Source organism: Schistocerca gregaria, unplaced genomic scaffold (genome assembly GCF_023897955.1).
Source record: "Schistocerca gregaria isolate iqSchGreg1 unplaced genomic scaffold, iqSchGreg1.2 ptg000256l, whole genome shotgun sequence".
Taxonomy (NCBI): Eukaryota; Metazoa; Arthropoda; class Insecta; order Orthoptera; family Acrididae; genus Schistocerca; species Schistocerca gregaria.
In genome coordinates this window covers 6,419,647-6,491,735 of record NW_026061762.1, presented here as the reverse complement: position 1 = coordinate 6,491,735, position 72,089 = coordinate 6,419,647, and positions in this window count along the sequence as shown.

Below are 72,089 nucleotides of genomic sequence, written 5' to 3'. Positions count from 1 at the left end.
GTCGCGTGCTGCGGTATGCGGAAACACTAAAAGCACCATAGTAGAACACAGAAGAAGCTTCTAAGTTGAAGCAATAGCCAGTAAGAAGATGTACAATTCAAGTTTTGGTTATCGATTATTGATATGTAGCCGGCTTTGGTGCCTTGGACATGAGGTGGAACCTTAAGATTTTGCATGAAAGGAGGACTAGCAGCCGCGTTGCACGGGAGAATGTGAAAAGTGGTTATATGTAGTAAAAACCTGAGAAATCCGTCCGTTTTCGTCATTTGTTATCGAATCGACTTAAAGCCAGATCGTAACATTGGACGCTCTTCTCTCTGAATCGGTTACATTTATCGTCTGCAAAGCTATGTCGCGTGCTGCGGTATGCTGAGACACTAAAAGCACCATAGTATAACACAGAAGAAGCTTCTAAGTTGAAGCAATAGCCAGTAAGATGTAGTAGAATTCAAGTTTTAGTTGTCGATTATTCACTCTTTAGCCGGCTTTGGTGGCTTGGACACGACCTAGGACCTTAAGATTTTGCATGAAAGGAGGACTAGCAGCCGCGTTGCACGGGAGTATGTGAAAAGGGTTCATATGTAGTAAAAACCAGAGAAATCCGACCGTTATCGTCATTTGTTATCGAATCGACTTAAAGCCAGATAGTCACATTGGCCGCTTTTCTCTATGACACGGTTACATTTATCGTCTGCAAAGCTATGTCGCCTGCTGCGGTATGCAGAGACTCTAAAAGCACCATAGTGGAATACTGAAGAAGCTTCTAAGTTGAAGTAATAGCCAGTAAGAAGTAGTACAATTCAAGTTTTAGTTGTCGATTGTTCACTTTTTAGCCGGCTTTGGTTGCTTGGACATGACCTAGGACCTTAAGATTTTGCATGAAAGGAGGACTAGCAGCCGCGTTGCCCGGGAGAATGTGTAAAGGGTTCATATGTAGTAAAAACCTGAGAAATCCGTCCGTTACCGTAATTTGTTATCGAATCAACTTAAAGCCAGATCGTCACTTTGGCCGCTTTTCTCTATGAGACGGTTACATTTATCGTCTGCAAAGCTATGTCGCCGGCTGCGGTATGCAGAGACACTAAAAGCACCATAGTAGAACACAGAAGAAGCTTCTAAGTTGATGTAATAGCCAGTAAGAAGTAGTACAATTCAATTTTTAGTTGTCGATTATTCACTTTTTAGCCGGCTTTGGTGGCTTGGACATGACCTAGGACCTTAAGATTTTGCATGAAAGGATGACTAGCAGCCGCGTTGCACGGGAGAATGTGAAATGTGTTCATATGTAGTAAAAACCTGAGAAATCCGTCCGTTTTCGTCATTTGTTATCGAATCGACTTAAAGCCAGATCGTCACATTGGCCGCTTTTCTCTCTGAGACGGTTACATTTATCGTCTGCAAAGCTATGTCGCGTGCTGCGGTATGCGGAGACTCTAAAAGCACCATAGTAGAACACAGAAGAAGCTTCTAAGTTGAAGCAATAGCCAGTAATAAGCAGTACAATTCAAGTTTTGGTTATCGATTATTGACTTTTACCCGGCTTTGGTGGCTTGCACATGACATAGGACCTTAAGATTTTGCATGAAAGGAGGACTAGCAGCCGCGTTGCACGGGAGAATGTAAAAAGGGTTCATATGTAGTAAAAACCTGAGAAATCCGTCCGTTTTCGACATTTGTTATCGAATCGACTTACAGCCAGATCGTCACATTGCCCGCTCTTCTCTCTGAATCGGTTACATTTATCGTCTGCAAAGCTATGTCGCGTGCTGCGGTATGCGGAGACACTAAAAGCACAATAGTAGAACACAGAAGAAGCTTCTAAGTTCAAGCAATAGCCAGTAAGAAGTAGTACAATTCAAGTTTTAGTGTTCGATTATTCACTCTTTAGCCGGCTTTGGTGGCTTGGACATGACCTAGGACCTTAAGATTTTGCATGAAAGGAGGACTAGCAGCCGCGTTGCACGGGAGTATGTGAAAAGGGTTTATATGTAGTAAAAACCTGAGAAATCCGTCCGTTTTCGTCATTTGTTATCGAATCGACTTAAAGCCAGATCGTCACATTGGCCGCTTTTCTCTATGAGACGGTTACATTTATCGTCTGCAAAGCTATGTCGAATGCTGCGGTATGCAGAGACACTGAAAGCACCATAGTGGAACACAGAAGAAGCTTCTAAGTTGAAGTAATAGCCAGTAAGAAGTAGTACAATTCAAGTTTTAGTTGTCGAGTGTTCACTTTTTAGCCGGCTTTGGAGGCTTGGACATGACCTAGTACCTTGAGATTTTGCCTGAAAAGAGGACAAGCAGCCCCGTTGCACGGGAGAATGTGAAAAGTGTTCATATGTAGTAAAAACCTGAGAACTCAGTCCGTTTTCGTCATTTGTTATCGAATCGACATACAGCCAGATCGTCACATTGGTCGCTTTTCTCTCTGAGACGGTAACATTTATCGTCTGCAAAGCTATGTCGCGTGCTGCGGTATGCGGAGATTCTAAAAGCATCATAGTAGAACACAGAAGAAGCTTCTAAGTTGAAGCAATTGCCAGTAAGAAGCAGTACAATTCAAGTTTTGGTTATCGATTATTGATTTTTAGACGGCTTTGGTGCCTTGGACATGAGGTGGAACCTTAAGATTTTGCATGAAAGGAGGACTAGCAGCCGCGTTGCACGGGATAATGTGAAAAAAGTTCATATGTAGTAAAAACCTGAGAAATCCGTCCGTTTTCGTCATTTGTTATCGAATCGACTTAAAGCCAGATCGTCACATTGGCCGCTTCTCTCTCTGAGACGGTTACATTTATCGTCTGCATAGCTATGTCGCGTGCTGCGGAGACACTAAAAGCACCATAGTAGAACACAGAAGAAGCTTCTAAGTTGAAGCAATAGCCAGTAAGAAGCAGTCCAATTCACGTTTTTGTTGTAGATTGTTCACTTTTTAGCCGGCTTTGGTGGCTTGGACATGACCTAGGACCTTAAGATTTTGCATGAAAGGAGGACTAGCAGCCGCGTTGCACGGGAGAATATGAAAAGGGTTCATATGTAGTAAAAACCTGAGAAATCCGTCCGTTTTCGGCATTTGTTATCGAATCGACGTAAAGCCATATCGTCAAATTGGCCGCTCTTCTCTCTAAAACGGTTACATTTATCGTGTGCAAAGCTATGTCGCGTGCTGCGGCATGCGGAGACACTAAAAGCACCATAGTAGAACACAGAAGAAGCTTCTAAGTTGAAGTAATAGCCAGTAAGAAGTCGTACAATTGAAGTTTTAGTTGTCGATTATTCACTTTTTAGCCGGCTTTGGTGGCTTGGACATGACCTAGGACCTTAGGATTTTGCATGAAAGGAGGACTAGCAGCCCCGTTGCACGGCAGAATGTGAAAAGTGTTCATATATAGTAAACACCTGAGAAATCCGTCCGTTTTCGTCATTTGTTATCGAATCGACTTAAAGCCAGATCGTCACATTGGCCGCTTTTCTCTCTGAGACGGTTACATTTATCGTCTGCACAGCTATGTCGCGTGCTGCGGTATGCGAAGACACTAAAAGCACCATAGTAGAACACAGAAGATGCTTCTAAGTTGAAGCAATAGCCAGTAAGAAGTAGTAGAATTCAAGTTTTAGTTGTCGATTATTCACTCGTTAGCCGGCTTCGGTGGCTTGGACATGACCTAGGACCTTAAGATTTTGCATGAAAGGAGGACTAGCAGCCGCGTTGCACGGGAGTATGTGAAAAGGGTTCATATGTAGTAAAAACCTGAGAAATCCGTCCGTTTTCGTCATTTGTTATCGAATCGACTTAAAGCCAGATCGTCACATTGGCCGCTTTTCTCTCTGAGACGGTTACATATATCGTCTGCAAAGCTATGTCGCGTGATGCGGTATGCGGAGACTCTAAAAGCACCATAGTAGAACACAGAAGAAGCTTCTAAGTTGAAGTAATAGCCAGTAAGAGGTAGTACAATTCAAGTTTTAGTTGTAGATTGTTCACTTTTTAGCCGGCTTTGGTGGCTAGGACATGACCTAGGACCTTAAGATTTAGCATGAAAGGAGGACTAGCAGCCGCGTTGCACGGGAGAATGTGAAAAGTTTTCATATTTAGCAAAAACCTGAGAAATCCGTCCGTTTTCGTCATTTGTTATCGAATCGACTTAAAGCCAGATCGTCACATTGGCCGCTTTTATCTCTGAGACGGTTACATTTATCGTCTGCAAAGCTATGTCGCGTGCTGGGGTATGCGGAGACACTAAAAGCACCATAGTAGAACACAGAAGAACTTCTAAGTTGAAGCAATAGCCAGTAAGAAGCAGTCCAATTAAAGTTTTGGTTATCGATTATTGACTTTTAGCCGGCTTTGGTGGCTTGGACATGACCTAGGACCTTAAGATTTTGCATGAAAGGAGGACTAGCAGCCGCGTTGCACGGGAGAATATGAAAAGGGTTCATATGTAGTAAAAACCTGAGAAATCCGTCCGTTTTCGGCATTTGTTATCGAATCGACGTAAAGCCAGATCGTCACATTGGCCGCTCTTCTCTCTGAAACGGTTACATTTATCGTGTGCAAAGCTATGTCGCGTGCTGCGCCATACGGAGACACTAAAAGCACCATAGTAGAACACAGAAGAAGCTTCTAAGTTGAAGTAATAGCCAGTAAGAAGTAGTACAATTGAAGTTTTAGTTGTCGATTATTCACTTTTTAGCCGGCTTTGGTGGCTTGGACATGACCTAGGACTTTAGGATTTTGCATGAAAGGAGGACTAGCAGCCCCGTTGCACGGGAGAATGTGAAAAGTGTTCATATATAGTTAACACCTGAGAAATCCGTCCGTTTTCGTCATTTGTTATCGATTCGACTTAAAGCCAGATCGTCACATTGGCCGCTTTTCTCTCTGAGACGGTTACATTTATAGTCTGCAAAGCTATGTCGCGTTCTGCGGTATGCGGAAACACTAAAAGCACCATAGTAGAAGACATAAGAAGCTTCTAAGTTGAAGCAATAGTCAGTAAGAAGCATTACAATTCAAGTTTTGGTTATCGATTAATTACTTTTACCCGGCTTTGGTGGTTTGTACACGACACAGGACCTTAAGGTTTTGCATGAAAGGAGGACTAGCAGCCGCGTTGCACGGGAGAATGTGAAAAGGGTTCATATGTAGTAAAAACCTGAGAAATCCGTCCGTTTTCGTCATTTGTTATCGAATCGACTTAAAGCCAGATCGTCACATTGGCCGCTTTTCTCTCTGAGACGGTTACATTTATCGTCTGCAAAGCTATGTCGCGTGCTGCGGTATGCGGAAACTCTAAAAGCACCATAGTAGAACATATAAGAAGCTTCTAAGTTGAAGCAATAGTCAGTAAGAAGCAGTACAATTCAAGTTTTGGTTATCGATTATTGATTTTTAGCCGGCTTTGATGGCTTGGACATGACCTAGGACCTTAAGATTTTGCCTGAAAGGAGGACTAGAAGCCGCGTTGCACGGGAGAATATGAAAAGGGTTCATATGTAGTAAAAACCTGAGAAATCCGTCCGTTTTCGTCATTTGTTATCGAATCGACATAAAGCCAGATCGTCACATTGGCCGCTCTTCTCTCTGAGTCGGTTACATTTATCGTCTGCAAAGCTATGTCGCGTGCTGCGGTATGCGGAGACACTAAAAGCACCATAGTAGAACACAGAAGAAGCTTCTAAGTTGAAGCAATAGCCAGTAAGAAGCAGTCCAATTCAAGTTTTGGTTATCGATTATTGATTTTTGGCCGGCATTGGTGCCTTGGACATAAGGTGGAATCTTAAGATTTTGCATGAAAGGAGGACTAGCAGCCGCGTTGCACGGGAGAATGTGAAAAGGGTTCATATGTAGTAAAAACCTGAGATATCCGTCCGTTTTCGTCATTTGTTATCGAATCGACTTAAAGCCAGATCGTCACATTGGCCGCTCTTCTCTCTGAGTCGGTTACATTTATCGTCTGCAAAGCTATGTCGCGTGCTGCGGTATGCGGAGACACTAAAAGCACCATAGTAGAACACAGAAGAAGCTTCTAAGTTGAAGCAATAGCCAGTAAGAAGTAGTAGAATTCAAGTTTTAGTTGTCGATTATTCACTCTTTAGCCGGCTTTGGTGGCTTGGACATGACCTAGGACCTTAAGATTTTGCATAAAAGGAGGAATAGCAGCCGCGTTGCACGGGAGAATGTGAAAAGGGTTCATATGTAGTAAAAACCTGAGAAATCCGTCCGTTATCGTCATTTGTTATCGAATCGACTTAAAGCCAGATCGTCACATTGGCCGCTTTACTCTATGAGACGCTTACATTTATCGTCTGCAAAGCTATGTCGCGTGCTGCGGTATGCGGAAACTCTAAAAGTACCATAGTAGAACACAGAAGAAGCTTCTAAGTTGAAGAAATAGTCAGTAAGAAGCAGTACAATTCAAGTTTTGGTTATCGATTATTGATTTTTAGCCGGATTTGGTGGCTTGGACATGACCTAGGACCTTAAGATTTTGCATGAAAGGAGGACTAGAAGCCGCGTTGCACGGGAGAATATGAAAAGGGTTCATATGTAGTAAAAACCTCAGAAATCCGTCCGTTTTCGTCATTTGTTATCGAATCGACTTCAAGCCAGATCGTCACATTGGCCGCTCTTCTCTCTGAATCGGTTACATTTATCGTGTGCAAAGCTATGTCGCGTGCTGCGGTATGCGGAGACACTAAAAGCACCATAGTAGAACACAGAAGAACTTCTAAGTTGAACTAATAGCCAGTAAGAAGTAGTTCAATTGAAGTTTTAGTTGTCGATTATTCACTTTTTAGCCGGCTTTGGTGGCTTGGACATGACCTAGGACCTTAAGATTTTGCATGAAAGGAGGACTAGCAGCCATGTTGCAAGGGAGAATGTGAAAAGTGTTCATAAATAGTAGACACCTGAGAAATCCGTCCGTTTTCGTCATTTGTTATCGATTCGACTTAAAGCCAGATCGTCACATTGGCCGCTTTTCTCTCTGAGACGGTTACTTTTATCGTCTGCAAAGCAATGTCGCGTGCTGCGGTATGCGGAGACACTAAAAGCACCATAGTAGAACACAGAAGAAGCTTCTAAGTTGAAGCAATAGCCTTAACAAGCAGTACAATTCAAGTTTTGGTTATCGATTATTGATTTTTAGCCAGCTTTGGTGCCTTGGACATGAGGTGGAACCTTAAGATTTTGCATGAAAGGAGGACTAGCAGTCGCGTTGCACGGGAGAATATGAAAAGGGTTCATATGTAGTAAAAACCTGAGAAATCCGTCCGTTTTCGGCATTTGTTATCGAATCGACGAAAAGCCAGATCGTCACATTGGCCGCTCTTCTCTCTGAAACGGTTACATTTATCGTCTGCAAAGCTATGTCGCGTGCTGCGGTATGCGGAGACACTAAAAGCACCATAGTAGAACACAGAAGAAGCTTCTAAGTTGAAGCAATAGTCAGTAAGAAGCAGTACAATTCAAGTTTTGGTTATCGATTATTGATTTTTAGCCGGCTTTGATGGCTTGGACATGACCTAGGACCTTAAGATTTTGCCTGAAAGGAGGACTAGAAGCCGCGTTGCACGGGAGAATATGAAAAGGGTTCATATGTAGTAAAAACCTGAGAAATCCGTCCGTTTTCGTCATTTGTTATCGAATCGACATAAAGCCAGATCGTCACATTGGCCGCTCTTCTCTCTGAGTCGGTTACATTTATCGTCTGCAAAGCTATGTCGCGTGCTGCTGTATGCGGAGTCACTAGAAGCACCATAGTAGAACACAGATGAAGCTTCTAAGTTGATGTAATACCCAGTAAAAAGTAGTACAATTCACGTTAATTTATCGATTATTGACTTTTTAGCCTTTTTTGGTGCTTTGGGCATGAGCTAGGACCTTAAGATTTTGCATGAAAGGAGAACTAGCAGCAGCGTGGCACGGGAGAATGTGAAAAGTATTCATATGTAGTAAAAACTCTTAGAAATCCGTCCGTTTTCGTCATTTGTTATCGAATCGACTTAAAGCCAGATCGCACATTGGCCGCTCTTCTCTCTGAAACGGTTACATTTATCGTCTGCAAAGCTATGTCGCTGGGTGCGGTATGCCGAGACACTAAAAGCACCATAGTAGAACACAGAAGAAGCTTCTAAGTTGAAGCAATAGCCAGTAAGAAGTAGTACAATTCAAGTTTTAGTTGTCGATTATTCACATTTTAGCCGGCTTTGGTGGCTTGGATATGACTTAGGACCTTAAGATTTTGCATGAAAGGAGGACTAGCAGCCGCGTTGCACGGGAGAATGTGAAAAGTGTACATATATAGAAAACACCTGAGAAATCCGTCCGTTATCGTCATTTGTTATCGATTCGACTTAAAGCCAGATCGTCACATTGGCCGCTTTTCTCTCTGAGACGGTTACATTTATAGTCTGCAAAGCTATGTCGCGTGCTGCGGTATGCGGAAACTCTAAAAGCACCATAGTAGAACACATAAGAAGCTTCTAAGTTGAAGCAATAGTCAGTAAGAAGCAGTACAATTCAATTTTTGTTTATCAATTATTGATTTTTACCCGGCTTTGGTGGCTTGGACATGACCTAGGACCTTAAGTTTTTGCCTGAAAGGAGGACTAGAAGCCGCGTTGCACGGGAGAATATGAAAAGGGTTCATATGTAGTAAAAACCTGAGAAATCCGTCCGTTTTCGTCATTTGTTATGGAATCGACTTCAAGCCAGATCGTCACATTGGCCGCTCTTCTCTCTGCATCGGTTACATTTATCGTGTGCAAAGCTATGTCGGGTGCTGCGGTATGCGAAGGCACTAAAAGCACCATAGTAGAACACAGAAGAACTTCTAAGTTGAACTAATAGCCAGTAAGAAGTAGTACAATTGGAGTTTTAGTTGTCGATTATTCACTTTTTAGCCGGCTTTGGTGGCTTGGACATGACCTAAGACCTTAAGATTTTGCATGAAAGGAGGACTAGCAGCCGCGTTGCAAGGGAGAATGTGATAAGTGGTCATATATAGTAAACACCTGAGAAATGATTCCGTTTTCGTCATTTGTTATCGATTCGACTTAAAGCCAGATCGTCACATTGGCCGCTTTTCTCTCTGAGACGGTTACTTTTATCGTCTGCAAAGCAATGTCGCGTGCTGCGGTATGCGGAGACACTAAAAGCACCATAGTAGAACACAGAAGAAGCTTCTAAGTTGAAGCAATAGCCTTAACAAGCAGTACAATTCAAGTTTTGGTTATCGATTATTGATTTTTAGCCAGCTTTGGTGCCTTGGACATGAGGTGGAACCTTAAGATTTTGCATGAAAGGAGGACTAGCAGCCGCGTTGCACGGGAGAATGAGAAAAGGTTTCATATGTAGTGAAAACCTGATAAATCCGTCCGTTTTCGTCATTTGTTATCGAATCGACTGAAAGCCAGATCGTTACATTGGCCGCTTTTCTCTCTGAGACGGTTACATTTATCGTCTGCAAAGCTATGTCGCGTGCTGCGGTATGCGGAGACTCTAAAAGCGCCATAGTAGAACACAGAAGAAGCTTCTAAGTTGGAGGAATCGCCAGTAAGAAGCAGTACAATTCAAGTTTTGGTTATCGATTAGTGATATTTTGCCGGCTTTGTTGCCTTGGACATGAGGCGGAACCTTAAGATTTTGCATGAAAGGAGGACTAGCAGCCGCGTTGCACGGGAGAATGAGAAAAGGTTTCATATGTAGTGAAAACCTGATAAATCCGTCCGTTTTCGTCATTTGTTATCGAATCGACTTAAAGCCAGATCGTCACATTGGCCGCTTTTCTCTCTGAGACGGTTACATTTATAGTCTGCAAAGCTATGTCGCGTGCTGCGGTATGCGGAAACTCTAAAAGAACCATAGTAGAACACATAAGAATCTTCTAAGTTGAAGCAATAGTCAGTAAGAAGCAGTACAGTTCAAGTTTTGGTTATCGAATATTGATTTTTAGCCGGCTTTGGTGGCTTGGACATGACCTAGGACCTTATGATTATGCCTGAAAGTAGGACTAGAAGCCGCGTTGCACGGGAGAATATGAAAAGGGTTCATATGTAGTAAAAACCTGAGAAATCCGTCCGTTTTCGTCATTTGTTATTGAATCGACTTAAAGCCAGATCGTCACATTGGCCGCATTTCTCTCTGAGACGTTTACATTTTTCGTCTGCAAAGTTATGTCGCGTGCTGCGGTATGCGGAGACACTAAAAGCACCATAGTAGAACACAGAAGATTCTTCTAAGTTGAAGCAATAGCCAGTAAGAAGCAGTACAATTCAAGTTTTGGTTATCGATTATTGATTTTTAGGGGGCTTTGGTGCCTTGGACATGAGGTGGAACGTTAAGATTTCGCATAAAAGGAGGACTAGCAGCCGCGTTGCACGGGAGAATGTGATAAAGGGTTCAAATGTAGTAAAAACCTGAGAAATCGTCCGTTATTGTCATTTGTTATCGAATCGGCTTAAAGCCAGATCGTCACATTGGCCGCTTTTCTCTCTGAGGCCATTACATTTATCGTCTGCAAAGCTATGTCGCGTGCTGCGGTATGCATAGACACTAAATGCACCATAGTAGAACACAGAGGAAGCTTCTAAGTTAAAGTAATAGCCAGTAAGAAGTAGTACAATTCAAGTTTTAGTTGTCGATTACTCACTTTTTAGCCGGCTTTGGTGGCTTGGACATGACCTAGGACCTTAATATTTTGCATGAAAGGAGGACTTGCAGCCGTGTTGCACGGGAGAATGTGAAAAGTGTTCATATGTAGTAAAAATCTGAGAAATCCGTCCGTTTTCGTCATTTGTTATGGAATCGACTTCAAGCCAGATCGTCACATTGGCCGCTCTTCTCTCTGAATCGGTTACATTTATCGTGTGCAAAGCTATGTCGCGTGCTGCGGTATGCGGAGGCACTAAAAGCACCATAGTAGAACACAGAAGAACTTCTAAGTTGAAGTAATAGCCAGTAAGAAGTAGTACAATTGAAGTTTTAGTTGTCGATTATTCACTTTTTAGCCGGCTTTGGTGGCTTGGACATGACCTAAGACCTTAAGATTTTGCATGAAAGGAGGACTAGCAGCCGCGTTGCAAGGGAGAATGTGAAAAGTGATCATATATAGTAAACACCTGAGAAATCCGTCCGTTTTCGTCATTTGTTATCGATTCGACTTAAAGCTAGATCGTCACATTGGCCGCTTTTCTCTCTGAGACGGTTACTTTTATCGTCTGCAAAGCAATGTCGCGTGCTGCGGTATGCGGAGACACTAAAAGCACCATAGTTGAACACAGAAGAAGCTTCTAAGTTGAAGCAATAGCCTTAACAAGCAGTACAATTCAAGTTTTGGTTATCGATTATTGATTTTTAGATAGCTTTGGTGCCTTGGACATGAGGTGGAACCTTAAGATATTGCATGAAAGGAGGACTAGCAGCTGCGTTGCACGGGAGTATGTGAAAAGGGTTCATATGTAGTAAAAACCTGAGAAATCCGTCCGTTTTCGTCATTTGTTATCGAATCGACTTAAAGCCAGATCGTCAGATTGGCCGCTTTTCTCTCTGAGACGGTTACATTTATCGTCTGCAAAGCTATGTCGCGTGCTGCGGTATGCGGAGACACTAAAAGCACCATAGTAGAACACAGAAGAAGCTTCTAAGTTGAAGTAATAGCCAGTAAGAAGTAGTACAATACAGGTTTTAGGCGTCGATTATTCACTTTTTAGCCGGCTTTGGTGGCTTGGACATGACCTATGACCTTAAGATTTTGCCTGAAAGGAGGACTTGCAGCCGTGCTGCACGGGAGAATGTGAAAAGTAAAAACCTAAGAAATCCGTCCGTTTTCGTCATTTGTTATCGAATCGACTTAAAGCCAGATCGTTACATTGGCCGCTTTTCTCTCTGAGACGGTTACATTTATCGTCTGCAAAGCTATGTCGCGTGCTGCGGTATGCGGAGACTCTAAAAGCACCATAGTAGAACACAGAAGAAGCTTCAAAGTTGGAGGAATCGCCAGGAAGAAGCAGTACAATTCAAGTTTTGGTTATCGATTATTGATATTTTGCCGGCTTTGTTGCCTTGGACATGAGGTGGAACCTTAAGATTTTGCATGAAAGGAGGACTAGCAGCCGCGTTGCACGGGAGAATGAGAAAAGGTTTCATATGTAGTGAAAACCTGATAAATCCGTCCGTTTTCGTCATTTGTTATCGAATCGACTGAAAGCCAGATCGTTACATTGGCCGCTTTTCTCTCTGAGACGGTTACATTTATCGTCTGCAAAGCTATGTCGCGTGCTGCGGTATGCGGAGACTCTAAAAGCGCCATAGTAGAACACAGAAGAAGCTTCTAAGTTGGAGGAATCGCCAGTAAGAAGCAGTACAATTCAAGTTTTGGTTATCGATTAGTGATATTTTGCCGGCTTTGTTGCCTTGGACATGAGGCGGAACCTTAAGATTTTGCATGAAAGGAGGACTAGCAGCCGCGTTGCACGGGAGAATGAGAAAAGGTTTCATATGTAGTGAAAACCTGATAAATCCGTCCGTTTTCGTCATTTGTTATCGAATCGACTTAAAGCCAGATCGTCACATTGGCCGCTTTTCTCTCTGAGACGGTTACATTTATAGTCTGCAAAGCTATGTCGCGTGCTGCGGTATGCGGAAACTCTAAAAGAACCATAGTAGAACACATAAGAATCTTCTAAGTTGAAGCAATAGTCAGTAAGAAGCAGTACAGTTCAAGTTTTGGTTATCGAATATTGATTTTTAGCCGGCTTTGGTGGCTTGGACATGACCTAGGACCTTATGATTATGCCTGAAAGTAGGACTAGAAGCCGCGTTGCACGGGAGAATATGAAAAGGGTTCATATGTAGTAAAAACCTGAGAAATCCGTCCGTTTTCGTCATTTGTTATTGAATCGACTTAAAGCCAGATCGTCACATTGGCCGCATTTCTCTCTGAGACGTTTACATTTTTCGTCTGCAAAGTTATGTCGCGTGCTGCGGTATGCGGAGACACTAAAAGCACCATAGTAGAACACAGAAGATTCTTCTAAGTTGAAGCAATAGCCAGTAAGAAGCAGTACAATTCAAGTTTTGGTTATCGATTATTGATTTTTAGGGGGCTTTGGTGCCTTGGACATGAGGTGGAACGTTAAGATTTCGCATAAAAGGAGGACTAGCAGCCGCGTTGCACGGGAGAATGTGATAAAGGGTTCAAATGTAGTAAAAACCTGAGAAATCGTCCGTTATTGTCATTTGTTATCGAATCGGCTTAAAGCCAGATCGTCACATTGGCCGCTTTTCTCTCTGAGGCCATTACATTTATCGTCTGCAAAGCTATGTCGCGTGCTGCGGTATGCATAGACACTAAATGCACCATAGTAGAACACAGAGGAAGCTTCTAAGTTGAAGTAATAGCCAGTAAGAAGTAGTACAATTCAAGTTTTAGTTGTCGATTACTCACTTTTTAGCCGGCTTTGGTGGCTTGGACATGACCTAGGACCTTAATATTTTGCATGAAAGGAGGACTTGCAGCCGTGTTGCACGGGAGAATGTGAAAAGTGTTCATATGTAGTAAAAATCTGAGAAATCCGTCCGTTTTCGTCATTTGTTATGGAATCGACTTCAAGCCAGATCGTCACATTGGCCGCTCTTCTCTCTGAATCGGTTACATTTATCGTGTGCAAAGCTATGTCGCGTGCTGCGGTATGCGGAGGCACTAAAAGCACCATAGTAGAACACAGAAGAACTTCTAAGTTGAAGTAATAGCCAGTAAGAAGTAGTACAATTGAAGTTTTAGTTGTCGATTATTCACTTTTTAGCCGGCTTTGGTGGCTTGGACATGACCTAAGACCTTAAGATTTTGCATGAAAGGAGGACTAGCAGCCGCGTTGCAAGGGAGAATGTGAAAAGTGATCATATGTAGTAAACACCTGAGAAATCCGTCCGTTTTCGTCATTTGTTATCGATTCGACTTAAAGCTAGATCGTCACATTGGCCGCTTTTCTCTCTGAGACGGTTACTTTTATCGTCTGCAAAGCAATGTCGCGTGCTGCGGTATGCGGAGACACTAAAAGCACCATAGTAGAACACAGAAGAAGCTTCTAAGTTGAAGCAATAGCCTTAACAAGCAGTACAATTCAAGTTTTGGTTATCGATTATTGATTTTTAGATAGCTTTGGTGCCTTGGACATGAGGTGGAACCTTAAGATATTGCATGAAAGGAGGACTAGCAGCTGCGTTGCACGGGAGTATGTGAAAAGGGTTCATATGTAGTAAAAACCTGAGAAATCCGTCCGTTTTCGTCATTTGTTATCGAATCGACTTAAAGCCAGATCGTCAGATTGGCCGCTTTTCTCTCTGAGACGGTTACATTTATCGTCTGCAAAGCTATGTCGCGTGCTGCGGTATGCGGAGACACTAAAAGCACCATAGTAGAACACAGAAGAAGCTTCTAAGTTGAAGTAATAGCCAGTAAGAAGTAGTACAATACAGGTTTTAGGCGTCGATTATTCACTTTTTAGCCGGCTTTGGTGGCTTGGACATGACCTATGACCTTAAGATTTTGCCTGAAAGGAGGACTTGCAGCCGTGCTGCACGGGAGAATGTGAAAAGTAAAAACCTAAGAAATCCGTCCGTTTTCGTCATTTGTTATCGAATCGACTTAAAGCCAGATCGTTACATTGGCCGCTTTTCTCTCTGAGACGGTTACATTTATCGTCTGCAAAGCTATGTCGCGTGCTGCGGTATGCGGAGACTCTAAAAGCACCATAGTAGAACACAGAAGAAGCTTCAAAGTTGGAGGAATCGCCAGGAAGAAGCAGTACAATTCAAGTTTTGGTTATCGATTATTGATATTTTGCCGGCTTTGTTGCCTTGGACATGAGGTGGAACCTTAAGATTTTGCATGAAAGGAGGACTAGCAGCCGCGTTGCACGGGAGAATGAGAAAAGGTTTCATATGTAGTAAAAACCTGATAAATCCGTCCGTTTTCGTCATTTGTTATCGAATCGACTTAAAGCCAGATCGTCACATTGGCCGCTTTTCTCTCTGAGACGGTTACATTTATAGTCTGCAAAGCTATGTCGCGTGCTGCGGTATGCGGAAACTCTAAAAGAACCATAGTAGAACACATAAGAATCTTCTAAGTTGAAGCAATAGTCAGTAAGAAGCAGTACAGTTCAAGTTTTGGTTATCGATTATTGATTTTTAGCCGGCTTTGGTGGCTTGGACATGACCTAGGAAATTATGATTATGCCTGAAAGTAGGACTAGAAGCCGCGTTGCACGGGAGAATATGAAAAGGTTTCATATGTAGTAAAAACCTGAGAAATCCGTCCGTTTTCGTCATTTGTTATTGAATCGACTTAAAGCCAGATCGTCACATTGGCCGCTTTTCTCTCTGAGACGTTTACATTTTTCGTCTGAAAAGCTATGTCGCGTGCTGCGGTATGCAGAGACACTAAAAGCATCATAGTAGAACACAGAAGATTCTTCTAAGTTGAAGAAATAGCCAGTAAGAAGCAGTACAATTCAAGTTTTGGTTATCGATTATTGATTTTTAGGGAGCTTTGGTGCCTTGGACATGAGGTGGAACGTTAAGATTTCGCATAAAAGGAGGACTAGCAGCCGCGTTGCACGGGAGAATGTGATAAAGGGTTCATATGTACTAAAAACCTGAGAAATCCGTCCGTTATTGTCATTTGTTATCGAATCGACTTAAAGCCAGATCGTCACATTGGCCGGTTTTCTCTCTGAGGCCATTACATTTATCGTCTGCAAAGCTATGTCGCGTGCTGCGGTATGCAGAGACACTAAATGCACCATAGTAGATCACAGAAGAAGCTTCTAAGTTGAAGTAATAGCCAGTAAGAAGTAGTACAATTCAAGTTTTAGTTGTCGATTACTCACTTTTTAGCCGGCTTTGGTGGCTTGGACATGACCTAGGACCTTAAAATTTTGCATGAAAGGAGGACTTGCAGCCGTGTTGCACGGGAGAATGTGAAAAGTGTTCATATGTAGTAAAAACCTGAGAACTCCGTCCGTTTTCGTCATTTGTTATCGAATCGACTTAAAGTCAGATCGTCACATTGGCCGCTTTTCTCTCTGAGACGGTTACATTTATCGTCTGCAAAGCTATGTCGCGTGCTGCGGTATGCGGAGACACTAAAAGCACAATATTAGAACACAGAAGAAGCTTCGAAGTTGAAGCAATAGCCAGTAAGAAGCAGTACAATTCTAGTTTTGGTTATCGATTATTGATTTTTGGCCGGCTTTGGTGCCTTAGACATAAGGTGGAATCTTAAGATTTTGCATGAAAGGAGGACTAGCAGCCGCGTGGAACGGGAGAATGTGAAAAGCGTTCATATGTAGTAAGAACCTGACAAATCCGTCCGTTTTCGTCATTTGTTATCGAATCGACTTAAAGCCAGATCGTCACATTGGCCGCTCTTCTCTCTGAGACGGTTACTTTTATCGTCTGCAAAGCTATGTCGCGTGCTGCGGTATGCGGAGACACTAAAAGCACCATAGTAAAACACAGAAGAAGCTTCTAAGTTGAAGCAATAGCCAGTAAGAAGCAGTACAATTCAAGTTTTGGTTATCGATTATTGATTTTTAGACGGCCTTGTTACTATGGACATAAGGTGGAACCTTAAGATTTTGCATGAAAGGAGGACTAGCAGCCCCATTGCACGGGAGAATGTGAAAAGTAAAAACCTGAGAAATCAGTCCGTTTTCGTCATTTGTTATCGAATCGACTTAAAGCCAGATCGTCACATTGGCCGCTTTTCTCTCTGAGACGGTTACATTTATAGTCTGCAAAGCTATGTCGCGTGCTGCGGTATGCGGAGACACTAAAAGCACCATAGTAGAACACAGAAGAATCTTCTAAGTTGAAGCAATAGCCAGTAAGAAGCAGTACAATTCAAGATTAGGTTATCGATTATTGATTTTTAGGGGGCTTTGGTGCCTTGGACATGAGGTGGAACGTTAAGATTTTGCATGAAAGTGGACTAGCAGTCTGGTTGCACGGGAGAATGTGAAAAGTAAAAACCTGAGAAATCAGTCCGTTTTCGTCATTCGTTATCGAATCGACTTAAAGCCAGATCGTCACATTGGCCGCTTTTCTCTCTGAGACGGTTACATTTATCGTCTGCAAAGCTATGTCGCTTGCTGCGGTATGCGGAGATTCTAAAAGCACCATAGCAGAACACAGAAGAAGCTTCTAATTTGAAGCAATAGCCAGTAAGAAGCCGTACAATTCAAGTTTTGGTTATCGAAAATTGATTTTTAGCCGGCTTTGGTGCCATAGACATGAGGTGGAACCTTAAGATTATGCATGAAAGAGGACTAGCAGCCGCGTTGCACGGGAGAATGTGAAAAGGGTTCATATGTAGTAAAAATCTGAGAAATCCGTCCGTTTTCGTCATTTGTTTTGGAATCGACTTAAAGCCAGATCGTCACATTGGCCGCTCTTCTCTCTGAATCGGTTACATTTATCGTATGCAAAGCTATGTCGCGTGCTGCGGTATACGGAGACACTAATAGCACCATAGTAGAACACAGAATAAGCTTCTAAGTTGAAGCAATAGCCAGTAAGAAGTGGTACAATTCAAGTTTTAGTTGTCGATTATTCACTTTTTAGCCAGCTTTGGTGGCTTGGACATAACCTAGGACCATAAGATTTTGCATGAAAGGAGGACTAGCAGCCGCGTTGCACGGGAGAATGTGATAAAGGGTTCATATGTAGTAAAAACCTGAGAAATCCGTCCGTTATCGTCATTCGTTATCGAATCGACTTAAAGCCAGATCGTCACATTGGCCGCTTTTCTATCTGAGACGGATACATTTATCGTCTGCAAAGCTATGTCGCGTGGTGCGGTATGCGGAGACCCTAAAAGCACCATAGTAGAACACAGAAGAAGCTCTAAGTTGAAGCAATAGCCTGTAAGAAGTAGTACAATTCAAGTTTTAGTTGTCGATTATTCACTTTTTAGACGGCTTTGGTGGCTTGGACATGACCTAGGACCGTAAGATTTTGCATGAAAGGATGACTAGAAGCCGCGTTGCACGGGAGAATGTGATAAAGGGTTCATATGTAGTAAAAACATGAGAAATCCGTCCATTATCGTCTTTTGTTATCGAATCGACTTAAAGCCAGATCGTCACATTGGCCGCTTTTTTCTCTGAGACGGTTACATTTATCGTCTGCAAAGCTATGTCGCGTGCTGCTGTATGCGGAGACACTAAAAGCACCATAGTAGAACACAGAAGAAGCTTCTAAGTTGAAGCAATAGCCAGTAAGAAGCAGTACAATTCAAGTTTTGTTTATCGATTATTGATTTGTAGCCGGCCTTGGTGCTTTGGACATAAGGTGGAAACTTAAGATTTTGCATGAAAGGAGGACTAGCAGCCGCGTTGCACGGGAGAATGTGAAAAGTAAAAACCTGAGAAATCAGTCCGTTTTCGTCATTTGTTATCGAATCGACTTAAAGCCAGATCGTCACATTGGCCGCTTTTCTCTCTGAGACGGTTACATTTATCGTCTGCAAAGCTATGTCCCGTGCTGCGGTATGCGGAGACTCTAAAAGCATCATAGTAGAACACAGAAGAAGCTTCTAAGTTGAAGGAATCGCCAGTAAGAAGCAGTACAATTCAAGTTTTGGTTATCGATTATTGATATTTAGCCGACTTTGGTGCCTTGGACATGAGGTAGAATCCTTAAGATTTTGCATGAAAGGAGGACTAGCAGCCGCGTTGCACGGGAGAATGAGAAAAGGTTTCATGTGTAGTAAAAACCTGAGAAATCCGTCCGTTTTCGTCATTTGTTATCGAATCGACTTAAAGCCAGATCGTCACATTGGCCGCTTTTCTCTCTGAGACGGTTACATTTTTCGTCTGCAAAGCTATGTCGCGTGCTGCGGTATGCGGAGACACTAAAAGCACCATAGTAGAACACAGAGGAATCTTCTAAGTTGAAGCAATAGCCAGTAAGAAGCAGTACAATTCAAGTTTTGGTTATCGATTATTGATTTTTAGGGGGCTTTGGTGCCTTGGACATGAGGTGGAACGTTAAGATTTTGCATGAAAGGGGGACTAGCAGCCCCGTTGCACGGGAGAATGTGAAAAATAAAAACCTGAGAAATCAGTCCGTTTTCGTCATTTGTTATCGAATCGACTTAAAGCCAGATCGTCACATTGGCCGCTTTTCTCTCTGAGACGGTTACATTTTTCGTCTGCAAAGCTATGTCGCGTGCTGCGGTATGCGGAGACACTAAAAGCACCATAGTAGAACACAGAAGAATCTTCTAAGTTGAAGCAATAGCCAGTAAGAGTCAGTACAATTCAAGTTTCTGTTATCGAATATTGATTTTTAGGGGGCTTTGGTGCCTTGGACATGAGGTAGAACGTTAAGATTTTGCATGAAAGGAGGACTAGCAGCCGCGTGGAACGGGAGAATGTGAAAAGTAAAAACCAGAGAAATCAGTCCGTTTTCGTCATTTGTTATCGAATCGACTTAAAGCCAGATCGTCACATTGGCCGCTCTTCTCTCTGAGACGGTTACATTTTTCGTCTGCAAAGCTATGTCCCGTGCTGCGGTATGCGGAGACTCTAAAAGCACCATAGTTGAACACAGAAGAAGCTTCTATGTTGAAGCAATAGCGAGTAAGAAGTAGTACAATTCAAGTTTTAGTTGACGAGTATTCACATTTTAGCCGGCTTTGGTGGCTTGGACATGACCTAGGACCTTAGGATTATCCCTGAAAGTAGGACTAGAAGCCGCGTTGCACGGGAGAATATGAAAAGGGTTCATATGTAGTAAAAGCCTGAGAAATCCGTCCGTTTTCGTCATTTGTTATCGAATCGACTTAAAGCCAGATCGTCACATTGGCCGCTTTTCTCTCTGAGACGGTTACATTTATCGTCTGCAAAGCTATGTCGCGTGCTGCGGTATGCGGAGATTCTAAAAGCACCATAGCAGAACACAGAAGAAGCTTCTAATTTGAAGCAATAGCCAGTAAGAAGCCGTACAATTCAAGTTCTGGTTATCGAAAATTGATTTTTAGCCGGCTTTGGTGCCATGGACATGAGGTGGAACCTTAAGATTATGCATGAAAGGAGGACTAGCAGCCGCGTTGCACGGGAGAATGTGAAGAGGGTTCATATCTAGTAAAAACCTGAGAAATCCGTCCGTTTTCGTCATTTGTTATCGAATCGACTTAAAGCCAGATCGTCACATTGGCCGCTTTTCTCTCTGAGACGGTTACATTTATCGTCTGCAAAGCTATGTCGCGTGCTGCGGTATGCGGAGACACTAAAAGCACTATAGTAGAACACAGAAGAAGCTTCTAAGTTGAAGCAATAGCCAGTAAGAAGCAGTACAATTCAAGTTTTGGTTATCGATTATTGATTTTTGGCCGGCTTTGGTGTCTTGGACATAAGGTGGAATCTTAAGATTTTTCATGAAAGGAGGACTAGCAGCCGCGTTGCACGGGAGAATGTGAAAAGGGTTCATATGTAGTAAAAACCTGAGAAATCCGTCCGTTTTCGTCATTTGTTATGGAATCGACTTAAAGCCAAATCGTCACATTGGCCGCTCTTCTCTCTGAATCGGTTACATTTATCGTCTGCAAAGCTATGTCGCGTGCTGCGGTATACGGAGACACTAAAAGCACCATAGTAGAACACAGAAGAAGCTTCTAAGTTGAAGCAATAGCCAGTAAGAAGTAGTACAATTCAAGTTTTAGTTGTCGATTATTCACTTTTTAGCCAGCTTTGGTGGCTTGGACATAACCTAGGACCTTAAGATTTTGCATGAAAGGAGGACTAGCAGCCGCGTTGCACGGGAGAATGTGATAAAGGGTTCATATGTAGTAAAAACATGAGAAATCCGTCCGTTATCGTCTTTTGTTATCGAATCGACTTAAAGCCAGATCGTCACATTGGCCGCTTTTCTCTCTGAGACGGTTACATTTTTCGTCTGCAAAGCTATGTCGCGTGCTGCGGTATGCGGAGACACTAAAAGCACCATAGTAGATCACAGAAGAAGCTTCTAAGTTGAAGCAATAGCCAGTAAGAAGCAGTACAATTCAAGTTTTGTTTATCGATTATTGATTTTTAGCCGGCCTTGGTGCTTTGGACATAAGTGGAACCTTAAGATTTTGCATGAAAGGAGGACTAGCAGCCCCGTTGCACGGGAGAATGTGAAAAGTGAAAACCTGAGAAATCAGTCCGTTTTCGTCATATGTTATCGAATCGACTTAAAGCCATATCGTCACATTGGCCGCTTTTCTCTCTGAGACGGTTACATTTATCGTCTGCAAAGCTACGTCGCGTGCTGCGGTATGCGGAGACACTAAAAGCACCATAGTAGAACACAGAATAAGTTTCTAAGTTGAAGTAATAGCCAGTAAGAAGTAGTACAACTCAAGTTTTAGTTGTCGATTATTCACTTTTTAGCCGGGTTTGGTGGCTTGGACGTGACCTAGGACCTTAAGATTTTGCATGAAAGGAGGACTAGCAGCCGCGGTGCACGGGAGAATGTGATAGGTGTTGATATGTAGTAAAAACCTGAGAAATCCGTTCGTTTTCGTCATTTGTTATCGAATCGACTTAAAGCCAGATCGTCACATTGGCCGCTTTTCTCTCTGAGACGGTTACATTTGTCGTCTGCAAAGCTATGTCTCGCGCTGCGGTATGCGGAGACACTAAATGCACCATAGTAGAACACAGAAGAAGCTTCTAAGTTGAAGCAATAGCCAGTAAGAAGCAGCACAATTCAAGTTTTGGTTATCGAATATTGATTTTTAGGGGGCTTTAGTGCCATGGACATGAGGTGGAACCTTAAGATTTTGCATGAAAGGAGGACTAGCAGCCGCGTTGCACGGTAGAATGTGAAAAGTGTTCAAATATAATAAACACCTGAGAAATCCGTCCGTTTTCGTCATTTGTTATCGAATCGACTTAAAGCCAGATCGTCACTATGGCCGCTTTCCTCTCTGAGACGGTTACACTTGTCGTCTGCAAAGCTACGTTGCGTGCTGCGGTATGCGGAGACACTAAAAGCACCATAGTAGAACACAGAAGAAGCTTCTAAGTTGAAGCAATAGCCAGTAGTACAATTCAAGTTTTAGTTGTCGATTATTCACTTTTTAGCCGGCTTTGGTGGCTTGGACATGACCTAGGACCTTAAGATTTTGCATGAAAGGAGGACTAGCAGCCCCGTTGCACCTGGAGAATGTGAAAAGTAAAAACCTGAGAAATCAGTCCATTTTCGTCATTTGTTATCGAATCGACTTAAAGCCAGATGTCACATTGGCCGCTTTTCTCTCTGAGACGGTTACATTTATCGTCTGCAAAGCTATGTCCCGTGCTGCGGTATGCGGAGACTCTAAAAGCATCATAGTAGAACGCAGAAGAAGCTTCTAAGTTGAAGGAATCGCCAGTAAGAAGCAGTACAATTCAAGTTTTGGTTATCGATTATTGATTTTTAGCCGACTTTGGTGCCTTGGACATGAGGTAGAATCCTTAAGATTTTGCATGAAAGGAGGACTAGCAGCCGCGTTGCACGGGAGAATGAGAAAAGGTTTCATGTGTAGTAAAAACCTGAGAAATCCGTCCGTTTTCGTCATTTGTTATCGAATCGACTTAAAGCCAGATCGTCACATTGGCCGCTTTTCTCTCTGAGACGGTTACATTTATCGTCTGCAAAGCTATGTCGCGTGCTGCGGTATGCGGAAACTCTAAAAGCACCATAGTAGAACACATAAGAAGCTTCTAAGCTGAAGCAATAGTCAGTAAGAAGCAGTACAAATCAAGTTTTGGTTATCGATTATTGATTTTTAGCCGGCTTTGGTGGCTTGGACATGACCTAGGACGTTAAGATTTTGCCTGAAAGGAGGATTAGAAGCCGCGTTGCACGGGAGAATATGAAAAGGGTTCATATGTAGTAAAAACCTGAGAAATCCGTCCGTTTTCGTCATTTGTTATCGAATCGACATAAAGCCAGATCGTCACATTGGCCGCTTTTCTCTCTGAGACGGTTACATTTTTCGTCTGCAAAGCTATGTCGCGTGCTGCGGTATGCGGAGACACTAAAAGCACCATAGTAGAACACAGAAGAATCTTCTAAGTTGAAGCAATAGCCAGTAAGAGTCAGTACAATTCAAGTTTCTGTTATCGATTATTGATTTTTAGGGGGCTTTGGTGCCTTGGACATGAGGTAGAACGTTAAGATTTTGCATGAAAGGAGGACTAGCAGCCGCGTGGAACGGGAGAATGTGAAAAGTAAAAACCAGAGAAATCAGTCCGTTTTCGTCATTTGTTATCGAATCGACTTAAAGCCAGATCGTCACATTGGCCGCTCTTCTCTCTGAGACGGTTACATTTTTCGTCTGCAAAGCTATGTCCCGTGCTGCGGTATGCGGAGACTCTAAAAGCACCATAGTTGAACACAGAAGAAGCTTCTATGTTGAAGTAATAGCCAGTAAGAAGTAGTACAATTCAAGTTTTAGTTGTCGATTACTCACTTTTTAGCCGGCTTTGGTGGCTTGGACATGACCTAGGACCTTAAGATTTTACATGAAAGGAGGACTTGCAGCCGTGTTGCACGGGAGAATGTGAAAAGTGTTCATATGTAGTAAAAACCTGAGAAATCCATCCGTTTTCGTCATTTGTTACCGAATCGACTTAAAGCCAGATCGTCACATTGGCCGCTTTTCTCTCTGAGACGGATACATTTTTCGTCTTCAAAGCTATGTCGTATGCGGGATGCGGAGACACTAAAAGCACCATAGAAGAACACAGAAGAATCTTCTAAGTTGAAGCAATAGCCAGTAAGAAGCAGTACAATTCAAGTTTTGGTTATCGATTATTGATTTTTAGGGGGTTTTGGTGCCTTGGACATGAGGTGGAACGTAAAGATTTTGCATGAAAGGAGGACTAGCAGCCCCGTTGCACGGGAGAATGTGAAAAGTAAAAACCTGAGAAATCAGTCCGTTTTCGTCATTTGTTATCGAATCGACTTAAAGCCAGATCGTCACATTGGCCGCTTTTCTCTCTGAGACGGTTACATTTATCGTCTGCAAAGCTATGTCGCGTGCTGCGGTATGCGGAGATTATAAAAGCACCATAGCAGAACACAGAAGAAGCTTCTAATTTGAAGCAATAGCCAGTAAGAAGCCGTACAATTCAAGTTTTGGTTATCGAAAATTGATTTTTAGCCGGCTTTCGTGCCATGGACATGAGGTGGAACCTTAAGATTTTGCATGAAAGGAGGACTAGCAGCCGCGTTGCACGGGAGAATGTGAAAAGGGTTCATATCTAGTAAAAACCTGAGAAATCCGTCCGTTTTCGTCATTTGTTATCGAATCGACTTAAAGCCAGATCGTCACATTGGCCGCTTTTCTCTCTGAGACGGTTACATTTATCGTCTGCAAAGCTATGTCGCGTGCTGCGGTATGCGGAGACACTAAAAGCACTATAGTAGAACACAGAAGAAGCTTCTAAGTTGAAGCAATAGCCAGTAAGAAGCAGTACAATTCAAGTTTTGGTTATCTATTATTGATTTTTGGCCGGCTTTGGTGCCTTGGACATAAGGTGGAATCTTAAGATTTTGCATGAAAGGAGGACTAGCAGCCCCGTTGCACGGGAGAATGTGAAAAGGGTTCATATGTAGTAAAAACCTGAGAAATCCGTCCGTTATCGTCATTTGTTATCGAATCGACTTAAAGCCAGATCGTCACATTGGCCGCTTTTCTCTCTGAGACCATTACATTTATCGTCTGCAAAGCTATGTCGCGTGCTGCGGTATGCAGAGACACTAAATGCACCATAGTAGAACACAGAAGAAGCTTCTAAGTTGAAGTAATAGCCAGTAAGAAGTAGTACAATTCAAGTTTTAATGGTCGATTACTCACTTTTTAGCCGGCTTTGGTGGCTTGGACATGACCTAGGACCTTAAGATTTTACATGAAAGGAGGACTTGCAGCCGTGTTGCACGGGAGAATGTGAAAAGTGTTCATATGTAGTAAAAACCTGAGAAATCCGTCCGTTTTCGTCATTTGTTACCGAATCGACTTAAAGCCAGATCGTCACATTGGCCGCTTTTCTCTCTGAGACGGTTACATTTATCGTCTGCAAAGCTATGTCGCGTGGTGCGGTATGCGGAGACACTAAAAGCACCATAGTAGAACACAGAAGAAGCTTCTAAGTTGAAGCAATAGCCAGTAAGAAGTAGTACAATTCAAGTTTTAGTTGTCGATTATTCACTTTTTAGCCGGCTTTGGTGGCTTGGACATGACCTGGGACCTTAAGATTTTGCATGAAATGATGACTAGCAGCCGCGTTGCACGGGAGAATGTGATAAAGGGTTCATATGTAGTAAAAACATGAGAAATCCGTCCGTTATCGTCTTTTGTTATTGAATCGACTTAAAGCCAGATCGTCACATTGGCCGCTTTTCTCTCTGAGACGGTTACATTTTTCGTCTGCAAAGCTATGTCGCGTGCTGCGGTATGCGGAGACACTAAAAGCACCATAGTAGATCACAGAAGAAGCTTCTAAGTTGAAGCAATAGCCAGTAAGAAGCAGTACAATTCAAGTTTTGTTTATCGATTATTGATTTTTAGCCGGCCTTGGTGCTTTGGACATAATGTGGAACCTTAAGATTTTGCATGAAAGGAGGACTAGCAGCCCCGTTGCACGGGAGAATGTGAAAAGTAAAAACCTGAGAAATCAGTCCGTTTTCGTCATATGTTATCGAATCGACTTAAAGCCAGATCGTCACATTGGCCGCTTTTCTCTCTGAGACGGTTACATTTATCGTCTGCAAAGCTACGTCGCGTGCTGCGGTATGCGGAGACACTAAAAGCACCATAGTAGAACACAGAAGAAGTTTCTAAGTTGAAGTAATAGCCAGTAAGAAGTAGTACAACTCAAGTTTTAGTTGTCGATTATTCACTTTTTAGCCGGGTTTGGTGGCTTGGACATGACCTAAGACCTTAAGATTTTGCATGAAAGGAGGACTAGCAGCCGCGTTGCACGGGAGAATGTGAAAAGTGTTGATATGTAGTAAAAACCTGAGAAATCCGTCAGATTTCGTCATTTGTTATCGAATCGACTTAAAGCCAGATCGTCACATTGGCCGCTTTTCTCTCTGAGACGGTTACATTTGTCGTCTGCAAAGCTATGTCTCGTGCTGCGGTATGCGGAGACACTAAAAGCACCATAGTAGAACACAGAAGAATCTTCTAGTAGTAGTAGTAGTAGTAGTAGTTTTATTCATCCGTAGATCTCTTTTTACAAGGATATAGGACATGTCAAAGTATTTACAAGCTTAGATCAATTTACAATAAGCTAATTCGTATACACATATATTTACAGACTTCTAGTTAGAGACAATCATTAGATTTTACTCCTGGTATACAATAATTTATTTACAAATAACTCATTAAATAATGTAATGCCACACTATTCACTCATATTTCCCTATCAGTCACTGCACACACTATACACACATTGTTTCATAACACTTCACTCACTACACACACACACACACACACACACACACACACACACACAGGTGATCCTTGGGCCATTTTCTGTACTGCAAGTTCCCATTTGCTATCCTGAAAAACTGAGTCAGCATCCCTTCATAATGAGTGAGATGTTGAGCTCAGAAAGAGGAAGAGGTGTTAGTATTGTGCTATGCATAGCTTGAGGGGAGAGTGTCTCTAGAAAGGAAAAAAGAAGTTGAAGCAATAGCCAGTAAGAAGTAGTACAATTCAAGTTTTAGTTGTCGATTATTCACTTATAAGCCGGCTTTGGTGGCTTGGACATGGCCTAGGACCTTAAGATTTTGCGTGAAAGGAGGACTAGCAGCCGCGTTGCACGGGAGAATGTGATAAAGGGTTCATATGTAGTAAAAACCTGAGAAATCCGTCCGTTTTCGTCATTTGTTACTGAATCGACTTAAAGCCAGATCGTCACATTGGCCGCTTTTCTCTCTGAGACGGTTACATTTATCGTCTGCAAAGCTATGTCACGTGCTGCGGTATGCGGAGACTCTAAAAGCACCATAGTAGAGCACAGAAGAAGCTTCTAAGTTGAAGCAATAGCCAGTAAGAAGCAGCACAATTCAAGTTTTGGTTATCGAATATTGATTTTTAGGGGGCTTTAGTGCCATGGACATGAGGTGGAACCTTAAGATTTTGCATGAAAGGAGGACTAGCAGCCGCGTACCACGGTAGAATGTGAAAAGTGTTCAAATATAATAAACACCTGAGAAATCCGTCCGTTTCCGTCATTTGTTATCGAATCGACTTAAAGCCAGATCGTCACATTGGCCGCTTTTCTCTCTGAGACGGTTACATTTATCGTCTGCAAAGCTACGTTGCGTGCTGCGGTATGCGGAGACACTAAAAGCACCATAGTAGAACACAGAAGAAGCTTCTAAGTTGAAGCAATTGCCAGTAAGAAGTAGTACAATTGAAGTTTTAGTTGTCGATTATTCACTTTTTAGCCGGCTTTGGTGGCTTGGACATGACCTAGGACCTTAAGATTTTGCATGAAAAGAGGACTAGCAGCCGCGTTGCAAGGGAGAATGTGAAAAGTGTTCATATGTAGTAAAAACCTGAGAAATCCGTCCGTTTTCGTCATTTGTTATCGAATCGACTTAAAGCCAGAAAGTCACATTGGCCGCTTTTCTCTCTGAGACGGTTACATTTATCGTCTGCAAAGCTATGTCGCATGCTGCGGAATGCGGAAACAATAAAAGCACCATAGTAGAACACAGAAGAATCTTCTAAGTTGAAGCAATAGTCAGTAAGAAGCAGTACAATTCAAGTTTTGGTTATCGATTATTGATTTTTAGCCGGCTTTGGTGCCTTGGACATGAGGTGGAACCTTAAGATTTTGCATGAAAGGAGGACTAGCAGCCGCGTTGCACGGGAGAATGAGAAAAGGGTTCATATGTAGTAAAAACCTAAGAAATCCGTCCGTTTTCGTCATTTGTTATCGAATCGACTTAAAGCCAGATCGTCACATTGGCCACTCTTCTTTCTGAATCGGTTACATTTATCGTCTGCAAAGCTATGTCGCGTGCTGCGGTATGCGGAGACACTAAAAGCACCATAGTAGAACACAGAAGATGCTTCTAAGTTGAAGCAATAACCAGTAATAAGCAGTACAATTCAAGTTTTGGTTATCGATTATTGATTTTTAGGAGGCTCTGGTGCCTTGGACATGAGGTGGAACATTAAGATTCTGCATGAAAAGAGGATTAGCAGCCGAGTTGCACGGGAAAATGTGAAAAGTGTTCATATGTAGTAAAAACCTGAGAAATCCGTCCATTTTCGTCATTTGTTATCGAATCGACTTAAAGCCAGATCGTCACATTGGCCGCTTTTCTCTCTGGGACGGTTACATTTATCGTCTGCAAAGCTATGTCGCGTGCTGCGGTATGCGGAGACACTAAAAGCACCATAGTAGAACACAAAAGAAGCTTCTAAGTTGAAGCAATAGCCAGTAAGAAGCTGTACAATTCAAGTTTTGGTTGTCGATTATTGATTTTTAGCCGGCCTTGGTGCTTTGGACATGAGGTGGAACCTTAAGATTTTGCATGAAAGGAGGACTAGCAGCCCCGTTTCACGGGAGAATGTGAAAAGTAAAAACCTAAGAAATCAGTCCGTTTTCGTCATTTGTTATCGAATCGACTTAAAGCCAGATCGTCACATTGGCCGCTTTTCTCTCTGAGACGGTTACATTTATCGTCTGCAAAGCTATGTCGCCTGCTGCGGTATGCGGAGACTCTAAAAGCACCATAGTAGAACACAGAAGAAGCTTCTAAGTTGAAGCAATAGCCAGTAAGAAGCAGTACAATTCAAGTATTGGTTTTCGAATATTGATTTTTAGCCGGCTTTGGTGCCATGGGCATGAGGTGGAACCATAAGATTTTGCATGAAAGGAGGACTAGCAGCCGCGTTGCACGGGAGAATGTGAAAAGGGTTCAGATTTAGTAAAAACCTGAGAAATCCGTCCGTTTTCGTCATTTGTTATCGACTCGACTTAAAGCCAGATCGTCACATTGGCCGCTTTTCTCTCTGAGACGGTTACATTTATCGTCTGCAAAGCTATGTCGCGTGCTGCGGTATGCGGAAACACTAAAAGCACCATAGTAGAACACAGAAGAAGCTTCTAAGTTGAAGTAATAGCCAGTAAGAAGTAGTACAATTCAAGTTTTAGTTGTCAAGTATTCACTTTTTAGCCGGCTTTGGTGGCTTGGACATGACCTAGGAACATAAGATTTTGCATGTAAGGAGGACTAGCAGCCGCGTTGCACGGGAGAATGTGAAAAGTGTTCATATATAGTAAACACCTGAGAAATCCGTCCGTTTTCGTCATTTGTTATCGAATCGACTTAAAGCCAGATCGTCACATTGGCCGCTTTTCTCTCTGAGACGGTTACATTTATCGTCTGCATAGCTATGTCTCGTGCTGCGGTATGCGGAGACACTAAAAGCACCATATTAGAACACAGATGAAGCTTTTAAGTTGAAGCAATAGCCAGTAAGAAGCAGTACAATTCAAGTTTTTGTTATCGATTATTGATTTTAGGCGGCTTTGTTGCCTTGGACATGAGGTGGAACATTAAGATTTTGCATGAAAGGAGGACTAGCAGCCGCGTTGCACGGGAGAATGTGAAAAGTGTTCATATGTAGTAAAAACCTGAGAAATCCGTCTGTTTTCGTAATTTGTTATCGAATCGACTTAAAGCCAGATCGTCACATTGGCCGCTTTTCTCTCTGAGACGGTTACATTTATCGTCTGCAAAGCTATGTCGCATGCTGCGGTATGCGGAGACACTAAAAGCACCATAGTAGAACACAGAAAAATCTTCTAAGTTGAAGCAATAGCCAGTAAGAAGCAGTACAATTTAAAATTTGGTTATCCATTATCGATTTTTAGCCGACTTTGGTGCCTTGGACATGAGGTGGAACATTAAGATTTTGCATGAAAGGAGGACTAGCAGCCGCGTTGCACGGCAGAATGTGAAAAGTGTTCATATGTAGTAAAAACCTGAGAAATCCGTCCGTTTTCGTCATTTGTTATCGAATCGACTTAAAGCCAGATCGTCACATTGGCCGCTTTTCTCTCTGAGACGGTTACATTTATAGTCTGCAAAGCTATGTCGCGTGCTGCGGTATGCGGAAACACTAAAAGCACCATAGTAGAACACAGAAGAAGCTTCTAAGTTGAAGTAATAGCCAGTAAGAAGTAGTACAATTCAAGTTTTAGTTGTCAAGTATTCACTTTTTAGCCGGCTTTGGTGGCTTGGACATGACCTAGGAACATAAGATTTTGCATGAAAGGAGGACTAGCAGCCGCGTTGCACGGGAGAATGTGAAAAGTGTTCATATATAGTAAACACCTGAGAAATCCGTCCGTTTTCGTCATTTGTTATCGAATCGACTTAAAGCCAGATCGTCACATTGGCCGCTTTTCTCTCTGAGACGGTTACATTTATCGTCTGCATAGCTATGTCTCGTGCTGCGGTATGCGGAGACACTAAAAGCACCATATTAGAACACAGATGAAGCTTTTAAGTTGAAGGAATAGCCAGTAAGAAGCAGTACAATTCAAGTTTTTGTTATCGATAATTGATTTTAGGCGGCTTTGTTGCCTTGGACATGAGGTGGAACATTACGATTTTGCATGAAAGGAGGACTAGCAGCCGCGTTGCACGGGAGAATGTGAAAAGTGTTCATATGTAGTAAAAACCTGAGAAATCCGTCTGTTTTCGTAATTTGTTATCGAATCGACTTAAAGCCAGATCGTCACATTGGCCGCTTTTCTCTCTGAGACGGTTACATTTTTCGTCTGCAAAGCTATGTCGCGTGCTGCGGTATGCGGAGACCCCAAATGCACCATAGTAGAACACAGAAGAATCTTCTAAGTTGAAGCAATAGCCAGTAAGAAGCAGTACAATTCAAGTTTTGGTTATCCATTATCGATTTTTAGCCGACTTTGGTGCCTTAGACATGAGGTGGAACATTAAGATTTTGCATGAAAGGAGGACTAGCAGCCGCGTTGCACGGCAGAATGTGAAAAGTGTTCATATGTAGTAAAAACCTGAGAAATCCGTCCGTTTTCGTCATTTGTTATCGAATCGACTTAAAGCCAGATCGTCAAATTGGCCACTTTTCTCTCTGAGACGGTTACATTTATCGTCTGCAAAGCTATGTCGCGTGCTGCGGTATGCGGAGACACTAAGAGCACCATAGTAGAACACAGAAGAAGCTTCTAAGTTGAAGCAATAGCCAGTAAGAAGCAGTACAATTCAAGTTTTGGTTATCGATTATTGATTTTTTGCCGGCTTTGGTGTCTTGGACATAAGGTGGAATCTTAAGATTTTGCATAAAAGGAGGACTAGCAGCCGCGTTGCACGGGAGAATGTAAAAAGGGTTCATATGTAGTAAAAACCTGAGAAATCCGTCCGTTTTCGTCATTTGTTATCGAATCGACTTAAAGCCAGATCGTCACATTGGCCGCTTTTCTCTCTGAGACGGTTACATTTATCGTCTGCAAAGCTATGTCGCGTGCTGCGGTATGCGGAGACACTAAAAGCACCATAGTAGAACACAGAAAAATCTTCTAAGTTGAAGCAATAGCCAGTAAGAAGCAGTACAATTCAAGTTTTGGTTATCGATTATTAATTTTAGGCGGCTTTGGTGCCTTGGACATGAGGTGGAACATTAAGATTTTGCATGAAAGGAGGACTAGCAGCCGCGTTGCAGGGGAGAATGTGAAAAGGGTTCATATGTAGTAAAAACCTGAGAAATCCGTCCGTTTTCGTCATTTGTTATCGAATCGACTTAAAGCCAGATCGTCACATTGGCCGCTTTTCTCTCTGAGACGGTTACATTTTTCGTCTGCAAAGCTATGTCGCCTGCTGCGGTATGCGGAGACTCTAAAAGCACCATAGTAGAACACAGAAGAAGCTTCTAAGTTGAAGCAATAGCCAGTAAGAAGCAGTACAATTCAAGTATTGGTTTTCGAATATTGATTTTTAGCCGGCTTTGGGGCCATGGGCATGAGGTGGAACCATAAGATTTTGCATGAAAGGAGGACTAGCAGCCGCGTTGCACGGGAGAATGTGAAAAGGGTTCAGATGTAGTAAAAACCTGAGAAATCCGTCCGTTTTCGTCATTTGTTATCGACTCGACTTAAAGCCAGATCGTCACATTGGCCGCTTTTCTCTCTGAGACGGTTACATTTATCGTCTGCAAAGCTATGTCGCGTGCTGCGGTATGCGAAAACACTAAAAGCACCATAGTAGAACACAGAAGAAGCTTCTAAGTTGAAGTAATAGCCAGTAAGAAGTAGTACAATTCAAGTTTTAGTTGTCAAGTATTCACTTTTTAGCCGGCTTTGGTGGCTTGGACATGACCTAGGAACATAAGATTTTGCATGAAAGGAGGACTAGCAGCCGCGTTGCACGGGAGAATGTGAAAAGTGTTCATATATAGTAAACACCTGAGAAATCCGTCCGTTTTCGTCATTTGTTATCGAATCGACTTAAAGCCAGATCGTCACATTGGCCGCTTTTCTCTCTGAGACGGTTACATTTATCGTCTGCATAGCTATGTCTCGTGCTGCGGTATGCGGAGACACTAAAAGCACCATATTAGAACACAGATGAAGCTTTTAAGTTGAAGCAATAGCCAGTAAGAAGCAGTACAATCCAAGTTTTTGTTATCGATTATTGATTTTAGGCGGCTTTGTTGCCTTGGACATGAGGTGGAACATTAAGATTTTGCATGAAAGGAGGACTAGCAGCCGCGTTGCACGGGAGAATGTGAAAAGTGTTCATATGTAGTAAAAACCTGAGAAATCCGTCTGTTTTCGTAATTTGTTATCGAATCGACTTAAAGCCAGATCGTCACATTGGCCGCTTTTCTCTCTGAGACGGTTACATTTTTCGTCTGCAAAGCTATGTCGCGTGCTGCGGTATGCGGAGACCCCAAATGCACCATAGTAGAACACAGAAGAATCTTCTAAGTTGAAGCAATAGCCAGTAAGAAGCAGTACAATTCAAGTTTTGGTAATCGATTATTAATTTTTTGCCGGCTTTGGTGTCTTGGACATAAGGTGGAATCTTAAGATTTTGCATGAAAGGAGGACTAGCAGCCACGTTGCACGGGAGAATGTAAAAAGGGTTCATATGTAGTAAAAACCTGAGAAATCAGTCCGTTTTCGTCATTTGTTATCGAATCGACTTAAAGCCAGATCGTCACATTGGCCGCTTTTCTCTCTGAGACGGTTACATTTATCGTCTGCAAAGCTATGTCGCATGCTGCGGTATGCGGAGACACTAAAAGCACCATAGTAGAACACAGAAAAATCTTCTAAGTTGAAGCAATAGCCAGTAAGAAGCAGTACAATTTAAAATTTGGTTATCCATTATCGATTTTTAGCCGACTTTGGTGCCTTGGACATGAGGTGGAACATTAAGATTTTGCATGAAAGGAGGACTAGCAGCCGCGTTGCACGGCAGAATGTGAAAAGTGTTCATATGTAGTAAAAACCTGAGAAATCCGTCCGTTTTCGTCATTTGTTATCGAATCGACTTAAAGCCAGATCGTCACATTGGCCGCTTTTCTCTCTGAGACGGTTACATTTATAGTCTGCAAAGCTATGTCGCGTGCTGCGGTATGCGGAAACACTAAAAGCACCATAGTAGAACACAGAAGAAGCTTCTAAGTTGAAGTAATAGCCAGTAAGAAGTAGTACAATTCAAGTTTTAGTTGTCAAGTATTCACTTTTTAGCCGGCTTTGGTGGCTTGGACATGACCTAGGAACATTAGATTTTGCATGAAAGGAGGACTAGCAGCCGCGTTGCACGGGAGAATGTGAAAAGTGTTCATATATAGTAAACACCTGAGAAATCCGTCCGTTTTCGTCATTTGTTATCGAATCGACTTAAAGCCAGATCGTCACATTGGCCGCTTTTCTCTCTGAGACGGTTACATTTATCGTCTGCATAGCTATGTCTCGTGCTGCGGTATGCGGAGACACTAAAAGCACCATATTAGAACACAGATGAAGCTTTTAAGTTGAAGGAATAGCCAGTAAGAAGCAGTACAATTCAAGTTTTTGTTATCGATAATTGATTTTAGGCGGCTTTGTTGCCTTGGACATGAGGTGGAACATTACGATTTTGCATGAAAGGAGGACTAGCAGCCGCGTTGCACGGGAGAATGTGAAAAGTGTTCATATGTAGTAAAAACCTGAGAAATCCGTCTGTTTTCGTAATTTGTTATCGAATCGACTTAAAGCCAGATCGTCACATTGGCCGCTTTTCTCTCTGAGACGGTTACATTTTTCGTCTGCAAAGCTATGTCGCGTGCTGCGGTATGCGGAGACCCCAAATGCACCATAGTAGAACACAGAAGAATCTTCTAAGTTGAAGCAATAGCCAGTAAGAAGCAGTACAATTCAAGTTTTGGTTATCCATTATCGATTTTTAGCCGACTTTGGTGCCTTGGAAATGAGGTGGAACATTAAGATTTTGCATGAAAGGAGGACTAGCAGCCGCGTTGCACGGCAGAATGTGAAAAGTGTTCATATGTAGTAAAAACCTGAGAAATCCGTCCGTTTTCGTCATTTGTTATCGAATCGACTTAAAGCCAGATCGTCACATTGGCCACTTTTCTCTCTGAGACGGTTACATTTATCGTCTGCAAAGCTATGTCGCGTGCTGCGGTATGCGGAGACACTAAGAGCACCATAGTAGAACACAGAAGAAGCTTCTAAGTTGAAGCAATAGCCAGTAAGAAGCAGTACAATTCAAGTTTTGGTTATCGATTATTAATTTTTTGCCGGCTTTGGTGTCTTGGACATAAGGTGGAACCTTAAGATTTTGCATAAAAGGAGGACTAGCAGCCGCGTTGCACGGGAGAATGTAAAAAGGGTTCATATGTAGTAAAAACCTGAGAAATCCGTCCGTTTTCGTCATTTGTTATCGAATCGACTTAAAGCCAGATCGTCACATTGGCCGCTTTTCTCTCTGAGACGGTTACATTTATCGTCTGCAAAGCTATGTCGCGTGCTGCGGTATGCGGAGACACTAAAAGCACCATAGTAGAACACAGAAAAATCTTCTAAGTTGAAGCAATAGCCAGTAAGAAGCAGTACAATTCAAGTTTTGGTTATCGATTATTAATTTTAGGCGGCTTTGGTGCCTTGGACATGAGGTGGAACATTAAGATTTTGCATGAAAGGAGGACTAGCAGCCGCGTTGCAGGGGAGAATGTGAAAAGGGTTCATATGTAGTAAAAACCTGAGAAATCCGTCCGTTTTCGTCATTTGTTATCGAATCGACTTAGAGCCAGATCGTCACATTGGCCGCTTTTCTCTCTGAGACGGTTACATTTATAGTCTGCAAAGATATGTCGCGTGCTGCGGTATGCGGAGACACTAAATGCACCATAGTAGAACACAAAAGAAGCTTCTAAGTTGAAGCAATAGCCAGTAAGAAGCTGTACAATTCAAGTTTTGGTTGTCGATTATTGATTTTTAGCCGGCCTTGGTGCTTTGGACATGAGGTGGAAGCTTAAGAGTTTGCATGAAAGGAGGACTAGCAGCCCCGTTTCACGGGAGAATGTGAAAAGTAAAAACCTAAGAAATCAGTCCGTTTTCGTCATTTGTTATCGAATCGACTTAAAGCCTGATCGTCACATTGGCCGCTTTTCTCTCTGAGACGGTTACATTTATCGTCTGCAAAGCTATGTCGCCTGCTGCGGTATGCGGAGACTCTAAAAGCACCATAGTAGAACACAGAAGAAGCTTCTAAGTTGAAGCAATAGCCAGTAAGAAGCAGTACAATTCAAGTTTTGGTTATCGAATATTGATTTTTAGCCGGCTTTGGTGCCATGGACATGAGGTGGAACCATAAGATTTTGCATGAAAGGAGGACTAGCAGCCGCGTTGCACGGGAGAATGTAAAAAGGGTTCATATGTAGTAAAAACCTGAGAAATCCGTCCGTTTTCGTCATTTGTTATCGAATCGACTTAAAGCCAGATCGTCACATTGGCCGCTTTTCTCTCTGAGACGGTTACATTTATCGTCTGCAAAGCTATGTCGCGTGCTGCGGTATGCGGAGACACTAAAAGCACCATAGTAGAACACAGAAAAATCTTCTAAGTTGAAGCAATAGCCAGTAAGAAGCACTACAATTTAAGTTTTGGTTATCCATTATCGATTTTTAGCCGGCTTTGGTGCCTTGGACATGAGGTGGAACATTAAGATTTTGCATGAAAGGAGGACTAGCAGCCGCGTTGCACGGGAGAATGAGAAAAGGGTTCATATGTAGTAAAAACATGAGAAATCCGTCCGTTTTCGTCATTAGTTATCGAATCGACTTATAGCCAGATCGTCACTTTGGCCGCTTTTCTCTCTGAGACGGTTACATTTATCGTCTGCAAAGCTATGTCGCGTGCTGCGGTATGCGGAGACACTAAGAGCACCATAGTAGAATACAGAAGAAGCTTCTAAGTTGAAGCAATAGCCAGTAAGAAGCAGTACAATTCAAGTTTTGGTTATCGATTATTAATTTTTTGCCGGCTTTGGTGTCTTGGACATAAGGTGGTATCTTAAGATTTTGCATGAGAGAAGGACTAGCAGCCGCGTTGCAGGTTAGAATGTGAAAAGGGTTCATATGTAGTAAAAACCTGAGAAATCCGTCCGTTTTCGTCATTTGTTATCGAATCGACTTAAAGCCAGATCGTCACATTGGCCGCTTTTCTCTCTGAGACGGTTACATTTATAGTCTGCAAAGCTATGTCGCGTGCTGCGGTATGCGGAAACACTAAAAGCACCATAGTAGAACACAGAAGAAGCTTCTAAGTTGAAGCATTAGTCAGTAAAATGTAGTACAATTCAAGATTTAGTTGTCGATTATTCACTTTTTAGCCGGCTTTGGTGGCTTGGACATGACGTAGGACCTTAAGATTTTGCATGGAAGGAGGACTAGCAGCCGCGTTGCACGGGAGAATGTGAAATGTGTTCATATATAGTAAAAACCTGAGAAATCCGTCCGTTTTCGTCATTTGTTATCGAATCGACTTAAAGCCAGATCGTCACATTGGCCGCTTTTCTCTCTGAGACGGTTACATTTATCGTCTGCAAAGCTATGTCGCGTGCTGCGGTATGCGGAGACACTAAAAGCACCATAGTAGAACACAGAAAAATCTTCTAAGTTGAAGCAATAGCCAGTAAGAAGCAGTACAATTTAAGTTTTGGTTATCGAGTATCGATTTTTAGCCGGCTTTGGTGCCTTGGACATGAGGTGGAACCTTAAGATTTTGCATGAAAGGAGGACTAGCAGCCGCGTTGCACGGGAGAATGAGAAAAGGGTTCATATGTAGTAAAAACCTGAGAAATACGTCCGTTTTCGTCATTTGTTATCGAATCGACTTAAAGCCAGATCGTCACTTTGGCCACTCTTCTTTCAGAAACGGTTACATTTGTCGTCTGCAAAGCTATGTCGCGTGCTGCGGTATGCGGAAACACTAAAAGCACCATAGTAGAACACAGAAGAAGCTTCTAAGTTGAAGTAATAGCCAGTAAGAAGTAGTACAATTCAAGTTTTAGTTGTCAAGTATTCACTTTTTAGCCGGCTTTGGTGGCTTGGACATGACCTAGGAACATAAGATTTTGCATGAAAGGAGGACTAGCAGCCGCGTTGCACGGGAGAATGTGAAAAGTGTTCATATATAGTAAACACCTGAGAAATCCGTCCGTTTTCGTCATTTGTTATCGAATCGACTTAAAGCCAGATCGTCACATTGGCCGCTTTTCTCTCTGAGACGGTTACATTTATCGTCTGCATAGCTATGTCTCGTGCTGCGGTATGCGGAGACACTAAAAGCACCATATTAGAACACAGATGAAGCTTTTAAGTTCAAGGAATAGCCAGTAAGAAGCAGTACAATTCAAGTTTTTGTTATCGATAATTGATTTTAGGCGGCTTGATGCCTTGGACATGAGGTGGAACATTACGATTTTGCATGAAAGGAGGACTAGCAGCCGCGTTGCACGGGAGAATGTGAAAAGTGTTCATATGTAGTAAAAACCTGAGAAATCCGTCTGTTTTCGTAATTTGTTATCGAATCGACTTAAAGCCAGATCGTCACATTGGCCGCTTTTCTCTCTGAGACGGTTACATTTTTCGTCTGCAAAGCTATGTCGCGTGCTGCGGTATGCGGAGACCCCAAATGCACCATAGTAGAACACAGAAGAATCTTCTAAGTTGAAGCAATAGCCAGTAAGAAGCAGTACAATTCAAGTTTTGGTTATCCATTATCGATTTTTAGCCGACTTTGGTGCCTTGGACATGAGGTGGAACATTAAGATTTTGCATGAAAGGAGGACTAGCAGCCGCGTTGCACGGCAGAATGTGAAAAGTGTTCATATGTAGTAAAAACCTGAGAAATCCGTCCGTTTTCGTCATTTGTTATCGAATCGACTTAAAGCCAGATCGTCACATTGGCCACTTTTCTCTCTGAGACGGTTACATTTATCGTCTGCAAAGCTATGTCGCGTGCTGCGGTATGCGGAGACACTAAGAGCACCATAGTAGAACACAGAAGAAGCTTCTAAGTTGAAGCAATAGCCAGTAAGAAGCAGTACAATTCAAGTTTTGGTTATCGATTATTAATTTTTTGCCGGCTTTGGTGTCTTGGACATAAGGTGGAACCTTAAGATTTTGCATAAAAGGAGGACTAGCAGCCGCGTTGCACGGGAGAATGTAAAAAGGGTTCATATGTAGTAAAAACCTGAGAAATCCGTCCGTTTTCGTCATTTGTTATCGAATCGACTTAAAGCCAGATCGTCACATTGGCCGCTTTTCTCTCTGAGACGGTTACATTTATCGTCTGCAAAGCTATGTCGCGTGCTGCGGTATGCGGAGACACTAAAAGCACCATAGTAGAACACAGAAAAATCTTCTAAGTTGAAGCAATAGCCAGTAAGAAGCAGTACAATTCAAGTTTTGGTTATCGATTATTAATTTTAGGCGGCTTTGGTGCCTTGGACATGAGGTGGAACATTAAGATTTTGCATGAAAGGAGGACTAGCAGCCGCGTTGCAGGGGAGAATGTGAAAAGGGTTCATATGTAGTAAAAACCTGAGAAATCCGTCCGTTTTCGTCATTTGTTATCGAATCGACTTAAAGCCAGATCGTCACATTGGCCGCTTTTCTCTCTGAGACGGTTACATTTATAGTCTGCAAAGATATGTCGCGTGCTGCGGTATGCGGAGACACTAAATGCACCATAGTAGAACACAAAAGAAGCTTCTAAGTTGAAGCAATAGCCAGTAAGAAGCTGTACAATTCAAGTTTTGGTTGTCGATTATTGATTTTTAGCCGGCCTTGGTGCTTTGGACATGAGGTGGAACCTTAAGAGTTTGCATGAAAGGAGGACTAGCAGCCCCGTTTCACGGGAGAATGTGAAAAGTAAAAACCTAAGAAATCAGTCCGTTTTCGTCATTTGTTATCGAATCGACTTAAAGCCTGATCGTCACATTGGCCGCTTTTCTCTCTGAGACGGTTACATTTATCGTCTGCAAAGCTATGTCGCCTGCTGCGGTATGCGGAGACTCTAAAAGCACCATAGTAGAACACAGAAGAAGCTTCTAAGTTGAAGCAATAGCCAGTAAGAAGCAGTACAATTCAAGTTTTGGTTATCGAATATTGATTTTTAGCCGGCTTTGGTGCCATGGACATGAGGTGGAACCATAAGATTTTGCATGAAAGGAGGACTAGCAGCCGCGTTGCACGGGAGAGTGTGAAAAGGGTTCATATGTAGTAAAAACCTGAGAAATCCGTCCGTTTTCGTCATTTGTTATCGAATCGACTTAAAGCCAGATCGTCACATTGGCCGCTTTTCTCTCTGAGACGGTTACATTTATCGTCTGCATAGCTATGTCTCGTGCTGCGGTATGCGGAGACACTAAAAGCACCATATTAGAACACAGATGAAGCTTTTAAGTTGAAGGAATAGCCAGTAAGAAGCAGTACAATTCAAGTTTTTGTTATCGATAATTGATTTTAGGCGGCTTTGTTGCCTTGGACATGAGGTGGAACATTACGATTTTGCATGAAAGGAGGACTAGCAGCCGCGTTGCACGGGAGAATGTGAAAAGTGTTCATATGTAGTAAAAACCTGAGAAATCCGTCTGTTTTCGTAATTTGTTATCGAATCGACTTAAAGCCAGATCGTCACATTGGCCGCTTTTCTCTCTGAGACGGTTACATTTTTCGTCTGCAAAGCTATGTCGCGTGCTGCGGTATGCGGAGACCCCAAATGCACCATAGTAGAACACAGAAGAATCTTCTAAGTTGAAGCAATAGCCAGTAAGAAGCAGTACAATTCAAGTTTTGGTTATCCATTATCGATTTTTAGCCGACTTTGGTGCCTTGGACATGAGGTGGAACATTAAGATTTTGCATGAAAGGAGGACTAGCAGCCGCGTTGCACGGCAGAATGTGAAAAGTGTTCATATGTAGTAAAAACCTGAGAAATCCGTCCGTTTTCGTCATTTGTTATCGAATCGACTTAAAGCCAGATCGTCACATTGGCCACTTTTCTCTCTGAGACGGTTACATTTATCGTCTGCAAAGCTATGTCGCGTGCTGCGGTATGCGGAGACACTAAGAGCACCATAGTAGAACACAGAAGAAGCTTCTAAGTTGAAGCTATAGCCAGTAAGAAGCAGTACAATTCAAGTTTTGGTTATCGATTATTAATTTTTTGCCGGCTTTGGTGTCTTGGACATAAGGTGGAATCTTAAGATTTTGCATGAAAGGAGGACTAGCAGCCGCGTTGCACGGGAGAATGTAAAAAGGGTTCATATGTAGTAAAAACCTGAGAAATCAGTCCGTTTTCGTCATTTGTTATCGAATCGACTTAAAGCCAGATCGTCACATTGGCCGCTTTTCTCTCTGAGACGGTTACATTTATCGTCTGCAAAGCTATGTCGCGTGCTGCGGTATGCGGAGACACTAAAAGCACCATAGTAGAACACAGAAAAATCTTCTAAGTTGAAGCAATAGCCAGTAAGAAGCACTACAATTTAAGTTTTGGTTATCCATTATCGATTTTTAGCCGGCTTTGGTGCCTTGGACATGAGGTGGAACATTAAGATTTTGCATGAAAGGAGGACTAGCAGCCGCGTTGCACGGGAGAATGAGAAAAGGGTTCATATGTAGTAAAAACCTGAGAAATCCGTCCGTTTTCGTCATTAGTTATCGAATCGACTTAAAGCCAGATCGTCACTTTGGCCGCTTTTCTCTCTGAGACGGTTACATTTATCGTCTGCAAAGCTATGTCGCGTGCTGCGGTATGCGGAGACACTAAGAGCACCATAGTAGAATACAGAAGAAGCTTCTAAGTTGAAGCAATAGCCAGTAAGAAGCAGTACAATTCAAGTTTTGGTTATCGATTATTAATTTTTTGCCGGCTTTGGTGTCTTGGACATAAGGTGGTATCTTAAGATTTTGCATGAGGAAGGACTAGCAGCCGCGTTGCAGGTTAGAATGTGAAAAGGGTTCATATGTAGTAAAAACCTGAGAAATCCGTCCGTTTTCGTCATTTGTTATCGAATCGACTTAAAGCCAGATCGTCACATTGGCCGCTTTTCTCTCTGAGACGGTTACATTTATAGTCTGCAAAGCTATGTCGCGTGCTGCGGTATGCGGAAACACTAAAAGCACCATAGTAGAACACAGAAGAAGCTTCTAAGTTGAAGCAATAGTCAGTAAAATGTAGTACAATTCAAGATTTAGTTGTCGATTATTCACTTTTTAGCCGGCTTTGGTGGCTTGGACATGACGTAGGACCTTAAGATTTTGCATGGAAGGAGGACTAGCAGCCGCGTTGCACGGGAGAATGTGAAATGTGTTCATATATAGTAAAAACCTGAGAAATCCGTCCGTTTTCGTCATTTGTTATCGAATCGACTTAAAGCCAGATCGTCACATTGGCCGCTTTTCTCTCTGAGATGGTTACATTTATCGTCTGCAAAGCTATGTCGCGTGCTGCGGTATGCGGAGACACTAAAAGCACCATAGTAGAACACAGAAAAATCTTCTAAGTTGAAGCAATAGCCAGTAAGAAGCAGTACAATTTAAGTTTTGGTTATCGAGTATCGATTTTTAGCCGGCTTTGGTGCCTTGGACATGAGGTGGAACCTTAAGATTTTGCATGAAAGGAGGACTAGAAGCCGCGTTGCACGGGAGAATGAGAAAAGGGTTCATATGTAGTAAAATCCTGAGAAATACGTCCGTTTTCGTCATTTGTTATCGAATCGACTTAAAGCCAGATCGTCACTTTGGCCACTCTTCTTTCAGAAACGGTTACATTTGTCGTCTGCAAAGCTATGTCGCGTGCTGCGGTATGCGGAGACACTAAAAGCACCATAGTAAAACACAGAAGAAGCTTCTAAGTTGAAGTAATAGCCAGTAAGAAGTAGTACAATTCAAGTTTTAGTTGTCGATTATTCACTTTTTAGCCGGCTTTGCTGGCTTGGACATGATGTAGGAATTTAAGACTTTGCATGAAAGGAGGACTAGCAGCCGCGTTGCACGGGAGAATGTGAAAAGTGCTCATATATAGTAAACACCTGAGAAATCCGTCCGTTTTCGTTATTTGTTATCGAATCGACTTAAAGCCAGATCGTCACATTGGCCGTTCTTCTCTCTGAGACGGTTATATTTATCGTCTGCAAAGCTACGTCGCGTGCTGCGGTATGCGGAGACACTAAAAGCACCATAGTAGAACACAGAAGAAGCTTCTAAGTTGAAGTAATAGCCAGTAAGAAGTAGTACAATTGAAGTTTTCGTTGTCGATTATTCACTTTTTAGCCGGCTTTGGTGGTTTGGACATGACCTAGGACCTCAAGATTTTGCATGAAAGGAGGACTAGCAGCCCCTTTGCACGGGAGAATGTAAAAAGTTTTCATATGTAGTAAAAACCTGAGAAATCCGTCCGTTTTCGTCATTTGTTATCGAATCGACTTAATGCCAGATCGCCACATTGGCCGCTTTTCTCTCTCAGACGGTTACATTTATCGTCTGCAAAGCTATGTCGCGTGCTGCGGTATGCGGAAACACTAAAAGCACCATAGTAGAACACAGAAGAAACTTCTAAGTTGAAGCAATAGTCAGTAAGAAGCAGTACAATTCTTGTTTTGTTTATCGACAATTGATTTGTAGCCGGCTTTGGTGCATTGGACATGAGGTGGAACGTTAAGATTTTGCATGAAAGGAGGACTAGCAGCCGCATTGGCGGGAGAATGTAAAAAGGGTTCATATGTAGTAAAATCCTGAGAAATCCGTCCGTTATCGTCATTTGTTATCGAATCGACTTAAAGCCAGATCGTCACATTGGCCGCTTTTCTCTCTGAGACGGTTACATTTATCGTCTGCAAAGATATGTCGTGTGCTGCGGTATGCGGAAACACTAAAAGCACCATAGTAGAACACAGAAGAAGCTTCTAAGTTGAAGTAATAGTCAGTAAGAAGTAGTACAATTCAAGTTTTAGTTGTCGATTATTCACTTTTTAGCCGGCTTTGGTGGCTTGGACATGATGTAGGAACTTAAGATTTTGCATGAAAGTAGGACTTGCAGCCGCGTTGCACGGGAGAGTGTGAAAAGTGTTCATTTGTAGTAAAAACCTGAGAAATACGTCCGTTTTCGTCATGTGTTATCGAATCGACTTAAAGCCAGATCGTCACATTGGCCGCTTTTCTCGCTGAAACGGTTAGATTTACGTCTGCAAAGCTATGTCACGTGCTGCGGTATGCGGAGACACTAAATGCACCATAGTAGAACACAGAAGAAGCTTCTAAGTTGAAGCAATAACCAGTAACAAGTAGTACAATTCAAGTTCTAGTTGTCGATTATTCACTTTTTAGCCGGCTATGGTGGCTTGGACATAACCTAGGACCTTAAGATTATGCATGAAAGGAGGACTAGAAGCCGCGTTGCACGGGAGAATATGAAAAGGGTTCATATGTAGTAAAAACCTGAGAAATCCGTCCGTTTTCGTCATTTGTTATCGAATCGACTTAAAGCCAGATCGTCAAATTGGCCGCTCTTCTCTCTGAAACGGTTACATTTATCGTCTGCAAAGCTGAGTCGCGTGCTGCGGTATGCGGAAACACTAAAAGCACCATAGTAGAACACAGAAGAAGCTTCTAAGTTGAAGCAATAGTCAGTAAGAAGCAGTACAATTCAAGTTTTGGTTATCGATAATTGATTTTTAGCCGGCTTTGGTGCCTTGGACATGAGGTGGAACCTTAAGATTTTGCATGAAAGGAGGACTAGCAGCCCCGTTGCACGGAAGAATGTGAAAAGGGTTCATATGTAGTGAAAACCTGAGAAATCCGTCCGTTTTCGTACTTTTTATCGAATCGACTTAAAGCCAGATCGTCAAATTAGCCGCTCTTCTCTCTGAAACGTTTACATTTATGGTGTGCAATGCTATGTCGCGTGCTGCGGTATGCGGAGATACTAAAAGCACCATAGTAGAACACAGAAGAAGCTTCTAAGTTGAAGCATTAGCCAGTAAGAAGCAATACAATTCAAGTTTTGGTTATCGATTATTGATTTTTACGCGGCTTTGGTGCCTTGGACATGAGGTGGAACATAAAGATTTTGCATGAAAGGAGGACTAGCAGCCGCGGTGCACGGGAGAATGTGAAAAGTGTTCATATGTAGTAAAAACCTGAGAAATCCGTCCGTTTTCGTAATTTCTTATCGAATCGACTTAAAGCCAGATCGTCACATTGGCCGCTTTTCTCCCTGAAACGGTTACATTTATCGTCTGCAAAGCTATGTCACGTGCTGCGGTATGCGGAGACATTAAAAGCACAATAGTAGAACACAGAAGAAGAATCTAAGTTGAAGCAGTAGCCAGTAAGAAGTAGTACAATTCCAATTTTAGTTGTCGATTATCACTTTTTAGAAGCGTTATTGGCTTCTACATGACCTAGTACCTTAAGTTTTGCATGAAAGCAGGACTAACAGCCGCGTTGTACGGGAGAATGTGAAATGTGTTCATATGTAGTAAAAACCTGAGAAATCCGTCCGTTTTCGTCATTTGTTATCGAATCGACTTAAAGCCAGATCGTCACATTGGCCGCTTTTCTCTCTGAGACGGTTACATTTATCTTCTGCAAAGCTATGTCGCGTTCTGCGGTATGCAGAGACAAAGCACCATAGTACAACACAGAAGAAGCTTCTAAGTTGAAGTAATAGGCAGTAAGAAGTAGTACAATTCAAGTTTTAGTTGTCGATAATTCGCTTTTTATCCGGCTTTGGTGACTTGGACATGACCTAGGACCTTAAGACTTTGCATGAAAGGAGGACTAGCAGCTGCGTTGCACGGGAGAATGTGAAAAGTGTTCATATGTAGTAAAAACCTGAGAAATCCGTTCGTTTTCGTCATTTGTTATCGAATCGACTTAAAGCCAGATCGTCACATTGGCCGCTTTTCTCTCTGAGACGGTAACATTTATCATCTGCAAACCTATGTCCCGTGCTGCGGTATGCAGAGACATTAAAAGCACCATAGTAGATCACAGAAGAAGCTTCTAAGTTGAAGCAATAGCCAGTAAGAAGGAGTACAATTCAAGTTTTGGTTGTCGATTATTCACTTTTTAGACGGCTTTGGTGGCTTGGAAATGACCTAGGACCTTAAGATTTTGCATGAAAGGAGGACTGGCAGCCCCGTTGCACGGGAGAATGTGAAAAGTGTTCATATGTAGTAAAAACCTGAGAAATCCGTCCGTTTTCGTCATTTGTTATCGAATCGACTTAAAGCCAGATCGTCACATTAGCCGCTTTTCTCTCTGAGACGGTTACATTTATCGTCTGCAAAGCTATGTCGCGTGCTGCGGTATGCGGAGACACTAAAAGCACCAAAGTAGAACACAGAAGAAGCTTCTAAGTTGAAGCAATAGTCAGTAAAATGTAGTACAATTCAAGATTTAGTTGTCGATTATTCACTTTTTAGCCGGCTTTGGTGGCTTGGACATGACCTAGGACCTTAAGACTTTGCATGAAAGGAGGACTAACAGCCGCGTTGTACGGGAGAATGTGAAATGTGTTCATATGTAGTAAAAACCTGAGAAATCCGTCCGTTTTCGTTATTTGTTATCGAATCGACTTAAAGCCAGATCGTCACATTGGCCGTTCTTCTCTCTGAGACGGTTATATTTATCGTCTGCAAAGCTACGTCGCGTGCTGCGGTATGCGGAGACACTAAAAGCACCATAGTAGAACACAGAAGAAACTTCTAAGTTGAAGCAATAGTCAGTAAGAAGCAGTACAATTCTTGTTTTGTTTATCGACAATTGATTTGTAGCCGGCTTTGGTGCATTGGACATGAGGTGGAACGTTAAGATTTTGCATGAAAGGAGGACTAGCAGCCGCATTGGCGGGAAAATGTAAAAAGGGTTCATATGTAGTAAAATCCTGAGAAATCCGTCCGTTATCGTCATTTGTTATCGAATCGACTTAAAGCCAGATCGTCACATTGGCCGCTTTTCTCTCTGAGACGGTTACATTTATCGTCTGCAAAGATATGTCGTGTGCTGCGGTATGCGGAAACACTAAAAGCACCATAGTAGAACACAGAAGAAGCTTCTAAGTTGAAGTAATAGTCAGTAAGAAGTAGTACAATTCAAGTTTTAGTTGTCGATTATTCACTTTTTAGCCGGCTTTGGTGGCTTGGACATGATGTAGGAACTTAAGATTTTGCATGAAAGTAGGACTTGCAGCCGCGTTGCACGGGAGAATGTGAAAAGTGTTCATTTGTAGTAAAAACCTGAGAAATACGTCCGTTTTCGTCATGTGTTATCGAATCGACTTAAAGCCAGATCGTCACATTGGCCGCTTTTCTCGCTGAAACGGTTAGATTTACGTCTGCAAAGCTATGTCACGTGCTGCGGTATGCGGAGACACTAAATGCACCATAGTAGAACACAGAAGAAGCTTCTAAGTTGAAGTAATAACCAGTAACAAGTAGTACAACTCAAGTTCTAGTTGTCGATTATTCACTTTTTAGCCGGCTATGGTGGCTTGGACATAACCTAGGACCTTAAGATTATGCATGAAAGGAGGACTAGAAGCCGCGTTGCACGGGAGAATATGAAAAGGGTTCATATGTAGTAAAAACCTGAGAAATCCGTCCGTTTTCGTCATTTGTTATCGAATCGACTTAAAGCCAGATCGTCAAATTGGCCGCTCTTCTCTCTGAAACGGTTACATTTATCGTCTGCAAAGCTATGTCGCGTGCTGCGGTATGCGGAAACACTAAAAGCACCATAGTAGAACACAGAAGAAGCTTCTAAGTTGAAGCAATAGTCAGTAAGAAGCAGTACAATTCAAGTTTTTGTTATCGATAATTGATTTTTAGCCGGCTTTGGTGCCTTGGACATGAGGTGGAACCTTAAGATTTTGCATGAAAGGAGGACTAGCAGCCCCGTTGCACGGAAGAATGTGAAAAGGGTTCATATGTAGTGAAAACCTGAGAAATCCGTCCGTTTTCGTACTTTTTATCGAATCGACTTAAAGCCAGATCGTCAAATTAGCCGCTCTTCTCTCTGAAACGGTTACATTTATGGTGTGCAATGCTATGTCGCGTGCTGCGGTATGCGGAGATACTAAAAGCACCATAGTAGAACACAGAAGAAGCTTCTAAGTTGAAGCATTAGCCAGTAAGAAGCAATACAATTCAAGTTTTGGTTATCGATTATTGATTTTTACGCGGCTTTGGTGCCTTGGACATGAGGTGGAACATAAAGATTTTGCATGAAAGGAGGACTAGCAGCCGCGGTGCACGGGAGAATGTGAAAAGTGTTCATATGTAGTAAAAACCTGAGAAATCCGTCCGTTTTCGTAATTTCTTATCGAATCGACTTAAAGCCAGATCGTCACATTGGCCGCTTTTCTCCCTGAAACGGTTACATTTATCGTCTGCAAAGCTATGTCACGTGCTGCGGTATGCGGAGACATTAAAAGCACAATAGTAGAACACAGAAGAAGAATCTAAGTTGAAGCAGTAGCCAGTAAGAAGTAGTACAATTCCAATTTTAGTTGTCGATTATCACTTTTTAGAAGCGTTATTGGCTTCTACATGACCTAGTACCTTAAGTTTTGCATGAAAGGAGGACTAACAGCCGCGTTGTACGGGAGAATGTGAAATGTGTTCATATGTAGTAAAAACCTGAGAAATCCGTCCGTTTTCGTCATTTGTTATCGAATCGACTTAAAGCCAGATCGTCACATTGGCCGCTTTTCTCTCTGAGACGGTTACATTTATCTTCTGCAAAGCTATGTCGCGTTCTGCGGTATGCAGAGACAAAGCACCATAGTACAACACAGAAGAAGCTTCTAAGTTGAAGTAATAGGCAGTAAGAAGTAGTACAATTCAAGTTTTAGTTGTCGATAATTCGCTTTTTATCCGGCTTTGGTGACTTGGACATGACCTAGGACCTTAAGACTTTGCATGAAAGGAGGACTAGCAGCTGCGTTGCACGGGAGAATGTGAAAAGTGTTCATATGTAGTAAAAACCTGAGAAATCCGTTCGTTTTCGTCATTTGTTATCGAATCGACTTAAAGCCAGATCGTCACATTGGCCGCTTTTCTCTCTGAGACGGTTACATTTATCATCTGCAAACCTATGTCCCGTGCTGCGGTATGCAGACACATTAAAAGCACCATAGTAGATCACAGAAGAAGCTTCTAAGTTGAAGCAATAGCCAGTAAGAAGGAGTACAATTCAAGTTTTGGTTGTCGATTATTCACTTTTTAGACGGCTTTGGTGGCTTGGAAATGACCTAGGACCTTAAGATTTTGCATGAAAGGAGGACTAGCAGCCCCGTTGCACGGGAGAATGTGAAAAGTGTTCATATGTAGTAAAAACCTGAGAAATCCGTCCGTTTTCGTCATCTGTTATCGAATCGACTTAAAGCCAGATCGTCACATTAGCCGCTTTTCTCTCTGAGACGGTTACATTTATCGTCTGCAAAGCTATGTCGCGTGCTGCGGTATGCGGAGACACTAAAAGCACCAAAGTAGAACACAGAAGAAGCTTCTAAGTTGAAGCAATAGTCAGTAAAATGTAGTACAATTCAAGATTTAGTTGTCGATTATTCACTTTTTAGCCGGCTTTGGAGGCTTGGACATGACCTAGGACCTTAAGACTTTGCATGAAAGGAGGACTAACAGCCGCGTTGTACGGGAGAATGTGAAATGTGTTCATATGTAGTAAAAACCTGAGAAATCCGTCCGTTTTCGTCATTTGTTATCGAATCGACTTAAAGCCAGATCGTCACATTGGCCGCTCTTCTCTCTGAATCGGTTACATTTATCGTCTGCAAAGCTATGTCGCGTGCTGCGGTATGCGGAGACACTAAAAGCACCATAGTAGAACACAGAAGAAGCTTCTAAGTTGAAGCAATAGCCAGTAAAAAGTAGTACAATTCAAGTTTTAGTTGTCGATTATTCACATTTTAGCCGGCTTTGGTGGCTTGGACATGACCTAGGACCTTAATATTTTGCATGAAAGGATGACTAGCAGCCGCGGTGCACGGTAGAATGTAAAAAGTGTTCATATGTAGTAAAAACCTGAGAAATCCGTCCGTTTTCGTCATTTGTTATCGAATCGACTTAAAGCCAGATCGTCACATTGGCCGCTTTTCTCTCTGAAACGGTTACGTTTATTGTCTGCAAAGCTATGTCACGTGCTGCGGTATGCGGGGACACTAAAAGCACCATAGTAGAACACAGAAGAAGCTTCTAAGTTGAAACAATAACCAGTACGAAGTAGTACAATTCAAGTTTTAGTTGTCGATTATTCACTTTTTAGCCGGCTTTATTGGCTTGCACATGACCTAGTACCTTAAGATTTTGCTTGAAAAGAGGACTAGCAGCCGCGTTGCACGGGAGAAAGTGAAGTGTTCATATGTACTAAAAACTTGAGAAATCCGTCCGTTTTTGTCATTTGTAATCGAATCGATTTAAAGCCAGATCGTCACATTGGCCGCTTTTCTCTCTGAGACGGTTACATTTATCGTCTGTAAAGCTATGTCGCGTGCTGCGGTATACGGAGACACTAAAAGCACCATAGTAGAACATAGAATAAGCTTCTGTGTTGAAGTAATAGCCAGTAAGAAGTAGTACAATTCAAGTTTTAGGCGTCTATTATTCTCTTTTTAGCCGGCTTTGGTGGCTTGGAAATGACCTAGGACCTTAAGATCTTGCATGAAAGGAGGACTAGCAGCCGCGTTGCACGGGAGAATGTGAAAAGTGTTCATATGTAGTAAAAACCTGAGAAATCCGTCCGTTTTCGTCATTTGTTATCGAATCGACTTAAAGCCAGATCGTCACATTGGCCGCTTTTCTCTCTGGGACGGTTACATTTATCGTCTGCAAAGCTATGTCGCGTGCTGCGGTATGCGGAGACACTAAAAGCACCATAGTAGAACACAGAAGAAGCTTCTAAGTTGAAGCAATAGCCATAAGAAGCAGTACAATTCAAGTTTTGGTTATCGATAATTGATTTTTAGCCGGCTTTGGTGCCTTTGACATGAGGTGGAACCTTATGATTTTGCATGAAAGGAGGACTAGCAGCTGCGTTGCACGGGAGAATGTGAAAAGGGTTCATATTTAGTAAAAACCTGAGAAATCCTTCCGTTTTCGTCATTTGTTATAGAATCGACTTAAAGCCAGATCGTCACATTCTCCGCTTTTCTCTCAGAGACTGTTACATTTATCGTCTGCAAAGCTATGTCGCGTGCTGCGGTATGCGGAGACACTAAAAGCACCATAGTAGAACACAGAAGAAGCTTCTAAGTTGAAGCAATAGCCAGTAAGAAGTAGTACAATTCAAGTTTTAGTTGTGGATTATTCACATTTTAGCCGGCTTTGGTGGCTTGGACATGACCTAGGACCTTAATATTTTGCATGAAAGGAGGACTAGCAGCCGCGGTGCACGGGAGAATGTGAAAAGTGTTCATATGTAGTAAAAACCTGAGAAATCCGTCCGTTTTCGTAATTTCTTATCGAATCGACTTAAAGCCAGATCGTCACATTGGCCGCTTTTCTCTCTGAAACGGTTACGTTTATTGTCTGCAAACCTATGTCACGTGCTGCGGTATGCGGAGACACTAAAAGCACCATAGTAGAACACAGAAGAAGCGTCTAAGTTGAACCAAAAACCAGTACGAAGTAGTACAATTCAAGTTTTAGTTGTCGATTATTCACTTTTTAGCCGGCTTTATTGGCTTGCACATGACCTAGTACCTTAAGATTTTGCTTGAACGGAGGACTAGCAGCCGCGTTGCACGGGAGAATGTGAAAAGTGTTCATATGTACTAAAAACTTGAGAAATCCGTCCGTTTTCGTCATATGTAATCGAATCGACTTAAAGCCAGATCGTCACATTGGCCGCTTTTCTCTCTGAGACGGTTACATTTATCGTCTGCAAAGCTATGTCGCGTGCTGCGGTATGCGGAGACACTAAAAGCACCATAGTAGAACACAGAAGAAGCTTCTAAGTTGAAGCAATAGCCATAAGAAGCAGTACAATTCAAGTTTTGGTTATCGATTATTGATTTTTAGCCGGCTTTGGTGCCTTGGACATGAGGTGGAACCTTATGATTTTGCATGAAAGGAGGACTAGCAGCTGCGTTGCACGGGAGAATGTGAAAAGGGTTCATATGTAGCAAGAACCTGAGAAATACGCCCGTTTTCGTCATTTGTTATCGAATCTACTTAAAGCCATATCGTCACATTGGCCGCTCTTCTCTCTGAATCGGTTACATTTATCGTCTGCAAAGCTATGTCGCGTGCTGCGGTATGCGGAGACACTAAAAGCACCATATTAGAACACAGAAGAAGCTTCTAAGTTGAAGCAATAGCCAGTAAGAAGTAGTACAATTGAAGTTTTAGTTGTGGATTATTCACATTTTAGCCGGCTTTGGTGGCTTGGACATGACCTAGGACTATAATATTTTGCATGAAAGGAGGACTAGCAGCCGCGGTGCACGGGAGAATGTGAAAAGTGTTCATATGTAGTAAAAACCTGAGAAATCCGTCCGTTTTCGTAATTTCTTATCGAATCGACTTAAAGCCAGATCGTCACATTGGCCGCTTTTCTCTCTGAGACGGTTACATTTATCGTCTGCAAAGCTATGTCGCGTGCTGCGGTATGTGGAGACACTAAAAGCACCATAGTATAACACAGAAGAAGCTTCTAAGTTGAAGCAATAGCCATAAGAAGCAGTACAATTCAAGTTTTGGTTATCGATTATTGATTTTTAGCGGCTTTGGTGCCTTGGACAAGAGGTGGAACCTTTAGATTTTGCATGAAAGGAGGACTAACAGCCGCGTTGCACGGGAGAATGTGAAAAGTGTTCATATGTACTAAAAACCTGAGAAATCCGTCCGTTTTCGTCATTTGTTATCGAACCGACTTAAAGCCAGATCGTCACATTGGCCGCTTTTCTCTCTGAGACGGTTACATTTATCGTCTGCAAAGCTATGTCGCGTGCTGCGGTATGCGGAGACACTAAAAGCACCATAGTAGAACACAGAAGAAGCTTCTAAGTTGAAGCAATAGCCGTAAGAAGCAGTACAATTCAAGTTTTGGTTATCGATTATTGATTTTTTGCGGCTTTGGTGCCTTGGGCAAGAGGTGGAACCTTAAGATTTTGCATGAAAGGAGGACTAGCAGCGGCGTTGCACGGGAGAATGTGAAAAGTGTTCATATGTAGTAAAAACCTGAGAAATCCGTCGGTTTTCGTCATTTGTTATCGAATCGACTTAAAGCCAGATCGTCACATTGGCCGCTTTTCTCTCTGAAACGGTTACGTTTATCGTCTGCAAAGCTATGTCACGTGCTGCGGTATGCGGAGACACTAAAAGCACCATAGTAGAACACAGAAGAAGCTTCTAAGTTGAAGCAATAGCCTTAACAAGCAGTACAATTCAAGTTTTGGATATCGATTATTGATTTTTAGCCGGATTTGGTGCCTTGGACATGAGGTGGAGCCTTAAGATTTTGCATGAAAGGAGGACTAGCAGCTGCGTTCACGGAGTATGTGAAAAGGGTTCATATGTAGTAAAAACCTGAGAAATCCGTCCGTTTTCGTCATTTGTTATCGAATATACTTAAAGCCAGATCGTCACATTGGCCGCTTTTCTCTCTGAAACGGTTACGTTTATCGTCTGCAAAGCTATGTCACGTGCTGCGGTATGTGGAGACACTAAAAGCACCATAGTAGAACACACAAGAAGCTTCTAAGTTGAAGCAATAACCAGTACGAAGTAGTACAAATCAAGTTTTAGTTGTCGATTATTCTTTTTTTAGCCGGCTTTATTGGCATGGACATGACCTAGTACCTTAAGATTTTGCTTGAAAGGAGGACAAGCAGCCGCGTTGCACGGGAGAATGTGAAAAGTGTTCATATGTACTAAAAACCTGAGAAATCCGTCCGTTTTCGTCATTTGTTATCGAATCGACTTAAAGCCAGATCTTCACATTGGCCGCTTTTCTCTCTGAGACGGTTACATTTATCGTCTGCAAAGGTATGTCGCGTGCTGCGGTATGCGGAGACACTAAAAGCACCATAGTAGAACACAGAAGAAGCTTCTAAGATGAAGTAATAGCCAGTAAGAAGTAGTACAATTCAAGTTTTAGGCGTCGATTATTCACTTTTTAGAGGGCTTTGGTGGCTTGGACATGACCTAGGACTTTAAGATTTTGCATGAAAGGAATACTAGCAGCCGCGTTGCACGGGAGAATGTGAAAAGTGTTCATATGTAGTAAAAACCTGAGAAATCCGTCTGTTTTCGTCATTTATTATCGAATCGACTTAAAGCCAGATCGTCACATTGGCCGCTTTTCTCTCTGAGACGCTTTCATTTATCGTCTGCAAAGCTATGTCGCGTGCTGCGGTATGCGGAGACACTAAAAGCACCATAGAAGAACACAGAAGAAGCTTCTAAGTTGAAGCAATAGCCATAAGAAGCAGTACAATTCAAGTTTTGTTTATTGTTTATTGATTTTTAGCGGCTTTGGTGAATTGGGCAAGAGGTGGAACCTTAAGATTTTGCATGAAAGGAGGAGACTAGCAGCTGCGTTGCACGGGAGAATGTGAAAAGGGTTCATATGTAGTAAAAACCTGAGAAATCCGCCCGTTTTCGTCATTTGTTATCGAATCGACTTAAAGCCAGATCGTCACATTGGCCGCTCTTCTCTCTGAATTGGTTACATTTATCGTCTGCAAAGCTATGTCGCGTGCTGCGCTATGCGGAGACACTAAAAGCTCCATAGTAGAACACAGAAGAAGCTTCTAAGTTGAAGCAATAGCCAGTAAGAAGTAGTACAATTCAAGTTTTAGTTGTCGATTATTCACATTTTAGCCAGCTTTGGTGGCTTGGACATGACCTAGGACCTTAATATTTTGCATGAAAGGAGGACTAGCAGCCGCGGTGCACGGGAGAATGTGAAAAGTGTTCATATGTAGTAAAAACCTGAGAAATCAATCCGTTTTCGTCATTTGTTATCGAATCGACTTAAAGCCAGATCGTCACATTGGCCGCTTTTCTCTCTGAGACGGTTACATTTATCGTCTGCAAAGCTATGTCGCGTGCTGCGGTAAGCGGAGACACTAAAAGCACCATAGTAGAACACAGAATAAGCTTCTAAGTTGAAGCAATGGCCAGTAAGAAGTAGTACAATTCAAGTTTTGGTTATCGATTAATGAGTTTTAGCCGGCTTTGGTGCCTTGGGCATGAGGTGGAACCTTAAGATTTTGCATGAAAGGAGGACTAGCAGCTGCGTTGCACGGGAGAATGTGAAAAGGGTTCATATGTAGTAAAAACCTGAGAAATCCGTCCGTTTTCGTCATTTGTTATCGAATCGACTTAAAGCCAGATCGTCACATTGGCCGCTTTTCTCTCTGAAACGGTTACGTTTATCGTCTGCAAAGCAATGTCACGTGCTGCGGTATGCGGAGACACTAAAAGCACCATAGTAGAACACAGAAGAAGCTTCAAAGTTGAAGCAATAACCAGTACGAAGTAGTACAATTCAAGTTTTAGGCGTCGATTATTCACTTTTTAGCCGGCTTTGGTGGCTTGGACATGAAATAGGACCTTAAGATTTTGCATGAAAGGAGGACTAGCAGCCGCGTTGCACGGGAGAATGTGAAAAGTGTTCATATGTACTAAAAACCTGAGAAATCCGTCCGTTTTCGTCATTTGTTATCGAACCGACTTAAAGCCAGATCGTCACATTGGCCGCTTTTCTCTCTGAGACGGTTACATTTATCGTCTGCAAAGCTATGTCGCGTGCTGCGGTATGCGGAGACACTAAAAGCACCATAGTAGAACACAGAAGAAGCTTCTAAGTTGAAGCAATAGCCGTAAGAAGCAGTAAAATTCAAGTTTTGGTTATCGATTATTGATTTTTTGCGGCTTTGGTGCCTTGGACAAGAGGTGGAACCTTAAGATTTTGCATGAAAGGAGGACTAGCAGCCGCGTTGCACGGGAGAATGTGAAAAGTGTTCATATGTAGTAAAAACCTGAGAAAGCCGTCGGTTTTCGTCATTTGTTATCGAATCGACTTAAAGCCAGATCATCACATTGGCCGCTTTTCTCTCTGAAACGGTTACGTTTATCGTCTGCAAAGCTATGTCACGTGCTGCGGTATGCGGAGACACTAAAAGCAGCATAGTAGAACACAGAAGAAGCTTCTAAGTTGAAGCAATAGCCTTAACAAGCAGTACAATTCAAGTTTTGGTTATCGATTATTGATTTTTAGCCGGATTTGGTGCCTTGGACATGAGGTGGAGCCTTAAGATTTTGCATGAAAGGAGGACTAGCAGCTGCGTTCACGGGAGTATGTGAAAAGGGTTCATATGTAGTAAAAACCTGAGAAATCCGTCCGTTTTCGTCATTTGTTATCGAATCTACTTAAAGCCAGATCGTCACATTGGCCGCTTTTCTCTCTGAAACGGTTACGTTTATCGTCTGCAAAGCTATGTCACGTGCTGCGGTATGTGGAGACACTAAAAGCACCATAGTAGAACACACAAGAAGCTTCTAAGTTGAAGCAATAACCAGTACGAAGTAGTACAAATCAAGTTTTAGTTGTCGATTATTCTTTTTTTAGCCGGCTTTATTGGCATGGACATGACCTAGTACCTTAAGATTTTGCTTGAAAGGAGGACTAGCAGCCGCGTTGCACGGGAGAATGTGAAAAGTGTTCATATGTACTAAAAACCTGAGAAATCCGTCCGTTTTCGTCATTTGTTATCGAATCGACTTAAAGCCAGATCTTCACATTGGCCGCTTTTCTCTCTGAGACGGTTACATTTATCGTCTGCAAAGGTATGTCGCGTGCTGCGGTATGCGGAGACACTAAAAGCACCATAGTAGAACACAGAAGAAGCTTCTAAGATGAAGTAATAGCCAGTAAGAAGTAGTACAATTCAAGTTTTAGGCGTCGATTATTCACTTTTTAGAGGGCTTTGGTGGCTTGGACATGACCTAGGACTTTAAGATTTTGCATGAAAGGAATACTAGCAGCCGCGTTGCACGGGAGAATGTGAAAAGTGTTCATATGTAGTAAAAACCTGAGAAATCCGTCTGTTTTCGTCATTTATTATCGAATCGACTTAAAGCCAGATCGTCACATTGGCCGCTTTTCTCTCTGAGACGCTTTCATTTATCGTCTGCAAAGCTATGTCGCGTGCTGCGGTATGCGGAGACACTAAAAGCACCATAGTAGAACACAGAAGAAGCTTCTAAGTTGAAGCAATAGCCATAAGAAGCAGTACAATTCAAGTTTTGTTTATCGTTTATTGATTTTTAGCGGCTTTGGTGAATTGGGCAAGAGGTGGAACCTTAAGATTTTGCATGAAAGGAGGACTAGCAGCTGCGTTGCACGGGAGAATGTGAAAAGGGTTCATATGTAGTAAAAACCTGAGAAATCCGCCCGTTTTCGTCATTTGTTATCGAATCGACTTAAAGCCAGATCGTCACATTGGCCGCTCTTCTCTCTGAATTGGTTACATTTATCGTCTGCAAAGCTATGTCGCGTGCTGCGCTATGCGGAGACACTAAAAGCTCCATAGTAGAACACAGAAGAAGCTTCTAAGTTGAAGCAATAGCCAGTAAGAAGTAGTACAATTCAAGTTTTAGTTGTCGATTATTCACATTTTAGCCAGCTTTGGTGGCTTGGACATGACGTAGGACCTTAATATTTTGCATGAAAGGAGGACTAGCAGCCGCGGTGCACGGGAGAATGTGAAAAGTGTTCATATGTAGTAAAAACCTGAGAAATCAATCCGTTTTCGTCATTTGTTATCGAATCGACTTAAAGCCAGATCGTCACATTGGCCGCTTTTATCTCTGAGACGGTTACATTTATCGTCTGCAAAGCTATGTCGCGTGCTGCGGTATGCGGAGACACTAAAAGCACCATAGTAGAACACAGAATAAGCTTCTAAGTTGAAGCAATGGCCAGTAAGAAGTAGTACAATTCAAGTTTTGGTTATCGATTATTGAGTTTTAGCCGGCTTTGGTGCCTTGGGCATGAGGTGGAACCTTAAGATTTTGCATGAAAGGAGGACTAGCAGCTGCGTTGCACGGGAGAATGTGAAAAGGGTTCATATGTAGTAAAAACCTGAGAAATCCGTCCGTTTTCGTCATTTGTTATCGAATCGACTTAAAGCCAGATCGTCACATTCGCCGCTTTTCTCTCTGAAACGGTTACGTTTATCGTCTGCAAAGCAATGTCACGTGCTGCGGTATGCGGAGACACTAAAAGCACGATAGTAGAACACAGAAGAAGCTTCAAAGTTGAAGCAATAACCAGTACGAAGTAGTACAATTCAAGTTTTAGGCGTCGATTATTCACTTTTTAGCCGGCTTTGGTGGCTTGGACATGACCTAGGACCTTAAGATTTTGCATGAAAGGAGGACTAGCAGCCGCGTTGCACGGGAGAATGTGAAAAGTGTTCATATGTAGTAAAAACCTGAGAAATCCGTCCGTTTTCGTCTTTTGTTATCGAATCGACTTAAAGCCAGATCGTCACATTGGCCGCTTTTCTCTCTGAGACGGTTACATTTATCGTCTGCAAAGCTATGTCGCGTGCTGCGGTATGCGGAGACACTAAAAGCACCATAGTAGAACACAAAAGAAGCTTCTAAGTTGAAGCAATAGCCATAAGAAGCAGTACAATTCAAGTTTTGGTTATCGATTATTGATTTTTAGCGGCTTTGGTGCCTTGGACAAGAGGTGGAACCTTTAGATTTTGCATGAAAGGAGGACTAACAGCCGCGTTGCACGGGAGAATTTGAAAAGTGTTCATATGTACTAAAAACCTGAGAAATCCGTCCGTTTTTCTCATTTGTTATCGAACCGACTTAAAGCCAGATCGTCACATTGGCCGCTTTTCTCTCTGAGACGGTTACATTTATCGTCTGCAAAGCTATGTCGCGTGCTGCCGTATGCGGAGACACTAAAAGCACCATAGTGGAACACAGAATAAGCTTCTAAGTTGAAGCAATGGCCAGTAAGAAGTAGTACAATTCAAGTCTTGGCTATCGATTATTGATCTTTAGCCGGCTTTGGTGCCTTGGACATGAGGTCGATCCTTAAGATTTTGCTTGAAAGGAGGACTAGAAGCTGCGTTGCACGGGAGAATGTAAAAAGGGTTCATATGTAGTAAAAACCTGAGAAATCCGTCCGTTTTCGTCATTTGTTATCGAATCGACTTTAAGCCAGATCGTCACTTTGGCCGCTTTTCTCTCTGAAATGGTTACGTTTATCGTCTGCAAGGCTATGTCACGTGCTGCGGTATGCGGAGACACTAAAAGCACCATAGTAGAACACAGAAGAGGCTTCTAAGTTGAAGCAATAAAAAGTAACGAGTAGTACAATTCAAGTATTAGTTGTCGATTATTCACTTTTTAGCCGCCTTTATTGGCTTGGACATGACCTAGTACCTTAAGATTTTGCATGAAAGGAGCATTAGCAGCCGCGTTGCACGGGAGAATGTGAAAAGTGTTCATATGTACTAAAAACCTGAGAAATCCGTCCGTTTTCGTCATTTGTTATCGAATCGACTTAAAGCCAGATCACCACATTGGCCGCTTTTCTCTCTGAGACGGTTACATTTATCGTCTGCAAAGCTATGTCGCGTGCTGCGGTATGCGGAGACACTAAAAGCACCATAGTAGAACACAGAAGAAGCTTCTAAGTTGAAGCAATAACCAGTACGAAGTAGTACAATTCAAGTTTTAGTTGTCGATTATTCACTTTTTAGCCGGCTTTATTGACTTGGACATGACCTAGTACCTTAAGATTTTGCTTGAAAGGAGGACTAGCAGCCGCGTTGCACGGGAGAATGTGAAAAGTGTTCATATGTACTAAAAACCTGAGAAATCCGTCCGTTTTCGTCATTTGTTATCGAATCGACTTAAAGCCAGATCGTCACATAAGCCGCTTTTCTCTCTGAGACGGTTACACTTATCGTCTGCAAAGCTATGTCGCGTGCTGCGGTATGCGGAGACACTAAAAGCAGCATAGTAGAACACAGAAGAAGCTTCTAAGTTGAAGTAATAGATAGTAAGAAGTAGTACAATTCAAGTTTTAGGCGTCGATTATTCACTTTTTAGCCAGTTTTGGTGGCTTGGACATGACCTAGGACCTTAAGATATTGCATGAAAGGAGGACTGGTAGCCGCGTTGCACGGGAGAATGTGAAAGGTGTTCATATGTAGTAAAAACCTGAGATATCCGTCCGTTTTCGTCATTTGTTATCGAATCGACTTAAAGCCAGATCGTCACATTGGCCGCTTTTCTCTCTGAGACGGTTACATTTATCGTCTCCAAAGCTATGTCGCGTGCTGTGGTATGCGGAGACACTAAAAGCACCATAGTAGAACACAGAAGAAGCTTCTAAAATGAAGTAATAGCCAGTAAGAAGTAGTACAATTCAAGATTTAGGCGTCGATTATTCACTTTGTAGCCGGCTTTGGTGGCTTGGACATGACCTAGGACTTTAAGATTTTGCATGAAAGTAGGACTAGCAGCCGCGTTGCACGGGAGAATGTGAAAAGTGTTCATATGTAGTAAAAAGCTGAGAAATCCGTCCGTTTTCGTCATTTGTTATCGAATCGACTTAAAGCCAGATCGTCACATTGGCCGCTTTTCTCTCTGAAATGGTTACGTTTATCGTCTGCAAAGCTATGTCACGTGCTGCGGTATGCGGAGACACTAAAAGCACCATAGTAGAACACAGAAGAAGCTTCTAAGTTGAAGCAATAAAAAGTAACAAGTAGTACAATTCAAGTATTAGTTGTCGATTATGCACTTTTTAGCCGGCTTTATTGGCTTGGACATGACCTAGTACCTAAAGATTTTGCATGAAAGGAGGACTTGCAGCCGCGTTGCACGGGAGAATGTGAAAAGTGTTCATATGTACTAAAAACCTGAGAAATCCGTCCGTTTTCGTCATTTGTTATCGAATCGACTTAAAGCCAGATCGTCACATTGGCCGCTTTTCTCTCTGAGACGGTTACATTTATCGTCTGCAAAGCTATGTCGCGTGCTGCGGTACGCGGAGACACTAAAAGCACCATAGTAGAACACAGAAGAAGCTTCTAAGTTGAAGCAATAGCCATAAGAAGCAGTACAATTCAAATTTTGGTTATCGATTATTGATTTTTAGCGGCTTTGGTGCCTTGGACAAGAGTTGGAACCTTTAGATTTTGCATGAAAGGAGGACTAACAGACGCGTTGCACGGGAGAATGTGAAAAGTGTTCATATGTACTAAAAACCTGAGAAATCCGTCCGTTTTCGTCATTTGTTATCGAACCGACTTAAAGCCAGATCGTCACATTGGCCGCTTTTCTCTCTGAGACGGTTACATTTATCGTCTGCAAAGCTATGTCGCGTGCTGCCGTATGCGGAGACACTAAAAGCACCATAGTGGAACACAGAATAAGCTTCTAAGTTGAAGCAATGGCCAGTAAGAAGTAGTACAATTCAAGTCTTGGCTATCCATTATTGATCTTTAGCCGGCTTTGGTGCCTTGGACATGAGGTCGATCCTTAAGATTTTGCTTGAAAGGAGGACTAGAAGCTGCGTTGCACGGGAGAATGTGAAAAGGGTTCATATGTAGTAAAAACCTGAGAAATCCGTCCGTTTTCGTCATTTGTTATCGAATCGACTTAAAGCCAGATCGTCACATTGGCCGCTTTTCTCTCTGAAATGGTTACGTTTATCGTCTGCAAGGCTATGTCACGTGCTGCGGTATGTGGAGACACTAAAAGCACCATAGTAGAACACAGAAGAGGCTTCTAAGTTAAAGCAATAAAAAGTAACGAGTAGTACAATTCAAGTATTAGTTGTCGATTATTCACTTTTTAGCCGGCTTTATTGGATTGGACATGACCTAGTACCTTAAGATTTTGCACGAAAGGAGGATTAGCAGCCGCGTTGCACGGGAGAATGTGAAAAGTGTTCATATGTACTAAAAACCTGAGAAATCCGTCCGTTTTCGTCATTTGTTATCGAATCGACTTAAAGCCAGATCGCCACATTGGCCGCTTTTCTCTCTGAGACGGTTACATTTATCGTCTGCAAAGCTATGTCGCGTGCTGCGGTATGCGGAGACACTAAAAGCACCATAGTAGAACACAGAAGAAGCTTCTAAGTTGAAGCAATAACCAGTACGAAGTAGTACAATTCAAGTTTTAGTTGTCGATTATGCACTTTTTAGCCGGCTTTATTGACTTGGACATGACCTAGTACCTTAAGATTTTGCTTGAAAGGAGGACTAGCAGCCGCGTTGCACGGGAGAATGTGAAAAGTGTTCATATGTACTAAAAACCTGAGAAATCCGTCCGTTTTCGTCATTTGTTATCGAATCGACTTAAAGCCAGATCGTCACATTGGCCGCTTTTCTCTCTGAGACGGTTACATTTATCGTCTGCAAAGCTTTGTCGCGTGCTGCGGTATGCGGAGACACTAAAAGCAGCATAGTAGAACACAGAAGAAGCTTCTAAGTTGAAGTAATAGCCAGTAAGAAGTAGTACAATTCAAGTTTTAGGCGTCGATTATTCACTTTTTAGCCAGTTTTGGTGGCTTGGACATGACCTAGGACCTTAAGATTTTGCATGAAAGGAGGACTGGTAGCCGCGTTGCACGGGAGAATGTGAAAGGTGTTCATATGTAGTAAAAACCTGAGATATCCGTCCGTTTTCGTCATTTGTTATCGAATCGACTTAAAGCCAGATCGTCACATTGGCCGCTTTTCTCTCTGAGACGGTTACATTTATCGTCTGCAAAGCTATGTCGCGTGCTGTGGTATGCGGAGACACTAAAAGCACCATAGTAGAACACAGAAGAAGCTTCTAAAATGAAGTAATAGCCAGTAAGAAGTAATACAATTCAAGTTTTAGACGTCGATTATTCACTTTGTAGCCGGCTTTGGTGGCTTGGACATGACCTAGGACTTTAAGATTTTGCATGAAAGTAGGACTAGCAGCCGCGTTGCACGGGAGAATGTGAAAAGTGTTCATATGTAGTAAAAAGCTGAGAAATCCGTCCGTTTTCGTCATTTGTTATCGAATCGACTTAAAGCCAGATCGTCACATTGGCCGCTTTTCTCTCTGAGACGGTTACATATATCGTCTGCAAAGCTATGTCGCGTGCTGCGGTATGCGGAGACACTAAAAGCACCATAGTGGAACAATGAATAAGCTTCTAAGTTGAAGCAATGGCCAGTAAGAAGTAGTACAATTCAAGTTTTAACTATCGATTATTGATCTTTAGCCGGCTTTGGTGCCTTGGACATGAGGTCGAACCTTAAGATTTTGCTTGAAAGAAGGACTAGCATCTGCGTTGCACGGGAGTATGTGAAAAGGGTTCATATGTAGTAAAAACCTGAGAAATCCGTCCGTTTTCGTCATTTGTTATCGAATCGACTTAGAGCCAGATCGTCACTATGGCCGCTTTTCTCTCTGAAATGGTTACGTTTATCGTCTGCAAAGCTATGTCACGTGCTGCGGTATGCGGAGACACTAAAAGCACCATAGTAGAACACAGAAGAAGTTTCTAAGTTGAAGCAATAAAAAGTAACAAGTAGTACAATTCAAGTATTAGTTGTCGATTATTCACTTTTTAGCCGGCTTTATTCGCTTGGACATGACCTAGTACCTAAAGATTTTGCATGAAAGGAGGACTTGCAGCCGCGTTGCACGGGAGAATGCGAAAAGTGTTCATATGTACTAAAAACCTGAGAAATCCGTCCGTTTTCGTCATTTGTTATCGAATCGACTTAAAGCCAGATCGTCACATTGGCCGCTTTTCTCTCTGAGACGGTTACATTTATCGTCTGCAAAGCTATGTCGCGTGCTGCGGTATGCGGAGACACTAAAAGCACCATAGTAGAACACAGAAGAAGCTTCTAAGTTGAAGCAATAGCCATAAGAAGCAGTACAATTCAAGTTTTGGTTATCGATTATTGATTTTTAGCGGCTTTGGTGCCTTGGACAAGAGTTAGAACCTTTAGATTTTGCATGAAAGGAGGACTAACAGCCGCGTTGCACGGGAGAATGTGAAAAGTGTTCATATGTACTAAAAACCTGAGAAATCCGTCCGTTTTCGTCATTTGTTATCGAACCGACTTAAAGCCAGATCGTCACATTGGCCGCTTTTCTCTCTGAGACGGTTACATTTATCGTCTGCAAAGCTATGTCGCGTGCTGCCGTATGCGGAGACACTAAAAGCACCATAGTGGAACACAGAATAAGCTTCTAAGTTGAAGCAATGGCCAGTAAGAAGTAGTACAATTCAAGTCTTGGCTATCGATTATTGATCTTTAGCCGGCTTTGGTGCCTTGGACATGAGGTCGATCCTTAAGATTTTGCTTGAAAGGAGGACTAGAAGCTGCGTTGCACGGGAGAATGTGAAAAGGGTTCATATGTAGTAAAAACCTGAGAAATCCGTCCGTTTTCGTCATTTGTTTTCGAATCGACTTAAAGCCAGATCATCACCTTGGCCGCTTTTCTCTCTGAAATGGTTACGTTTATCGTCTGCAAGGCTATGTCACGTGCTGCGGTATGCGGAGACACTAAAAGCACCATAGTAGAACACAGAAGAGGCTTCTAAGTTGAAGCAATAAAAAGTAACAAGTAGTACAATTCAAGTATTAGTTGTCGATTATTCACTTTTTAGCCGGCTTTATTGGCTTGGACATGACCTAGTACCTTAAGATTTTGCATGAAAGGAGGATTAGCAGCCGCGTTGCACGGGAGAATGTGAAAAGTGTTCATATGTACTAAAAACCTGAGAAATCCGTCCGTTTTCGTCATTTGTTATCGAATCGACTTAAAGCCAGATCGCCACATTGGCCGCTTTTCTCTCTGAGACGGTTACATTTATCGTCTGCAAAGCTATGTCGCGTGCTGCGGTATGCGAAGACACTAAAAGCACCATAGTAGAACACAGAAGAAGCTTCTAAGTTGAAGCAATAACCAGTACGAAGTAGTACAATTCAAGTTTTAGTTGTCGATTATTCACTTTTTAGCCGGCTTTATTGACTTGGACATGACCTAGTACCTTAAGATTTTGCTTGAAAGGAGGACTAGCAGCCGCGTTGCACGGGAGAATGTGAAAAGTGTTCATAGGTACTAAAAAACCTGAGAAATCCGTCCGTTTTCGTCATTTGTTATCGAATCGACTTAAAGCCAGATCGTCACATTGGCCGCTTTTCTCTCTGAGACGGTTACATTTATCGTCTGCAAAGCTATGTCGCGTGCTGCGGTATGCGGAGACACTAAAAGCACCATAGTAGAACACAGAAGAAGCTTCTAAGTTGAAGTAATAGCCAGTAAGAAGTAGTACAATTCAAGTTTTAGGCGTCGATTATTCACTTTTTAGCCAGTTTTGGTGGCTTGGACATGACCTAGGACCTTAAGATTTTGCATGAAAGGAGGACTGGTAGCCGCGTTGCACGGGAGAATGTGAAAGGTGTTCATATGTAGTAAAAAGCTGAGAAATCCGTCCGTTTTCGTCATTTGTTATCGAATCGACTTAAAGCCAGATCGTCACATTGGCCGCTTTTCTCTCTGAGACGGTTACATTTATCGTCTGCAAAGCTATGTCGCGTATGCGGTATGCGGAGACACTAAAAGCACCATAGTGGAACAATGAATAAGCTTCTAAGTTGAAGCAATGGCCAGTAAGAAGTAGTACAATTCAAGTTTTGGCTATCGATTATTGATCTTTAGCCGGCTTTGGTGCCTTGGACATGAGGTCGAACCTTAAGATTTTGCTTGAAAGAAGGACTAGCAGCTGCGTTGCACGGGAGTATGTGAAAAGGGTTCATATGTAGTAAAAACCTGAGAAATCCGTCCGTTTTCGTCATTTGTTATCGAATCGACTTAAAACCAGATCGTCACTATGGCCGCTTTTCTCTCTGAAATGGTTACGTTTATCGTCTGCAAAGCTATGTCACGTGCTGCGGTATGCGGAGACACTAAAAGCACCATAGTAGAACACAGAAGAAGCTTCTAAGTTGAAGCAATAAAAAGTAACAAGTAGTACAATTCAAGTATTAGTTGTCGATTATTCACTTTTTAGCCGGCTTTATTGGCTTGGACATGACCTAGTACCTAAAGATTTTGCATGAAAGGAGGACTTGCAGCCGCGTTGCACGGGAGAATGTGAAAAGTGTTCATATGTACTAAAAACCTGAGAAATCCGTCCGTTTTCGTCATTTGTTATCGAATCGACTTAAAGCCAGATCGTCACATTGGCCGCTTTTCTCTCTGAGACGGTTACATTTATCGTCTGCAAAGCTATGTCGCGTGCTGCGGTATGCGGAGACACTAAAAGCACCATAGTAGAACACAGAAGAAGCTTCTAAGTTGAAGCAATAGCCATAAGAAGCAGTACAATTCAAGTTTTGGTTATCGATTATTGATTTTTAGCGGCTTTGGTGCCTTGGACAAGAGGTGGAACCTTAAGTTTTTGCATGAACGGAGGACTAGCAGCCGCGTTGCACGGGAGTATGTGAAAAGGGTTCATATGTAGTAAAAACCTGAGAAATCCGCCCGTTTTCGTCATTTGTTATCGAATCAACTTAAAGCCAGATCGTCACATTGGCCGCTTTTCTCTCTGAGACGGTTACGTTTATCGTCTGCAAAGCTATGTCGCGTGCTGCGGTATGCGGAGACACTAAAAGCACCATAGTAGAACACAGAAGAAGCTTCTAAGTTGAAGTAATAGCCAGTAAGAATTAGTACAATTCAAGTTTTAGGCGTCGATTATTCACTTTTTAGCCAGTTTGGTTGCTTGGACATGACCTAGGACCTTAATATTTTGCATGAAAGGAGGACTAACAGCCGCGGTGCACGGGAGAATGTGAAAAGTGTTCATATGTACTAAAAACCTGAGAAATACGTCCGTTTTCGTCATTTGTTATCGAATCGACTTAAAGCCAGATCGTCACTATTGCCGCTTTCCTCTCTGAAACGGTTACGTTTATCGTCTGCAAAGCTATGTCACGTGCTGCGGTATGCGGAGACACTAAAAGCACCATAGTAGAACACAGAAGAAGCTTCTAAGTTGAAGCAATAAAAAGTAACAAGTAGTACAATTCAAGTATTAGTTGTCGATTATTTACTTTTTAGCCGGCTTTATTGGCTTGGACATGACCCAGTACCCTAAGATCTTGCATGAAAGGAGGACTAGCAGCCGCGTTGCACGGTAGAATGTGAAAAGAGTTCATATGTACTAAAAACCTGAGAAATCCGTCCGTTTTCGTCATTTGTTATCGAATCGACTTAAAGCCAGATCGTCACATTTTCCGCTTTTCTCTCTGAGACGGTTACATTTATCGTCTGCAAAGCTATGTCGCGTGCTGCGGTATGCGGAGACACTAAAAGCACCATAGTAGAACACAGAAGAAGCTTCTAAGTTGAAGTAATAGCCAGTAAGAATTAGTACAATTCAAGATTTAGGCGTCGATTATTCACTTTTTAACCAGTTTGGTGGCTTGGACATGACCTAGGACCTTAAGATTTTGCATGAATGGAGGACTAGTAGAAGCGTTGCACGGGAGAATGTGTGAGGTGTTCATATGTAGTAAAAACCTGAGAAATCAGTCCGTTTTCGTCATTTGTTATCGAATCGACTTAAAGCCAGATCGTCACATTGGCCGCTTTTCTCTCTGAGACGGTTACATTTATCGTCTGCAACGCTATGTCGCGTGCTGCGGTATGCGGAGACACTAAAAGCACCATAGTAGAACACAGAAGAAGCTTCTATGTTGAAGTAATAGCCAGTAAGAAGTAGTACAATTCAAGTTTTAGGCGTCGATTATTCACTTTTTAGCCGTCTTTGGTGGCTTGGACATGACCTAGGACCTTAAGATTTTGCATGAAAGGAGGACTAGCAGCCGCGTTGCACGGGTGAATGTGAAAAGTGTTCATATGTACTAAAAAGCTGAGAAATCCGTCCGTTTTCGTCATTTGTTATCGAATCGACTTAAAGCCAGATCGTCACATTGGCCGCTTTTCTCTCTGAGACGGTTACATTTATCGTCTTCAAAGCTATGTCGCGTGCTGCGGTATGCGGAGACACTAAAAGCACCATAGTAGAACACAGAAGAAGCTTCTAAGTTGAAGCAATAGGCAGTAAGAAGTAGTACAATTCAAGTTTTGGCTATCGATTATTCACATTTTAGCCGGCTTTGGTGGCTTGGACATGACCTAGGACCTTAATATTTTGCATGAAAGGAGGACTAGCAGCCGCGGTGCACGGGAGAATGTGAAAAGTGTTCATATGTAGTAAAAACCTGAGAAATCCGTCCGTTTTCGTCATTTGTTATCGAATCGACTTAAAGCCAGATCGCCACATTGGCCGCTTTTCTCTCTGAGACGGTTACGTTTATCGTCTGCAAAGCTATGTCACGTGCTGCGGTATGCGGAGACACTAAAATCACCATAGTAGAACACACAAGAAGCTTCTAAGTTGAAGCAATAACCAGTACGAAGTAGTACAAATCAAGTTTTAGTTGCGATTATTCACTTTTTAGCCGGCTTTATTGGCTTGGACATGACCTAGTACCTTAAGATTTTGCATGAAAGGAGGATTAGCAGCCGCGTTGCACGGGAGAATGTGAAAAGTGTTCATATGTACTAAAAACCTGAGAAATCCGTCCGTTTTCGTCATTTGTTATCGAATCGACTTAAAGCCAGATCGCCACATTGGCCGCTTTTCTCTCTGAGACGGTTACATTTATCGTCTGCAAAGCTATGTCGCGTGCTGCGGTATGCGAAGACACTAAAAGCACCATAGTAGAACACAGAAGAAGCTTCTAAGTTGAAGCAATAACCAGTACGAAGTAGTACAATTCAAGTTTTAGTTGTCGATTATTCACTTTTTAGCCGGCTTTATTGACTTGGACATGACCTAGTACCTTAAGATTTTGCTTGAAAGGAGGACTAGCAGCCGCGTTGCACGGGAGAATGTGAAAAGTGTTCATAGGTACTAAAAACCTGAGAAATCCGTACGTTTTCGTCATTTGTTATCGAATCGACTTAAAGCCAGATCGTCACATTGGCCGCTTTTCTCTCTGAGACGGTTACATTTATCGTCTGCAAAGCTATGTCGCGTGCTGCGGTATGCGGAGACACTAAAAGCACCATAGTAGAACACAGAAGAAGCTTCTAAGTTGAAGTAATAGCCAGTAAGAAGTAGTACAATTCAAGTTTTAGGCGTCGATTATTCACTTTTTAGCCAGTTTTGGTGGCTTGGACATGACCTAGGACCTTAAGATTTTGCATGAAAGGAGGACTGGTAGCCGCGTTGCACGGGAGAATGTGTAAGGTGTTCATATGTAGTAAAAACCTGAGATATCCGTCCGTTTTCGTCATTTGTTATCGAATCGACTTAAAGCCAGATCGTCACATTGGCCGCTTTTCTCTCTGAGACGGTTACATTTATCGTCTGCAAAGCTATGTCGCGTGCTGTGGTATGCGGAGACACTAAAAGCACCATAGTAGAACACAGAAGAAGCTTCTAAAATGAAGTAATAGGAAGTAAGAAGTAGTACAATTCAAGTTTTAGGCGTCGATTATTCACTTTGTAGCCGGCTTTGGTGGCTTGGACATGACCTAGGACTTTAAGATTTTGCATGAAAGTAGGACTAGCAGCCGCGTTGCACGGGAGAATGTGAAAAGTATTCATATGTAGTAAAAAGCTGAGAAATCCGTCCGTTTTCGTCATTTGTTATCGAATCGACGTAAAGCCAGATCGTCACATTGGCCGCTTTTCTCTCTGAGACGGTTACATTTATCGTCTGCAAAGCTATGTCGCGTATGCGGTATGCGGAGACACTAAAAGCACCATAGTGGAACAATGAATAAGCTACTAAGTTGAAGCAATGGCCAGTAAGAAGTAGTACAATTCAAGTTTTGGCTATCGATTATTGATCTTTAGCCGGCTTTGGTGCCTTGGACATGAGGTCGAACCTTAAGATTTTGCTTGAAAGAAGGACTAGCAGCTGCGTTGCACGGGAGAATGTGAAAAGGGTTCATATGTAGTAAAAACCTGAGAAATCCGTCCGTTTTCGTCATTTGTTATCGAATCGACTTAAAGCCAGATCGTCACTATGGCTGCTTTTCTCTCTGAAATGGTTACGTTTATCGTCTGCAAAGCTATGTCACGAGCTGCGGTATGCGGAGACACTAAAAGCACCATAGTAGAACACAGAAGAAGCTTCTAAGTTGAAGCAATAAAAAGTAACAAGCAGTACAATTCAAGTATTAGTTGTCGATTATTCACTTTTTAGCCGGCTTTATTGGCTTGGACATGACCTAGTACGTAAAGATTTTGCATGAAAGGAGAACTTGAAGCCGCGTTGCACGGGAGAACGTGAAAAGTGTTCATATGTAGTAAAAACCTGAGAAATCCGTCCTTTTTCGTCATTTGTTATCGAATCGACTTAAAGCCAGATCGTCACATTGGCCGCTTTTCTCTCTGAGACGGTTACATTTATCGTCTGCAAAGCTATGTCGCGTGCTGCGGTATGCGGAGATACTAAAAGCACCATAGTAGAACACAGAAGAAGCTTCTAAGTTGAAGCAATAGCCATAAGAAGCAGTAGAATTCAAGTTTTGATTATCGATTATTGATTTTTAGCCGGCTTTGGTGCCTTGGACATGAGGTCGAACCTTAAGATTTTGCTTGAAAGAAGGACTAGCAGCTGCGTTGCACGGGAGTATGTGAAAAGGGTTCATATGTAGTAAAAACCTAAAAATCCGTCCGTTTTCGTCATTTGTTATCGAATCGACTTAAAGCCAGATCGTCACTATGGCCGCTTTTCTCTCTGAAATGGTTACGTTTATCGTCTGCAAAGCTATGTCACGTGCTGCGGTATGCGGAGACACTAAAAGCACCATAGTAGAACACAGAAGAAGCTTCTAAGTTGAAGCAATAAAAAGTAACAAGTAGTACAATTCAAGTATTAGTTGTCGATTATTCACTTTTTAGCCGGCTTTATTGGCTTGGACATGACCTAGTACCTAAAGATTTTGCATGAAAGGAGGACTTGCAGCCGCGTTGCACGGGAGAATGTGAAAAGTGTTCATATGTACTAAAAACCTGAGAAATCCGTCCGTTTTCGTCATTTGTTATCGAATCGACTTAAAGCCAGATCGTCACATTGGCCGCTTTTCTCTCTGAGACGGTTACATTTATCGTCTGCAAAGCTATGTCGCGTGCTGCGGTATGCGGAGACACTAAAAGCACCATAGTAGAACACAGAAGAAGCTTCTAAGTTGAAGCAATAGCCATAAGAAGCAGTACAATTCAAGTTTTGGTTATCGATTATTGATTTTTAGCGGCTTTGGTGCCTTGGACAAGAGGTGGAACCTTAAGTTTTTGCATGAACGGAGGACTAGCAGCCGCGTTGCACGGGAGAATGTGAAAAGGGTTCATATGTAGTAAAAACCTGAGAAATCCGCCCGTTTTCGTCATTTGTTATCGAATCAACTTAAAGCCAGATCGTCACATTGGCCGCTTTTCTCTCTGAGACGGTTACGTTTATCGTCTGCAAAGCTATGTCGCGTGCTGCGGTATGCGGAGACACTAAAAGCACCATAGTAGAACACAGAAGAAGCTTCTAAGTTGAAGTAATAGCCAGTAAGAATTAGTACAATTCAAGTTTTGGGCGTCGATTATTCACTTTTTAGCCAGTTTGGTTGCTTGGACATGACCTAGGACCTTAATATTTTGCATGAAAGGAGGACTAACAGCCGCGGTGCACGGGAGAATGTGAAAAGTGTTCATATGTACTAAAAACCTGAGAAATCCGTCCGTTTTCGTCATTTGTTATCGAATCGACTTAAAGCCAGATCGTCACTATTGCCGCTTTCCTCTCTGAAACGGTTACGTTTATCGTCTGCAAAGCTATGTCACGTGCTGCGGTATGCGAAGACACTAAAAGCACCATAGTAGAACACAGAAGAAGCTTCTAAGTTGAAGCAATAAAAAGTAACAAGTAGTACAATTCAAGTATTAGTTGTCGATTATTTACTTTTTAGCCGGCTTTATTGGCTTGGACATGACCCAGTACCCTAAGATTTTGCATGAAAGGAGGACTAGCAGCCGCGTTGCACGGTAGAATGTGAAAAGAGTTCATATGTACTAAAAACCTGAGAAATCCGTCCGTTTTCGTCATTTGTTATCGAATCGACTCAAAGCCAGATCGTCACATTTTCCGCTTTTCTCTCTGAGACGGTTACATTTATCGTCTGCAAAGCTATGTCGCGTGCTGCGGTATGCGGAGACACTAAAAGCACCATAGTAGAACACAGAAGAAGCTTCTAAGTTGAAGTAATAGCCAGTAAGAATTAGTACAATTCAAGTTTTAGGCGTCGATTATTCACTTTTTAACCAGTTTGGTGGCTTGGACATGACCTAGGACCTTAAGATTTTGCA